Source organism: Hibiscus syriacus, unplaced genomic scaffold (assembly GCF_006381635.1).
Source record: "Hibiscus syriacus cultivar Baekdansim isolate YM2019G1 unplaced genomic scaffold, ASM638163v2 tig00110745_pilon, whole genome shotgun sequence".
NCBI lineage: Eukaryota > Viridiplantae > Streptophyta > Magnoliopsida > Malvales > Malvaceae > Hibiscus > Hibiscus syriacus.
This window is the reverse complement of record NW_024062847.1, coordinates 177,287-249,375: the sequence shown is the minus strand read 5'-3', so window position 1 is coordinate 249,375 and position 72,089 is coordinate 177,287. Positions and strand designations below refer to the sequence as shown.

Genomic DNA, 72,089 nt, shown 5'->3' with positions numbered 1-72,089 from the left:
CTTTAAGAAAATATCATAAAAATTTAGTTATTACCTTTAAAGATTCAGAGAAAGATTGAAACACCCTCAAGAGGGTAAAACGATCAAAATGCCCTTGGTCTTAATAAGAATAGCTTGAGAGTTGCAGAAAAGGTGATAAGACACTAATAATTTAATTACCTACTTTTTCATAAGATTTAACAAGTCTGGTATACTTGTGAGTGTGGGAAATTACTAAAATGCTCTTAGAAAGTTAAAATTATGAAATTATCCTTACGGGTATAAGTAAAAGAAATAATATGTATTAGTAAAAGGGTAAGTTTTAGTGAGTGTAAAAGACGCATGACCATTGTAATTAAGAAAATGACTCGTGTAACTCCCTGAAAAAGAAATTGATATGAATGCCCTTTGGGTTCAATGATCAATTTACCCTCGAATGATAAATTGGTTAATTATTAGTATTGTGATAAGAGAAAGAAAGGTTGTAAATAAGAAAATGCCTAAAATACATTTGTGACTAGAAAATGACTAAAAGATACTCTTGATGTGAAAATGACCAAAATACTAAAATGATCAAAAAAAAAGTGTGGCTTAATGAATTAAATAATGTGAAATGACTAATAGTGCTCATTTGCGAATAAGAATGACTAGTAAATCATTTAGAATGAAAAAAAAAACTAAAATACTTATGAGTATGAATAAATATGAAAATACTCTAAGAGTAGTAAATAAATTCATAAGAGTTTAGGATGAATAAACTGAATATTATATATTAATATTAAGTGTTAGAATTCACCACATGACATGATGATAGGGAGGCTTGTGGTAAGCCATCCCATGTGCGTGATTCCCCATTATGGTAATATAACACCCTAATATCAGGCTAGTAGTTTCGTATAATTTGTTTGGGCTTAAAGTAAATATAGTAGGCCTTCGTAAGGGGTTGGGCTAAAGTTAGGCTTGTTTGAGCTAGGATTGAGCTCAAATGGTCATTAAAAAGGGATTTTTACATATAAGGGAAAATAGGAGGAACCAAAAGTTTAACTAGACCATTGAAGAAAAAAGGTCAATTTCTTGGGATTTTTTTAGCTTTGGGCGTGGGTTTTGGGGAGAGAAGATGAGCCCTTTTCTTATTTTCTTCTCTTCTTTCATTATTGTCCTTTTCTTCTCCATCTTCTTCTTCTTCAAAGTTCAAGAGGATATAAAAGCTTCTTCTATATTTTATTCAGTTCTTAATTCGTTCTTATGCCTTCCTTAACTTGTTTGGTAATTCAAGAGCTTTAGTTTCATGTTATGACAAGATGAAGTAGTGAAGAGCATCATCACATTTCAAGAGGAGAGGGATGAAGTAAGTGTAGTTGAAGATTTGAGCTTCATTTCGGGATTTCCTAACTTAGGTAGTGTATTTCTAATCCTTTGTGGTGTAATGGCTTTCCTAAAGGTAATGCTTGATGGGGATTTAGGTATTTGAGCATGTTAGAGGTTCTTGCTTGATTCTTTCTTGAGGATGTTTTTGTTATAAAACTTGTGTTTTTATGGTGCTAGATGACTCTAAAAACTCCCATAAACTTTAAAACATGATTTGGGACCAAACTAGGGTGTTTGGGAGGATTTTTTGGTGTTCGTCGAGATTAAAGAAGATTTTTATAGGTTTGAGTATCAATACTAGATGAATAATACCGATATTGAAAGAACAATACTAATATTGATACTGTAATACTAGCTAGTACTGATACTGGTGTGATTTTTGGCAACTTCGAAGCTATTTTTTGTACTGATACTCAAGGGAGTTTCGATATTTTACTATAGAGTATCGATACTACGCGTAGGGTATCAATACTACCTATTTTGGATGGTTAAATTTGAGTTCATTAAGGAGCATAAGAGAATGGGAAGACCCATAATTGTGGGTTTTAACATAAGGGAGGCTTAACTTGTTAAAAGCAACTAGAAACACTCTTAGAAGTGAGTTATGATTAAATTAACCTAAATGAGTAAGATCCTTCTGAGTTGTCCTCAATTAAGTACATGTTGAGTAATCTTAAATTAAAGATCATTACAAAGGATGTGCTTGCAACCATGTGAATAGCATCATGACGAGTCACATACCACATGAACATATATAAATGGAAGATGTGTAATTTTCTATTTGGATCAAGGGTGAACCAATGGGAAGTGTGATAAGAGCGACTAGACAATCCTTATCGATGAATAACTCTGTATCGAGCGCCAGGCTAGTAATAATATACCAAGTGAGTAGTGAAGAATATTAATGGCCTTAAGGGTATAAATCACTAAATACTAATAAACCCTTTTATAATGTTCTAGATGAGAGAGCGAGTAAGATAGTGGCGAGTAAAGGGATGTCCTCACCTAATTGTGATAAGTTACGATAGTGAGTAACTAAGCTACCTTGACCGCCCTTACGTAGCATTGGTTTATGTGTGTTGATACGTCTAGCTCTATATAAAAACTGGGTAATAAAGATAAGATAATAATGTTATATGTTTGTTAACCATAAGAATCTTGTAAGGTAAGATTTCATAATACTTATGCCATTGTGTGATGCTCGGGAAACAACAAGGATACCCAAGTTACTTATGTATGCCAGTCGTCTAATTTATATAAGAAATATTCGAATATATTCCAAATCAGTGCTAAGGCACTTTAGTTCAATGATAAAAAACTTTAGTTATCAGTGTTAAGACACTTTAGTATATCAGTTCTAAAGCACTTTAGATATTAGTCGATATTGCCATAATATTATGTACCCTAAACTATACTATGATATAATTATTGTGATTGTATGCTTGATACATTTTTTGTTGTATGATATTGTGGTTGGAGACACAATATACGTATACTCATGGTGAGACCCTTAATAGAGGGCTAAGGGAAGCGTGAGGCTCATACTTTAGTAATAGAATTATTGAACTTTAAGTATGTAGCACTTGATTATGATCATACATGTACCTACTACTTATAACCATGTCTTCTAGCATGCTTATGCTTTTGAGATTCATATGCTGCTCTAGATTAGCGATTATAAATGTTTGGATGTTTCTATTCCCAGGTTAGTATATTGAGCCGTTCGAGGAGCACCGTCGTAGCAGGATTTCCATCATTCCTCACAGAGATCTAATTTATAAAAGATTTTATTACTATTTTGAACTATTGGTTTTAAATGATGGTTATGAGTATTGATTTCAAAAAAAATAGTTAGTCACATCAATGGTTTCGTATGACACTTAGATCCTTCGAGTTTGGGTCGGATTCTGATTTGGGTGTTATAGGTAAAGTAAGAATGTTCAAACTATTATGACATCATCCTTATGTATGATTGTGTAGTATGCATGGAACCTTAGCATTCATAGTCGTGAAAGCATGACATTACATACCATGTGCATATATATGTTATTATCTAAAAATAATTTTGTATGGGCATTAGAGTATAGTTGGTGTGCCATAATGTCTAGCAATTGCATTGTGGTATAGTTGTGTACATTGTGATATTTTGGTGTATTGTGGCACTTTTTGGTATTGTGACACTTCGATGCATTGTAGATATTATTACATCTTGACTCTTGTATCCTAAGTTAGCTCCTCTATGTTACTGCAGACACTCTTGTAATTGTGATTTCATATTGTGTAAGCATGATATGATTTTAATTATATCATATATATATATATATATATATATATAATAATACGGAGCATCATGTTGATTCATATATGATAGTAAAAACATAATTTAATTATCATTCTCTAGGATAGTGTTCTCAACTATGAACAAATATAACCCTAAAGATCGAGAGAATTATAACACTTGAGCATAATGAATCTATCAATATTTCTAGTATAAATTGTGAATAAGTTAATATGATAGTGTGATAGCTTGAGGTAGTGTGATGAGCAAATTAGTGGGACAAATTTAGATAGATTATGTCTTAGACATGGATGAAGTGTGGTAAGCTTAGATAAGCGATTAAAGATAAACATAGTAAATGATTAATGATTATAAGTTAATAACTGACTAGCATGTTTATTTTATGAAGAGAAAATAACCTCAGTGACCGAAAATTCCTTATAATATACGATTTTGACCAACTTTTTTTCGATTTGCCAAAATGACCAACAAAATCGCGATGCGGTCTCTAAATTGCAAAGCGATCTCCAATATCGCAAATCAGTTTCCAGATTCGCAACGTGATTTTGACTATCGCATTGCGATTTTCCAAATTCGCGTTGCGATTTTAGAAAATAGCAATGCGAATATGTAAATTGCAACGCAATTCTGACTATCGCAACGCGATAATACATAATCGCAACGCAATTCTGACTATCGCAACGCGATAATACATAATCGCAACGCAATAATACATAATCGCAACGCGATAATACATAATCGCAACGCGATTTTGACTATCGCAACGCGATAATACATAATCACAACGCTATTCTGACTATCGCAACGCGATAATACATAATCGCAACGCGATTCTAACTATCGCAACGCGATAAACATAATCGCAACGCGATTCTGACTATCGCAACGCGATAATACAAAATCGTAATGCGATTTTCAAAGTGCCATTAGTATCGCAACGCGTATTTTATTTTCAAATTCCAAACACGAATATTAATACATCCCGTAATCGCAACTCTTAACCTAAAACCCTAAATCACAACTCAATCACATCTCCATTCTCACTCTCTACGGCGACATCCGTCCTCATCTCCGACGAAATCCGTCCCCATCTCCGGCGAAATCCGTCTATCTCCATCTCTCAGAGCCACCCTCACAATCATTCACGATCAGAAATGGAAAATCAACCAAATCAACCACCGAGGGTTAGTTTTTTTAATTATTTTTATTTTGAAATTTTTGCATTATTATTAGGTTTTTCATATTGAAATTGATGATAAGTTTACTGGTAATTTCAATAATAGATTAACCATTTCACTTAGATTGCTTATTAAATTCATTCGATTGCTGCCAATACTGTTAAACTGTTTAGTCTTTAACCCTATAAAGTTAGTATTTTTCTTTGTTTTGTCTTTTGGTTGAAGTAATGTAATTCATTCAAGTTTCAATTCTAGGAAATGACTATTTGAAACCGAGGATCGCAACACGAAATGAAAATTGAAACAATAGTTTAATTCGCGTTGCGATAGTCATTTTCGTGTTGCGATTTTCATTTCGCGTTGTGATTATCTCGTTGCGATAGTCAAATTCGCGTTGCGATAGTCATTTTCGTGTTCATTTTCGTGTTGCGATTTTAAGTTTCAGAAACTATTATTCTTCTGTAAATTGAAACTTGAATGAATTGCATTACTTCAACCAAAAAACAAAGAAAAATACAAAATTCACAGTGTAGCAAATTTAAGTTTGAAGAATAAACTACTACTACTCTTTATGTTTATTATCGTTTTTGGTATATCTTTACAGTGTAGTTTTTAATTTAACTTGGTATGTTTATGGTTTTTGTAGAACTTTTTTTCGGCTCAATTGACCTTAAGGAATAAAATAAGCCTAGTCACTACAATTGCGTCGAAACTTTCACCTATACAAAGAAAATTGTTTGAGGATACTTGCTTCGGGCCATGGCTGAAAGTACAACATCCGGGTGGAGATGCTATGTTGACCCATTTGTGGCTTCAGACCATGAATAGCGATCTACCCGAGAGTATAAAACGTGGTAATGAAGAGATATGGTTTCATTTTCTACCGGCATATACGTGTTTTGGGCGGGAGGAGTTTTTCTTAATCACTGGTCTACGCTTCGGACACGATGATGTAGGTCGATACACTAGTCATATTACCCGCCCATCATGGTTATCTCGGGTTTTTCCTGAGCTGTCAATGGAGAAGCCGAATTTACACGTCGACGACTTGACGAGATTATTGAATAAGAAAGATGGTTTTACTCAGATGGATGACGTCGATGTTGTCCAAGTATGCCTTTTAGTACTTTTGCATGCCAGCTTTTTAGGCAGAGAGGCCAGACAACCTATTCCTAAGGACCTAATATTATTGGTAGAGGACCTAAATGCATGGAACCTATTTCCGTGGGGTTCGTATCTGTGAAAAGCTACCTGGAATAAGTTGTCGTCTGCCTTTGATGACCGCAAAAGTTTGCGTGGCGATGGTTCCAAATACAATTTGTCAGGCTTTATTTGGGCCTTTAAGGTAAAAATTTCTATATAATGTTTCCAAAATTATAATTAATTATTTAACAATTACTAATGTTTATGTATTATATTATTTTTGTAGATTTGGATATTTTAGGCTTTTCCCGACATGCATACATATGCATTAAAAACTTCAAATGATATTCCTAGAGCTATTTTCTGAAAGATGAAACGGCGGCTGTTGATTTGGGAAGAGTTACTACGGTATACGACAATAAATGATGTAAATTAACACAAATACTACCATATATAAACAAGTTATTACTAGTATACATTTAACTTTGTTTGAGCTTTTATATTGTTAGGAGGCCAACACTCCATTACAGAGGCTGACACCCACGGAGACTGAGCTTGCCACTGATCGGTGGCAAGCTAGTAAGTGTTTTTTTGATGGCACGGATGATGAGCAACCTCCACTTCGAGAGCCATCACCTCACCCAGAGCCATCACCTGATCGACCACACTATATGTCTCTACAACGAGAGCCATCACCTATTTCGTCACATCATCGAGCCTCTTCTCCACATCACCTCATGATAGGTGATCGACAAAGATGCCACGGCATTTATCTCCCTGTTCTCCACCTCCACGGGATGAGTTAGGGGAGTTACGTGATGAGGTCAATGCCTTACGTAAGGAGGTCGGTACTTTACGCGATGGCAATGGTGCATGGCGTGACGAGGTATCTACTTTACGTGGTGAGGTAGCGACTCTACGTGAGATGGTAGCATCATTGCAGAATGAGGTTCATACTCTACGCAACGAGGTAAGTTTAAGATTTTTTATATTTAACTTGATTTACTCGTATTTTCACTTAGATTAACCATTTCACTTAGATTGCTTAGTAAATTCATTTGGCTGCTGCCAATACTACTAAACAGTTCTAAAATAACCCTGTGAAGTTAGTATTTATCTTTGTTTTGTCTTTTGGTTGAAGTAATGCAATCCATTCAAGTTTCAATTTGCAGAAGAAGAATAGTCGCAACACAAAACTTAAAAATCGCAACGCGAAAATGACTATCGCAACGCGAATTTAGTTTCGCGTTGCGATTTTCTCGTTGCGATTTTTATTTCGCATTGCGATTATCCCGTTGCGATAGTCAAATTCGCGTTGCGATAGTCATTTTCGCGTTGCGATTTAAGTTTCGTGTTGCGATTTTAAGTTTCAGAAACTATTCTTCTTCTACAAATTGAAACTTGAATGGATTGCATTACTTCAACCAAAAGATAAAGACAAATACTAACTTCACAGTGTTGCAAATTTAAGTTTCAAGAATAAACTACTACTCTTTATGTTGTCCTTGAACATGCACTAAACCTATATGATGTCCTTTTAAATGTTTATAAGTGCTTACTTCCGGAATGTTATCTGATGCATTTTGTGAACTATGATAGAATAATGACTTGGGTGAATACCGTGAAAGTTTGAAACATATTTGTCTTTGTTTTCACTGTTTAATATCATGTCTATTTATTTACTGATTTATGTATTAATTTATTTTTAGCGGCCCGATAAGGTGGATGCTTTATGTCGGGTTTTTCTTGTACGACGGGGTTCACGCATCAGACGACGTGCACGTGCCATTACATCTCCGTTCACCCCAATAGTGCGAAGACTCCGTAAGAAGAAGCCCAACTCACCTGTCATTGTTCAAGAGGCCTCTCCTATCGTTCAAGAGGCCCCTATCATCCCTCAAGAGTCCCCTCCCACCGTTCAAGAGGCCCCTATCATCGTTGAAGAGGTCCCTCCCACCATTCAAGAGCCCGATTCATACGGCGTAATATGTCAAATTATTGAGAAACCCCCTCACGTGCCGGACATGATGGATGACTGTTGGCTTTCGTATGAGTTACCAGCCAGTACCATTTCGGCAGATGAAGTGGAGTGGAGACAACTACCGGAAACAATTCTGGATAATAACCTTTGGGCTAAGACCGCAGTTGATTTTTATCTACATGAGCGGAGCCAAGGGTGTTACGCTGACATATACAAACTCAACGATGATATGCATTTGTTGATTGATCGGTCTTGGTGGGGTATGTTATTAGGGGTTGAAGACAAAGGCTATTTCGATGGGGGGTAAGTCTTATATTTCATTTTGATTAATTTTTTTTAAATTTATGTAATTCACTAATATATGTCTTTTTTGTAAAACAACATATTGATGCATGGGTGTCACGTCTTCTAATAGTAAGAAATTGAAGAAAAATAAAAAAATACGCGATATACAATTATGCCGACGTCTTTTGACGTAGTTTACTTGAAGAATCAATGATAGGAATCATATGTGTTGGCTAATGGACAAGCTAAACTTTATCCTGCATGGTGGGAGGTCGATAAGGTTAGTATTTATTTTTTAAATATTTTAAAGGTGTTCATAAATAAGTGCGCAATTTGAATTATTACTTATGATTGCAGGTGTTTATCCCTGTTTTGGAACATACTCATTGGCTTCTCGTCGAGGTTCAGCTCCCATCCCTGAAGATAATAGTATATGACAGCATGATAAATTACATATCATTGTTTGATTTGAAAGATATTATTAAGGGATGGAGCTCTTATTTGGCTAAATTCTTGGATGCGATTAATTATTGAACTTATTCTGAAAACAAGAAGCCAAAGAAGTTCAATGTTATAGTTATCAGAGATGAGACCGCGTCACAACAAACGCAGGAAGCCAGAGGGGATTGTGGTCATCTCGTATGCATGTGCTTGGAGCGTTTGAAGACAGGAAGTACACAGTTTCTACCTCCCACCGATAGAGATAGAGGTGCAGTAGGCTTGTGGTTTCGGCATTTTATGGCTAGAGCGATATATGCGAGACGCTGCCTACCTGCATCCGCGTTATGAAAGTGTCCATAAACAATTTGTAAGTCAAATGCAAGTGTTGTTAAGTACCTAGAATTCAATAATAATTTGTTGTTTGTTGGTTTTAGATGTATAGAAAGTGTTGTTTGAGCAAATGTTTGGTTTCTACAGATTAATCCTGAAGTGAGCTACGTGAAATTGATGTATGGGTGCATAAACAACTATCTGGGGTACACTTTTTTTGATTGTTTAATTGATTCTTAAAAGTCTGATTTGTTTAATTGATGAGGAAAATAAGAATTATTAGCATTTTTTTTGCTTGTTTAATTGATTTGTAAAAGTTGATTTGTTTAATTGATGTGTAAATAATTCTTATTTGTGCTTGTTTAATTGATTTGTAAAAGTTGATTTGTAAAAGTTGATTTATTTAATTGATGTGTAAATAATTCTTATTTGTGTTTATTTAATTGATTGAAATGTAAAAGTTGATTTGTTGATTTAAATCTGCATCATATTAAAGGAAAAAGACCTGTTGAAGGTACACTTTCACAACGCTAAACTCAAAATCGCAATGCGAAAGTCAAAATCATAATGCGAAAGCCAAAATCGCAACGCGAAAGTCAATTCGCATTGCGATAGTCTAATACGCTTTGCGATTTTCTCATTGCGATAGTCAAATTCCCGTTGCGATAATCAAATTCACGTTGCGATAGTCAAATTCGCGTTGCGATAGTCAAATTCGCGTTGCGATATTCAAATGAATGTATAATAAGTGATAACAACTGAACATATCATAGCAATGTTCAAACTAAAGTTACTAATACATGCCTAACTGAAAATGTTAAAAGTTTACACATAAAATACACATAATAGTCAAATTCGCGTTGCAATATTCAAATGAATGTGTAATAAGTGATAACAACTGAACAATCATAGCAATGTTCAAACTCAAGTTACTAATACATGCGTAACTGAAAATGTTAAAAGTTTACACATAAAATAAACGTAATACAACGTTTGCATTTAAAAATCACCTAAGTTAATAGTCCCAAAAGGTGAAGCCGGTTGTGATTGGGATTTTGATTTTGATGAGGATCCATATTTTGGTAGAGGAAAAGATGATTGAGATGGCACTGGTGATCCACATGTCAACCTTGTATGACCACTTTCCTTGCACCGACTATATGTCGATCTCTTCTTCTCTTCACCCTTAGACGGTATACGATCTGACTTTTTGGTCGGCTAGGTAGCCTTCTGTCCATGGCTGGTGGCAAAACTTTTTTTAAGTCATCTGGTATGTCCCACTCAGAAAGATGTGGAATAGGGTAGATAATCTCGGCATAAGTCTGTCGATATACTTCCGTAGTGTAGCAATCCATAGCGTATGCGCTTGAATCATCTTGGTTTAGATGAAGAGCAACTTTTATAACATGGTCACACGGATAACCAGATGTTTGCCATTTCATACAACTACACGTCTTTGCATTTAGATCGACAAGCCCATTTAAGTTATTATCCAGTACTTCAAACAAAGTGTTTGAACATGGTTCAACTCTCCATGACGTTGACTTCACAACACGTTTCGTTATCTTTTTTTCAGTCCATGGTGTAACACGATTGACAACTGTCGTTTTGATGTCAAAATAAATTCCTTCTTCTCGGATAATAATTAAAGGAAAATTCGTAGCGTAGAGAAGTAGGGTCGAATCCACAGGGACTTAGAAAATCATAATTTAATGTTTGAATGGTTCTAACCAGGCGAAAATAGTAAAAAGGGGGTTTGTAATATGAGATTAAAATGGTAAAAATAAATAAAAACAATTTAAATAAAAATAAGAGTATGAAGATTGTGAATAAATACGATAAAAGCAGCCTCAAGCTTCGCTTTGATTCAATTTCCTTTAGATCATCGAATAAGATTTTTTCTTCGGGGTTCACGTCGGTTACTTTGTCTACAAGGGCTATCATTGTGACTCTATCTTGTATACCGAATACCCAAGGCAATCTTTGATTCCGGCTTCGGTAGTTGATTATAACAACATCTATTGTCGTAGATCAAATACCATTTAAGTTCGTGGCGACCGACTCGATTGTTGTTTCTATAACCGTCAATTCCGATCTCAATTCCCTCTTGGCGAAGCTATCTCGCCAAGTGTGTTCCCAGGAAGTCGAATTGCTTTCTATAAGCCGAATCTTCCTCCCACACGTTTAATCGCAACAACCTCTTGACCAAAGTCAATCTTTGATTTTGAAAACTATTTTGATTTTGAAAAATAAGTGCAGAGATTGAGAGAGATATTCCGAAGATATTAAGGGATCGTTTCAATTCTCCCGTTGGAATTGAATCATCGCGACAGCTCTCGGCTTATGAAAAATTTAGCTAAGCATGACAAAAGTCATACTTAGCATAAAAATAAAACTTGAAAATAAAGAAAAATAAAAAGAACTTGAAAAGGAAAAGAGAAAACTTTTTATAAAAACTAGAGAGAAAAGAAGAATGTATTCTGAATGATGATTTTAGGCTTACCCCAAGTGGGTATTTATATCCTCTCAAAGCCTAAAGGATAAGCAAAGAAAATAATAAAATAATACAAAAGATAATTGTTTTTAAATTTAAATTCAAACTTAAACTAGTCTCTTAATGCAACTCTACTCGTCAATCTTCCAGAAGGCGTGTGGAAGAAGTCTTCTAGAAACCACCGCTGACTGGACCTTCTAGAAACTGCCACATCATACCGCGTCGTGCCCAGAGTCGTGCCCATGTCTCCAGCCGTGACCAAATAATAAAAAATGCAGAATTCGCCCGTTTTGTCACAAATTCTGGAAAACAATGACCTGTACGAAGACAAGCACAACACGACCAAATCAACAGCAATAAATCCACAAAACCGAAGAAATAACGAGCAAATATTAACTATTCTGAACACTCATCAAATTCCCCCTCACTTATCTCATGCTTGTCCTTAATTATGATTAACCAAATCAGTCAAAAACTTCATTAAACGTTCTTTGTCAAGTTTCATATTCAAGGAAGCAAGGTAGAGACCACAATAACTATTGAAGTCAAGAAATCAATCAACTGAACATCACCAATTGAAACAAGTCAAGTGCAATTGTAATATCCATTCATTCATAAATCTCAATGCTCATAACTCAATACCTTACCGGGATTCACTCAAATCACTCAATGTGTTTGGGGTAAAGAAACGCTCAATGTCAGAATCGACACGATATTACCATAAGCCTGCAAGTAAATCAAATCTCCACTACTAATAAGAACAAGATGCATAAATCAAAGGGTCTTTTATTGGTTGTAACGTGGCTTAGGTAAAGGTGGGGAAAAAGCTAAATATATGGCTAAAATTCAAGGCAAGGAACTAACAAATAATAATCTCAACTCCATCAAAACATTAAGAACAACAAGATAAAAAGATGACATATCAAACAACAATTTTCTCGTCGAAATGCATTTTTTCTTTTTCACACTTTTGTTGTTTTGTTTTCCATTTTTTCTTTCATGTCTTTTTTTTTCGAACAGTTTGTTTTTTCGAACTGCTAGTTTTTTTTTCAACATTTTTTTGTGATGGAGAATACAATGGTAAAATTATTCACTTGCCCTGAAAAAGGTAGAAAAGAGGGATAAAATAAAAAGGCTGGGTTTATGAATATGGTGGAAACAAAGAAATGGAAATAGGCTCAAAAGTGGTTAACTAAGGGAAAATATGCATGGGTAGGCTATTTAGTGGGGAAACGGAATGGTTAATCCTAAGGTGCCCAAATCATTTTTAAGCATCATGTTCATGTGCAATCTCGACAGTATTTAACATGCAGGTTCTAGAATGTCAATGTCAAATTCGACAAACTCAATCAAACAAAATGAGAGCGAAAATGATATGCTCGTAAAGGCTCAAATCGCACCAAATTGTTTCATGCATTGAGCTAATCACATTTCAACCAACAAAGTCATGGAATATCACAAAAATACCAACTTATCACAATTCATGCTATTCGCTATCAAGAATATCCTAACCTAAACAATTATGTGTTCCCAAGCAAGCATAGCATTCCAAAAAACTTCAACAAGACAAAGATAATTAATGAAATTTTCGACCAATTCAACCAACACATACTAGATTCAAAGCATAAAGATAAGCGAAATGAAATTCAATCCTACACTCTACTCCCCCTCACTTAAAGCGTTTTGCCTCAAAACGAAAAAAAAAATTAAAGTGCAAGAGAAGGAACAGAGTACTCCTCGGATTTACTGTCGACCGGTCTCCTTAGAAGTGTGCTAACGTGCACCGTTACATGCTCCTAGGGGTAGAATTTGGCATTGTTCGGACGATAATCTCTCAATTCTTCGTTGTTTAAGTTTGAAATTCCTGCAAAATTAAATAAAATATGCTTAATCAAAAAAAATAAAAGAAAATAAAAATAAAAATATAACGGAATTGAAAACAATGGGTTGCCTCCCATGAAGCGCTTTATTTAACGTCATTGCTTGACGACCTGGTTCAGACTACAGGTTTCGTGACAAACATTTCCACTTCATTCGTTTTCTCCAACTAAGAAATTCCTTATGAGAAATTTGAAAATTCTCACAAAGATTTCTTCGGATATTTCCCAATTTTAAAAACTTGTCCAGAAGAATGGCCGTCAAAACATCTTTTTTACCAAAAAATGATTTCTTCAAACGGCTCCTTGATGATTTCGAGTTAATTTTTGGTGCCTGCAAAAAGGAAGGTAAATCTTTAGTTTTTAAAGGAGTTGAGATCAAATTTGAATCAACAACTGATATATTTTTCAACTCCCTTATGTCGTCTTTTTTATCATCTGATTCCTTGCATAAATCGTAAACAAAGTTAGATTCATCATCAACAAGTTCAAAAATGCCAACAAAATTAATACTATGAACGTTATCCGGATATCTCATTGCTTTATAGACATCAAATTTTAAGATCTCACCGTCGAACTCCATAGTAAGAATATCGCTTCGAACATCAATCTTTGCATTTTCCGTGCTTAGAAAAGGACGACCGAGGAGGATTTCAGAACCAATGTTGCTACGATCATTTTCCATATCAATCACATAAAAATCAGCAGGGAAAATTAAGTTTTCTACCTCCACTAGAACATTTTCTATGAGTCCTTCAGGATAAATTATTGATTTGTCGGCTAGCTGAAGTGTAACTCTCGTCTTCTTCAAAGGCTTGGTGGAAATTAAATTATAGACGGAGAGAGGCATTACATTGATAGAGGCACCTAGATCGCACATAGCTCGCTTGATTTTAACCTCACCAATTTTACAAGGTATTGAAAACATACCTTGGTCTTTATACTTCGGTGGAAGCGGTCGTTGGAAAACTGCTGAGACGTTCGCGCCTAAATCCACTTTCTCGACCCCGGTAAGCTTCCTTTTAGTGTACAGAGATCCTTCAGAAACCGACAATACCTTGGAACTTTCTGGATAACTTCGAGGAGAGGTATGTTAACTTCTACCTTCCGAAGTACGTCTAATATTTCCTTTTCCTTAACTTTTTTATCCTTTTTAACTAACCTTGATGGAAAAGGCGGTGGCACATCGTAGGGAGATGGCTTCGGATCGTTCGTTTGTTCTTCATCGTTCTCTTTTTGGGATTCTGCGTCAACTGCTTCTTCTTCACTTTGGGAGTTCGAATCTTCTTCTTTCTTCCAGGATCTTGCGCTTACCTCCTTAGGGTCTGGTTGTTCAACAATTGTACCGCTTCGGAGGGTGATGGCGCTAACATTCTCTATTGGATTCGGTTCAGTTTGTGATGGTAGCCTCCTTTGTGACTCTAATCTCCCCACGGTTTGAGCCAGTTGGCTCAATTGCTTGTCCATCTCTTGGAAGTGGGTTTCAGTTCGAGTCTGGAATTTCTCCTGGGATAGTGCTAACCTCTCGACAATCAATTATAATGATGACTTCTGCGGTTGTTGCGGTGGTGAGGTCTCGCTTGATAGCCTTGATTCGGTCTCGGGTTCTGCGCATAACTGAAGTTCGGATGGTTCGTCCATCCTGGGTTGTATGTATTACCATAAGGATTATAATCTCTTTGGGGAGGTCCCGGGAAGTTTCCGACTACGTTTACTTGAGCTGTTGCATCGTCTTGAATCAGTGGACAACCGTCTGTTGGATGATCAGGCAATGCACATATTCCACATACTCGGTTTTGTCCTATCTTTCCTGCAACAAGAGAGTTTACGACTTCAGTTAACTTATCTATTTTACTTTCCAAGGAAGATGAACTTATCTCATGAACCCTTCGAGAAGGTTCATTATTTGCGCGGAACTGTTGGGAATTTGCAGCCATCGTCGATATTAAGTCTCTAGCCTCGGTAGGAGTCATATTCACTAAGGCTCCACCGCTAGCAGCATCGATCATCTTCATTTCCAGGGGAGATAATCCTTCATAGAAGTATTGAATGAGTGTTTGTTCGGTTAGCCCATGTTGTCGGCAACTAGAATACAACTTCTTAAACCGCTCCCAGTAGTCGTAGAGCGACTCTCCATCAAGTTGCTTGATTCCAAGTATTCTCCTTCGTAGTTCACTTACTTTTGCCGCAGGGAAAAACCTGTCAAGAAAAAGACGAGTCATATTAGCCCATGTAGTAACAGAATTAGGAGGAAGATAAAATAACCACTCCTTAGCCGAGTCGGCTAAGGAAAAATGGAAAGCTCTAAGTTTTATTTGGTCCTCGGTTACTCCCTGTGGTGTCATGCTAGAGCAGACCATGTGAAATTCTTTGAGATGTTTGTGTGGATCCTCGTTTGGCAATCCACAGAATGTAGGGAGAAGATGAATAAGGCCAGTTTTCAACTGGTATAGAGTTTCACCTTGGGGAAAATTAATGCACATAGGTCCTTGTTCAGTGGGTGCCGCGGCTAACTCCCGAATAGTAGGTTTGGCCATCAGATTTGTATTACCTGAATTTAATTCTTCTTCTGGATTTGATTGTTGTCTCCTTCTTTCCCGAAGTGTCTGTGCGTGGAGTCTCCTAGCTTCAGCTTCGATCTCCGGGTTGTACTCCACTAATGTGCCCGGATTAGTCCTGGTCATAAATCAAAAACAAACTAAAATTAGTAACTTTGGCGAAGTCCCCGTCAACGGCGCCAATTTGACAACTGTCGTTTTGATGTCAAAATAAATTCCTTCTTCTCGGATAATAATTAAAGGAAAATTCGTAGCGTAGAGAAGTAGGGTCGAATCCACAAGGACTTAGAAAATCACAATTTAATGTTTGAATGGTTCTAACCAGGCGAAAATAGTAAAAAGGGGGGTTTGTAATATGAGATTAAAATGGTAAAAATAAATAAAAAACAATTTAAATAAAAATAAGAGTATGAAGATTTTGAATAAATACGGTAAAAGTAGCCTCAAGCTTCGCTTTGATTCAATTTCCTTTAGATCATTGAATAAGATTTTCTCTTCGGGGTTCACGTCGGTTACTTTGTCTACAAGGGCTATCCTTGTGACTCTATCTTGTATACCGAATACCCAAGGCAATCTTTGATTCCGGCTTCGGTAGTTGATTCTAACAACATCTATTATCGTAGATCAAATACCGTTTAAGTTCGTGGCGACCGACTCGGATTGTTGTTTCTATAACCGTCAATTCCGATCTCAATTCCCTCTTGGCGAAGCTATCTCTCCAAGTGTGTTCCCAGGAAGTCGAATTGCTTTCTATAAGCCGAATCTTCCTCCCGCACGTTTAATCGCAACAACCTCTTGACCAAAGTCAATCTTTGATTTTGAAAACTGTTTTGATTTTGAAAAATAAGCGCAGAGATTGAGAGAGATATTCTGAAGATATTAAGGGATCGTTTCAATTCTCCCGTTGGAATTGAATCATCGCGACAGCTCTCGGCTTATGAAAAATTTAGTTAAAATGACAAAAGTCATACTTAGCATAAAAATAAAACTTGAAAATAAAGAAAAATAAAAAGAACTTGAAAAGGAAAAGAGAAAACTTTTATAAAAACTAGAGAGAAAAGAAGAATGTATTCTGAATGATGATTTTAGGCTTACCCTAAGTGGGTATTTATAGCCTCTCAAAGCCTAAAGGATAAGCAAAGAAAATAATAAAATAATACAAAAGATAATTGTTTTTAAATTTAAATTCAAACTTAAACTAGTCTCCTAATGCAACTATACTCGTCAATCTTCCAGAAGGCGTGCGGAAGAAGTCTTCTAGAAACCGCCGCTGACTGAACCTTCTAGAAACTACCACGTCATACCGCGTCGTGCCCAGAGTCGTGCTTATGTCTCCAGCCGTGACCAAATAATAAAAAAATGCAGAATTCGCCCGTTTTGTCACAAATTCTGGAAAACAATGACCTGTACGAAGACAAGCACAACACGACCAAATCAACAGCAATAAATCCACAAAACCGAAGAAATAACGAGCAAATATTAACTATTCTGAACACTCATCAACGATTTTCCAATGTTCCTGTAAATTTAAATAAATAATACTTAGTAAAATATATGATAAGTTACGAATTTAAAGAAATAATACCTGCATAGTTTCTTTTCTTGTAGTACCACTATTGAATAGAGGCTCGAAAAAACTCCATTAACATAGTAATGGGTAATTTTCGGGAATGACGACTTAGAGCGTTGATTGATTCTGCACTATTAGACGTCATGAAACCATATCTTGCTCCAAGTTGATGTACTCTTGACCATATTTCAAACCCGACATCTTCTAGTGTTTGAGCACACTGAGGCAAAACACGTCTTAAACAATTTATATGCTTATTAAAATCCACTTCCCGATAAGCTTTTACAGCCTTCCAGTATGTCCATTTGTGATTTTTTATACCAGCAGACCTTGATTTTAGATTTCTATACAAATGAACACCACAAAGTCCATGAAAAACATATGGGAAACACCTTGTAACAGCGTTATCAATTGAGTTTTCCCTATCGGATATGATTGTCAGATTGCTAATAGGACCTATGCAATCCCTAAGATGCCCCATAAACCATGTCCATGAATCAGAGGTTTCATATTTGCCAACCCCGTAAGCTATTGGCAGTATCCCATTGTTAGCATCTATGGCTACTGCTAATAAGCTTACTCCAAGGTATCGACCTTTTAAATGTGCTCCGTCAACTATAATAACTGGGCGCATGCAAGTAATAAATGAACGAATCTACAAAATCATATACACAAGAAATATAATCATTTAAATGTGAAATGCATGTAACTAACAAAAATGAGTCAACAAAATTATATTGATTTACTAACCGCAGCACCAATGGCGATAAACAACAACTCAAAGCGTCCATCTCTATTTGTTTTGATATGAGTTACCGACCCAGGATTTTTCAGCTTTAAATTGTGACAATAAGCCGGCAGTTGGGCAAACGATGCTTCTGGCGACCCCCTCAACAATTCCAAGGCATAACATTTGGCTCTCCAAGCTTGAGAATATGAGATATTAATCTTGAACCGAGCATTCATGTCAGTCATAATTTCATGTCCCCGATATACCCTGCCATTCAAAAACATTAACTCAGCCAGAAAACCACCCAACACCTTTTTGTTTGTCTGTCTATGGTGAGGAAAAACTTGGGTTCTTGAACATGTATATTTATCAATAAAAGTCCTACTTGAAACATTTCGCAATCTTTTATCCTCTTTGCAATCATACGCCACGTACAGTTTTTTTCAATCATACACCTTGTTTCGAAACGATCTTTGCTTGATTTGTTAACTTTTAGTTGATAGCCATCTTCCACACATTTCGTATACAAAGCTATCTTCAAGTCTTTATTTGTATCAAAACAATCATCTTTCTTGATACGAATAATTTTTGTGTAACAATCAACTGCTATTTTTACCAACTCTTCTTCCGGTATCTGAAGTAATTCTGGCATATTCCAGTTATACTCCCGTGGTATTTTCTTCGGGGACTTTTCTTCGGGGATTTCTTCTTCTTCTTTTTCTTCTTCAAGGTTATATGAATTACAGAATGGATGTTCAACATGTTCATTCACAGTCGTAACTTCCTCCTCATTATTATCAACAACATCTTCCTCGGCAGCGGCTGTTTCATCATCAAAATTCGGGTATTGACCAATATCAAAATCATTACACGTAGGGTCTGTTTCTTCTTTTGAAACATTATCAAAATCCGAGTATTGACAAGATCAAAGTCCGGGTATTGACCAAGATCAAATTTCGAATACCGACTAGTACTCACAATTTTTTTTGTTGGCTCATCATCGTCTAACTGGTCAATACGAAAACCGGAATTTGGTGCTGAAAGTTGATTGGGATTTAGATTAGGGAAAGGTTGTGGGTTTTGAGATTGTGTTTGGTATTGGAAATGTGGTAAAACAAAATTTGTTTGGTGATGAAATTATGGTGGAACCATTAAATTTTGAGCACCATAAAATGGGGTTGAAAAACTTAGTTGATTACTACCCGCTACTGACCCAACTTCACTACTTCTAGGTTCAACAACATACAATGTAATATCATCTTGTGAAACACTAATGTAAGCAATGAATCGTTCAACATCTTCATTGTCGGTTAACAAATAAACTTTACCTTTTCTCTGATAAGATAGCCTAAATCCACTTAAGGGCTCTAAATTCAATTTATTTGAAACACGTAACATTAAAGTTTCATAAGTTAACTTTTTTAATGACAGTTTTAGTTGAAGATTCATGGGTAAAGGCATATATTGTAAAACACCATGAACATTCTCCCATGACCCTCCAAAACACAAATCTATCCAAACATGATCAACATTAGATGATTTCATTATTGTAAATTAATTTACTAAAAAATGAGTTGCGAAACTAAAACCTGTTGCCGATGGAGAAGGATGTCGTTGGATATAGGAATGGATGTCGCCCGAGAGAGTGATAGATGGAGATGGAATGAGTTGCGATTTAGGGATTTAGGTATGAGTTGCTGCTGCGTAGTTATATACCCAAAACATTTGTGTTGCGAAACTAAAACCTGTTGCGAATTTGAAATTCAGCGTTGCGACAGTCAGAATCGCGTTGCGATTATGTATTATCGCGTTGCGATGTACATATTCGCATTGCGATTTTCTAAAATCGCAATGCGATAGTCAAAGCGAATCTGGAAACTGATTTGCGATATTGGAGATCGCGTTGCGATTTAGAGATCGCATTGAGATTTTGTTGGTCATTTTGGCAAATCGAAAAAAAGTTGGTCAAAATCGTATATTATAAGGAATTTTCGGTCACTGAGGTTATTTTCTCTTTTATGAAACTCGTGAAATATAGTAGAATAGATGTATACCACTAAGATTTGTTAGCTCATCGTTCAGATTTCTCGTAGGTTACATATTTCGAGGATTGTGATAGAACAATGATATCATCTAAGGAGTCTAACAGGGAGTAGCATAGTACATTGATGAAGACTTGAGTGTGCAGGTAGAGGTTGTAATTTTTACTCAAATTCGTTGTAAATAATTTATTTTGCTTATGTATTTGATTTTCAAATAAGGAGCTCAAATTTTGTAATTTTCACGTTTTACATATATTGTATGACTTGTTTTAATTTTTTTAGTAAGTTTTATATTTTAATTTTGTTAATTGTGGAATTATTTCGATGATCTATTGTGACATTTTTAATTTGAGTTTTGTGTCTAAGCCGTGTTGGGGTGTTATTTAATCATTATTGTGAATTTTTTCCTTTTTATTTTTTATTGAACACGAAGATAAACATGAGATTGGTTGGAATGGTACACTTATAAAAGATGTGAATAGTAGGTAATAATAATTTGATAATAACATCTCCTTAATTACCTAACTTTGATGCTTGGAGATGGAGATATATTAAATAAGGTATTTGTCAATAATTATATTTCTTTAAAATAATTATAAATGAGTGAGATAATGAGATCCAGCTAGTCATAGATGTTAGGTAGGTGGTCATTGGAGGTCAAAAAACTTTGGAATATGCAGCTGTAAATTAGAACACTTGTTGACAAGGATTTTATTGTACATCTCAATGAAATTGGGAGACAAGCTTCATTGCATGTGCACTAAGGTGGTATACCATTATTGGCCAACCTAAGCCTTTGTTCTTTTTAGGGTAAACTACAAGTTTAATACTTAAACTATTACTTTTATTTTGTTTTGGTATTCAGACTTTATTTTTTTTAAATCATATATGACGTTTAGTTTATGTTTTATTTTGGTACCAACTGTTAAAAACTTAACATAATTGCTAATGTCATATTTTTAAATTTTTATAATAATGATATGATATTACCTTATGGTGACACATAGTGGACAATGTAAAGTATACACAGGGTGGGCACCTACCCACATTAGAATCCGAATTTCTTTATAATAGTTGTCAATTTTATTTTAGTGTCCATCTTGAAATTTTATTTATGCATGTCCCATACAAAAAATTTTAATAATTAATGTGTGTGGTCACCTTAAAAAATATTGCTAGATCTATCACTGATGACACGTCAACGTTACAGTTAAGTTTTTAGCGGCGGGGTACCAAAATGAAACATAAACTAAACGTTAACTATGATTTAAAAAATAAAGTTTAATTATAAAAACTAAACAAAAGTGATAGTTAAGTACGAAGCGTACAATTTACCTTTTTTTATGTCAAACTCCCAACAAGAAACGAGGTAAATGTAGGAAGATTGGATGGAATCGACACTGCATGTTGTTTTTCCACTATGAAAATTTTCTTTTCATCTCACTGTTTTCTTTTTGTTTCCGTGGATATATATGAATATGATGAATGTTACTCCAAGCTGGAAAGAAAATTTGTATTGCAAATTGGCCAGTGATGATGGCGTCGAACAGCCTGAATGGGATGGGGTATTGACTTGATTTAATTAACATCTTAAATGAGTTTTAATGCATGGTTTAGTTGGAAAATGATTGATGTACTTGCTATGACTCATGGTTTACAATTTGCGTTTGTCTTGTCATGAACCCTACAAATAGAGGCGTACAAAAATTCGAATATCCGATTTTGCGCAAAAAATATTCGAAATCGGATTTGAGAAAAACCAATTTTTTAAAACTGGATCGGATATTTTAAAACCGGATAATATAACCGGTTTGGGAAAAAATTGGACGACCGGTTTTTTTACCAGATTAAAAATCGGTTTTTTTAACCGAAAAAAACCGGTCTGGGTTTAAAAATCTAGCCGTTAATATTTGAATTTATCGAACTTGGAAATATTTAAGTATTTCAATTATCGTAAACTTTGTTGCAATTGATGACGATGTAATTTTAATAATATTAAAATCAGTTTTTTTATATCTGGTTTTTTTTTAAAAAACCGGTTTTTATTCAAACAAAAACCGGTTTTTTTCAAACCAAAACCGGTTACACCATCCGACCCTTCAAACCGATTAGGATCCGAACCGATTTTTTGGCTAGGTTAAAAAATCGGATCGATTTTTATCCGATCCGGATCCGATTTAAATCCGACTTTGTGCATGTCTACCTACATATACCGGCCAAAAAAAAACAAGTTGACGTAAGTAAATAAATAAAAGTGACTTGATTAAAAAAATAGTAGTAATAGATAAAATAAAAGGTTCTTTTTAGTAAAAATATACAAGTTGGGTTGCGGTAGGTGAATATTTTGACTTAAAAAATAAGGGTTTCAGAAATGGCTCTTTTATCCTGCATGAAGTGCATACATACCTTCAACAGCGATGAGCCATAATTTTAGTTTAAGGGGTAAAGTATAATTAACAATAAAAAATAAGAAGGTAAAATTAAAATAAATCAAAATTTTAAAGACCCAAATAGATAATTATCTATATATTTTTTGATGTTAAAAAAATTGAGGGGCAGTAACCCCAAAAGGCCTACATGGTTCCCTTCCTGTCAATAAGGTATTGGTAAAAATGGTAACAACTAACGTATAAAAATCCAATTTTAAGTTAACATTATGTGTAGATTTTATAGTTCTAGTTTTAGTTTAATTGAAAATTTTATTTAAAGAGGAATTATATTTGATTGGGTGGTCATGCTTCTCATCTTTGTTACCCCATATCATTTTAGATAATGAGTTTTAGACTCAGTAGAATCATTCCCTTCCTTTCTCCAAGAGTCCCCTTCCCCTCCCCTCTAGTTTAGACTAGAATTAAATTTAGAATTTGTAAAAAAGAGAAAATTGTATTTGAAATATATGTTTACATTAGATAAAAAGGGTAAACCATATGTTTAGTACCCCAACTATCACTTTTGTTCCATTTTGGTCACTTATTTTTCTTTTCAAAATTTGACTTATAATTATATTTTTTTGTTTCAGTTTGATCGTCCACTATTAAAAAAATAATATAACTATTGATGTGGTATTTTTTTTTATTTTTCAGTGATGACATAAAATTATCTTATGGTGTCACTTCAATACCACCTTTAATTTCGTTAACGACGGGTGACCAAAATGAAACCAAAACTAAGAATTAGGCATGCTTTTGAAAAAATAATAATTAAGTGATGAAAACGAAATAAAAATGATAATTGAGATACTAAACGTGTAGTTTACCCTATAAAATATCATTCCATATCTATTTGTCATAAACATGCATGTATATCACAGTTCCTAATAGTTGGGTTGCATAGTAAGGTACAAATAGTAAATAGGAGTGACCGCTCGATTGAGTTAAGTTGAGTAAAAAACATTTCGAGTTATTCTAGTTGACGAGTCTTATTTTACAACTCGGAGTTAACTTGAAATTTTTACAAGTCGATTTGAGTTTGTAAAATTCGAGTCGAGTCGAGTCAATTTTTTGAGTTTTGTTTAAATTTAATTGTAAATATTTATAATATTATAATATTTTTTATTCCAATTTAAATGATTTTCATAACCATATATACAATACAAATATATTTCTTCATATTTTTTCATATATATATATATATATACACACACAATTGAAGGACTTGACTCAAACTTGAAAATCAATCTATTAATTATTAAAAATTTTGAGTTATTCGAGTTGTAAAATACAACTCGATTTGAACTTAAATTTTTTTCGAGTCGAGTTAAGTTTATAAAATTACAATTTGAAGTTAATTTGAGTATAATTAAATAAAAAAATCAATTTTTTGAGTCGAGTTATGATCGTTAGTAAATTAGGGTTTGGAGTCGGACAAACTCGAATATTCAACCATTGTGAACAAAAGACCTGAGAGTCGAGACGGTGGGTGATGGTCCCCTCACCCCAACAAAAAGGAAATGAAGGGCAGCCTTACAGCCTGTACCAAAGCGAAGATGCCTAGCTGTACACGGCATTTCCCTTTCCACTTACAAATGAAATGACACCTATAAATACCCTTGCACTATCTCACAAAAATCCCTCCGAGGGCAACCCACATTTGATATTAACAAATCAAAAGAGAAGAGAATGAGGTTTACAATGGCTACCTGGTTGTTTGTTTCCCTGGTTTTGATTTCATCATTTATCCAACACTCCTTTGCTGCAGCTCCTGCTTCTCCTCCTTCACCTGTTCCTCCAAGTAACGCTCTTATATCTACCAAATATACTTCATTTTTATTGGGATCATTATATAGGTAATAAATGTTGGTTTTTGTGTGTGACAAAAATGAATAGGTTTCTGTGACAGCAAGTGCGGGGAGAGGTGTGGGAAGGCTGGAATGAAAGACAGGTGCTTAAAGTATTGCGGGATATGCTGCCAAGAATGCAAGTGTGTTCCATCGGGTACCTATGGGAACAAGTCGGAATGCCCTTGCTATCGAGACAAGAAGAACTCCAAGGGCAATCCCAAGTGCCCTTGAACTTCAACTTCACATATATGCACATATATGATATTTTGCCACCTTTTATCCGGCCTTCTCATAGTTCATAGGGAAGGCATATTTATATCATAATAATAAAATAATAATATATTAATAGTATCCACGTCCTATAATTATATGGATTTTATAATTTACTCAAAATAAATGTGAGTTCCATCGCTTTGTTAATTTTATTTCAGCAATATATATATATAATGTGTTTGTTTACTTTAATAGATATTTTATTGTTTCTATTTTTTATAATAAACATATTTTGTATGATCACCAATATCATATTCATCTGACTTATCTACAACAAGTATTGCAAAATAAAGACAAGCTACTATCAAACATACATCGAGAGTGATTAAATTACTTTACATCAAAAGAACTAATATCTATTTAGCGTTCGAACCTTAAACTTAAGAGGGATAAAGACCTTATTTAATTAATATTTAAATTAAAAAGGACCCAATATACAAAGAAAAAAAAATTAAGAGGGTAAAGACTTCATCTTTACTACAAAGTCCATTCCAATCATTTAATGTCTTTGTCTCTACTGTAACTCTACTGTAAATGCTGATTACGAGGGTAAACTTTCTAACATAATTTGTTCCCTCTAGAATTGAGGATTTAACCTCTAATCTTACTTGAAGAAAATAGTGTTTCATCTTACTAGACTAATTGATAATTAGTAAAAGTAATATACTAAATTACTAATAGTGATAGTGATTGAGGTCTGTAAAATCAATGCACATCCTCCAACTGCCATTTGCCTTCTTTACCATAATGACATTAGAGATTCATTTCTTATCTAATAAACCCTACTGCCAAGAGTTTAGTAGTCTCTTGTTTCACTCCTTGGATCTTGTGAATAGCCAGCTTTCTGTTTTTCTGTTTGAAAGGCTTTTCTGAAGGTTTGGTATTGAGCGAATGCATTGTGATTGGCTGGCTAATCTGTAGCATATCCACAGCAGAACACGTAAAAACATCAGTGTCTTTTTATTAATCTATAGGTCTGAGTCTTTTTGCAGCAATTTCCATGGACATTACACTTCGGGGGGTTTGACCTCCTAGAGGAGATGCTAAAGGTTGAGATCCTCATGTGATGACGTTAGCGACCCCTCCAAGTGGCTTGAGAATGCGCTCGGCGGGTTTCAAGACGAGGATTGCAAGTTGAACTAACTGATTTGTTCTAAAGAGCTCGTCTTAACCGATTCTTCTTGGTTGAGAAGTATCTTCATATTCATCGCATCAAATTGTTGATGGTAGCAATGTGTGTTATGTAGACTGAAGAAGGTTCACTCTTTTTGATTTGGGCGGAAAGCCGAAACCGGTCATTTATGAGACATATTGAGGACGATAAATGCGTACGAAGGAAGAAAAGAGTTAATTGAGAAGAAGAAAAAGAAAATATCATTTTCTCTCTAGTAACTTACAGTGACAGATTCAAAAATTTAAGAATGTGGTCCAAAATTTTAATTTTTTTTCTTAAAAATAATAGATATGCAAAAATTGTAATTTTTTCTTATTTTCTTATTTTCTTAATACATTAAGCTAAATTTAACTACATTTCCAAAATAATAGAGATGCATTTGACCCTTATGAAGGCTTAGTGCATCCGCCATTGGTAACTTATTTACTAAGTAGTGTGGGTGTCAAGTTCACCAGATTTTTTTTCTTTTTAAATTTTCCCATAATCCCAACTTGTTTCAACTCATAAACTCAGGTTTTCCATTTTCTTGCCAAAACATTTAACATAGTTCAATTGTATTAAATTTGTTTGAGACAATACTGGTGCAAAAGTTCTCAAAGTTGCAGCCTTTTTTCAAGAATTTTAGTGACAGTAAACAAGTACAATAAATACAAATTGAAAGTCAATGTTTGAGAAGAGGCCCGGTGATTAGGAGGTGTGTAAAATTATCCGACCCAATTAATTTGATCCGTCAACTCAGACATAAAAAAAGGGGTAATTTTTTTAAAAAATTATCTGGTCGGGTCGGGTACTCGGCCCGATATTTTTCGGGTCGGGCTTGGTCACAAAATCTAATTTTTCGGTACCCGGTTACCCGGTTAGTTTTTATTATTTTTATTATATATATACATATATATATATAATATAATGAATTATTTATATTATGGATTATTATATTTAGTTTTTCGAACTTTTAAAATTTATGTTCGGATATTAGAGTATGTAATTCGAAATTTCGAACATTTAAATTTGTGTATATTTTTTTAAATTAATAATTTAAAAATGAAAAATAAAAAACCAGGTACCGACAAAATCTGGGTACCCAATTACCGGGTACCCTTAACATCCGGGTCGAGACACGGGCCGAAAAATCACAGACCCGAAGTTCCGGGTACCCTGATTTGCACACCCCTACCGGTGATACAACGTATAAAGGCAAAAGATGATCATTTGCATCCGTCACTTTTGACCCTCATAAACAAAGGATGATGCGTTTATTTAATTTTATTCTCTTTTGAAAAACAAAACAGGCAGGATTCCTGTATTGGGTGCAGAATCCATACCCCAAATGTGTACGAAATTCTGATTATTTTTCTTCCAGAGCTTTGATCAAGACTGCAGTGGTTGTAGTTCGTTCTCTTGAGCTGTTCCATCGACGGATTGATATGGAACAAACCTCTGTTTTCTGCCACCATGTTCTGTACCAACAAATCCATTTACAGCTTATATCATACTTCTCAACAAAATCTACAGCAAGGAAACATACTGTGTCAAAGAAGGCTTCACTTCCCATTGCACCAACTGATAATTTCCGAAGGCTTCAGGAATCGTCACACGATGTTCGGCAACCCAAGATATCATGTTCTGGAAGCAGAGATTCATCAAGAAAAACAACTGTAATTTACAAGTTAAATGAATTGCAATAATCTGAAAAGAAAACTTACTAGGGCGGTCACATTAGAAATGTAGGTTGCTGATCTTGAAGGGACTATGCCCCATTTCACAAGAGAACTATTTCCTTCGGATGAAAAATCCAATAAATGGACCTTAAATCATCCGAAAGTTATCATACCATAGACAGAAAAAACAACCGTTCAATAAGATGGTTGAAAAATTCCTTCAGTGCTAATGCCCTGCATTTGAAGATAGTAGTTGTTTAACCTGTGAACGTTAACATCTAGCACCTTGGCCGTGAACTCGAGAAGTTCGACCAGACGCGGCCTTAGATATGTGTAGCTGACACTCAATGCCATATCCAATGAAATTGCACCAATTTCAATTTCCCCTATTTATCAACAAGCAAATGTCTTTATATTATGACAATATCACTCAAGGCATAATTAACAAAAGTACTGAACTATTGATCATTTTCCAGTTATAACCATGGTTTAGCGTACCTGGAAGAGCATAATAAGGTGCTCCATCAGGAGATGACGTAGGTGGCATTTTGAAGGTTGAATAATCCTTCCCACTTGAAGACGAAGGAGATGGTGATGAATTCTTTTCCATATCTCAGAACTATTACTCTTCCAGAAACCAATCTTTGAATGCTCGCAGTCATATGTAACAAAAGTATTCCGCACAATGATTCCTATTACAAAAAGAAATAACAAAAATAGCACTCCCACAATCACAATTGTCATGGCATCAAACTAAAGCTTTGCAATCAAAATTAAGATATTTCGTCAAACTTTGCCCGATGAAGATCACAAAATACTCGAGTTATCTGAAAATCAACATACCTCCCAGTAAGGTGTTGGATCCACACCATTATGGAAGATCCCAACGCAGTATGCACCTTCAACCTTAGAATGCTTCATGAGGACGATGAAAGGTAAGTGAAAAATAAAAACCCTAGTCACGTATTGAACAAGGACAGGGCAGAATACTTGACTGAATCAAGTAAACTATTACTAAACCAACTCAAAGTATAACCTTAAGAAGGTTCCCTTGAGAAATGAAGATGTTCAATCAATAGAAAGCAATTACAATGTGATAAGCTTAAGCGAAACAATTAATTCTCGGGTGAAAGCGATAACTTCTGCTGATTGCCAAATACCAGCCACTGTTGGAATTTTTTTTTAGAGTTGAGAGACATCACTGAAGCGGAAAACAAATTTTAAGAGTTGAAAGTACATAACTAATCAGTTTCTATAACAAACACTTACAAAATTTTCAATTTTTCTGTTATGGTAGGTAATATAAGTATACCTGCTAGCACCGGAGAAGCATGTATCATTGTAACTTGCAGCAGGGCCTCTGATCTGCTTTAAGCTATTAAGTTCTTCATAATCTTCAATATAAAGATGCATATATGAGATAGGGGGAAAAGAGCAAACACAATAAAATTTATTAGTTTTAAGTTTTGACTTCTAAAAGGTTAATCTATTGAGCATGTAGTCATCACATGCCCTTAAGCACATAAATTCCAGTTCAATATGCAAAAATGTTGAGAATTAAACTTCAATGATCCACATATCAATGCCATGGAGGATGAAGAGTGAAAAATTTTAAGTCACTTAGCCAGAAGCAAAGAAAGACTAGTCAGAGCATATTAATAGGCCTAACTAAAATTTTAAGAAACTAGGATTAATTTATGGTAACAAAACCTTACAGCATGCTTAAAGGCCGCAAACACTTTTTGTGGTAGATATGCATATGTTGTACCACTATCCAGAACAGTTCCAAACTTTCCATCAAAGATGCTTGGGTTCAAAGCTAGCTTCTTCCCAGCAACATGAATCTCTTTCAACTGAATGTTGTAATATGGACTGTTGCCATCCCGAAACTAGAGTGAATGTGCCGGTGTATCGATTGTTTTTTTAGGAAGTTGACGAGGTACTCCATCTCTGAGATAAAATTGTTCACAAAACGTACCTGCGTGTAGGATCGGAATAACTAAACACCATGTCTGATGGGGCAGATATACCACCAAGAACCATAGCGACCCCACCGACATCCATCCCACCATAATATAATAAGAAAGAATAACTAATCACACCTTTATACACAAGCTGGTCAACAATGTTGAGATCACCACGGCCCAATCCGATAATGCAGTCAGCATGCTGTCTATGCTGTCTGTAAAGGTCACCGGTTTCCTCAGTTTCACAACCAAAAACAATTCGCTGGGGTGAAAGTTCACTTGGATTCCCAAATGAAATAACATCCTCAGGAAGGACACCACTAGTGACACTCATTTCAGCATACTGTCTCTCATATATACATTGATCCTTGTTTAGGTCACAATTGCAATCCAAATTGCACTTTTCAGGTTGGTCAGTACCGGACATTTCGGGCTGAAACTTTGGATCCTGATATAAACAAATCAGAAACCACCTAAGAATATTTTGTTGAGCCATCATTATGAAAACTTTGACCGAATATCACTAGGTCTGTCCTAAAATAATTTCTATAAACAAAAAGTTTGATTTTACATCTTAAGAAATGTAAAACCTTATTATAAATGTAAAAAAGAAACCATGCATTTTGCTCTATGTAAAAAGATGTAATTTTTTAAATTCATTTTTGTACAAAAATTAAATTTTTCCTTATCTTTTCCCTTCTAAAAACAGATGCAATCAACGACCAAATAAAGCTTAAAATAGAACGTCTCAATAAGTGGAGTAATGCTAAAGAATCAGAAAGTAGTTTTTCTGATCCATCTCTAATGCGCTTGGAATACACACTTATCACATGAGATTGGGAACATGATCTTAAGATTTGGGTTTTAATTTATTTCCATATAAATTGCGTTAACGAATGCATATATTATGTATAAATTAGTTAAAGTATGAAAACATAAATTTAAAAATAATCATTAATGCTACATTTACAGCTATACTGTTACACAATTATACGATCACGTTTATAGTATTTTACAACTACTATTTGAAGCACCAATGCAATCTAAAAAAATATTAAAAAAGAATAAACCGTAAAAATGAAAAGAAAAAGAAAATGATTAACGAAGATTCGAAAGGGAAGATGATGAATGAAAATTTAAAATCACCTGATGTGCACCACAATTTTCACAAGTATAGCAAGGCACGTAAGTGACAGTGCTTCCTGTATCGCCTATAAGGGCAAATTTCTGCGGAGGTGTCCCGATCCATAGCCGCGTAGTGTAATACCTATGGAATTTCAAATCCTCATAAAATGTGAGTATTATATAGAGAGAGTAATAGTGATGACACATGCGTACCCACGGCTGAGGAGGTCGTCGTAGAGTCACATGCGAGCTCTGAGATGAGATGAGTTAGAGTCGGATTTCAGGAGCCGACGAGAAGTGCTGGAAAATGTTGTGGAGGAATTCTTGGGAGGAGAAGAGAGAGGGAGGGCCACGGCGGGACGAGCGAGGGGGTGACGTCGAGGGAGGAAGATTGGCTGTAACGGTGACGCTGATTGGGATTGAAGAGAGAGGAAGAAAGCGAGTGGCCATGCCATTGCCATTGTCAAGAAGCGTTGTTGTCTCGGGTTGAGGCAAAAGTAATCTGGGTGATGAGAAAGATAACCAGAAAAGGAGCTTTCGCGCCAAATTGATGATGATGAAATAGAACTGGAATTATGGCGTTGGCTTTGGTTTGGATACAAATGAATGCTTGGATTTGTCTGTTTCTACTCTAACCAACTTTCGTATTGTCGTTTTTATATTAAACTATTACGTTACAAGAACATCCGAACGAAGTCGTTTCATTTTTGTCTTTCTTAAAATATTGGACATCATCTTCACCCTCGTAAATCCATACGATAATTTTTTATGCAAATAAAATAAGTTAATTTTATTAAAAATAGAAATTATCTTAACTTATAATGAAAATTTATAATTATAAATATAAATTAACATATAATTAAGATACTTCTTATACGTCTCCAAATCCAATATGAAATTCCAAAGCAAGTAAGATCAATAAGATAATAAACAAATATCATATTGATTAGTCGACGAGACATATAATCCAATCTTAAGAAAATTAAACAAAGATACCGATTAAAATGATCGATAACAAAGAACAAAATGTACCAAAAGACAGAGAAAAACGTACCATAAATGCAAATAAATTGTATCACAAAAGCATAGTTATTAAAAATTAAAAAAAATAACAAATAAACAAAGATGTGATATAATAAAAGTAAAAAAACAAAGAATATCAGTGATCGACTGTAACACCCTAATTTGATCCGACATGAAATTCGGAGGATTAGAATATTACAAAGAACCACCAAAGTGGCTAACTATTATTTATTTTTTTAAAACAATAACATTGTAAATCATTCATCAAGTCAATATCATGGCATAACCATAAGTTTAAAACGTGGTTTAGTACAAATTACAAAATGGAGGGCTATCAATAGTATATCTCAAAATACAAGACTTCATCAAAATAGAGTTTACGACTAGAATACATATAAGGTCTATAAAGATACATATCCACTAAAATACTTGAGACGTACTCTAATACTCGGTAAAGTCCATACCATGATCTAACAATGAGCTCCTCGAACCAGCACCTAAGAACCTATACACAAAAAAAAATCGAATGTTGAGTTCACAAGCTCAGTGCCACACAAATAACATTACTATACTACATGCATTCACCATATGAGCATGATACAAGTATAGTCATGGAAAATAATGCATCAAACACACAACACGAGTAAGCATCATGGTGTTACTCAATGTCGCACAACATCACGGAACTCACACCACTTTTTGCTTACCAAAGGTACTTTCGGTAAGACCTAGGTCACGTAGCATTAGTGTCTTATGGCCAAATGACACTCGTTACCAAGTACCTTGGGCAAGATCTAGGTCACATAGCATCAACATCTTGCTCGACTAGTCTACTCTCCTTGAGTAAACGGGACGTGTCCGGGTCACGAAGCATCAGAGAAATGTCCAACTAGGCTTTTAAGTGTTCTAGCATTGGTTGGTTATATTCGGATATTCCTTACCCAACTAGTCAATCATCTCTCACAAATAACTAGAGTATCCACATTGTTTCAGAAGCATCAAATAAGACATAAATCTTATATAATCTTGTACATAAATCTTATAGAATCTTGTCTTATATTGATCTTATGTTATCATAGAATTATTAATATTCTCACTTTTAAGTTTTTAATTAGGAGATTCTATCAATCCTACCTCATTCTGGTCTTTTGATGTCTTTTGAGGAGAGTAAGGCTTCTAGCCTTTACATTCATGATGGGATTGATACTCAGCATTGTTGTATTAGCACTAGTCTTCCTTAGGGTATCAATAATGCCCTGAGTATCCGTACCAAATTCACATACTGAAATTTGAGAAAACCCTTATTATCGATATCCGTACCTGGAGTATCTATACTATCTTCTTCGAGTATCGCTACCATATTTGTATTCGATGTTGGAAAAATAACACATTATTGCTACCCCTTGCTAGAGTATATGTACTTCCCTTAAGTAATATCGATATTCCTTTAGTATCGATATTAAATTTGGCTATTGGAAATTGTAATCGTCCTCTAGTATCAATACCATATGAACATTATTGATACCACAATAACAGGTACCAATACTACCTATCCAAAACCATTGTTTTGACCTAGTTTAAGGACATTAACGATACTACCTTGTTTTTGCTTGAGAATCCACTCATACTCTAATGTGATCCTATCTAACTGACTATTCTTGATGACATTAATTTTGTCATTATTTTTAATAAGGATGAAAGTAGAGGTTGTTATTTATTTCCTTATATATGTTTATTTTATTTATGCATTATCTTTAATCATTAGCATGCATTTTCATATCATTATGTACTTAAACTATCATGTTATGCATTTCATATATGTTTATGCTATGATCATACTTAGCATTATACATTATGTCCTCGGTTATCATAACATCTTTTTATTTATTATTTACTATAAATTGCATATTATATGATTCTTATGCATAAACTATAGTTCACATCTTAAGCATATTTTATGTTTAGTGCGAGAGTAGTTTGCATTATTCATTTTAGGTTATACAGCTTATATGTTGCTTCATTTTCATATTTACTTAGGCATGCACATTATACATGTTATAGTATAAGCTTTGGTTGTATTATATAATTATAATATTAGATATGCTTTATTTTGGAGGGAATAAACGACTAGGAGTTCAAAGGCTAAATGACATGCTTGTTTGTGCATAAGAAAACTAGGAGGAGGGTGAAATGATGTAATGCTTCCAAAGGACATACCTTTTTATGAAGTCAGGTTTATTCACCAAGAGGTGCCTGACCAAAAGATAAGTCTCTTCACTAAGAAGTGCCTCCGAAAAAGTCATGTCTATCCACCAAAGGGTGAATCACCAAAAGATGTGTCTTCACAAAAAGGTGTCGTTTCAAGTTGTGCCTCTTCGCCAAAAGGTGTCATTCCAAGTCATGCATGTTCACCAAAAGTTGTAACTTTTCATCAAGAGCTGCCATTTCAAGTCATACCCTTTCACCAAATGTTGTGACTCTTCACCAAAAGTTGTGTCTTTTCATCAAAGGTCACATTCCAAGCATCATGACTTTTCATCAAGAAGGTTCCATTCAAGTGAGAAGACTTTTTCTTGAAGAGTTGTTTCCAAAGAGTGCCATTTCTTCATCTTACCTCTTCATGAAAGGTCGTTATCATCAAACATTATGGCTCTCTATGTTGTGACCTTTCATAAAAGTTTCATGTCATGAAGGGTTGCGACCAAATCAAGGCCTTTTTACCAAAGGGAGGGACAATTACACTTGGTGCCAAATTGAAAGGACATAAGCATTCAAATTCAAACACCAAGAGGCTTCTTTGTATTCACATTGCCCAACCACCTTTCTAAAGTATTATTATGATAATTTCTCTCTATTTAATTTTTTTAAGAATTTTATCCACTTATCAAGTCTTTTACTTGTGGACTCAACCCCCATTCTTGATACTTATGGTTCCTAGTTTCATAACTAGAGGTTCCAAGTCCTTGTTCAACGTTTAAAGGTCTTATAAGGTTCAGATCTATGTTTTTTTAACATATATTCTCTCTTGATCTATGATCAACATATCCTTACTTCTATCCTTATCAAACACCCATCTATCATCACTACCATCCCTATTACAACACCACATCTTCACTATCCTTATTCTTAAAACCAGTCCCTAAACTTATCCTTACACCATTATCATCTTTAACAAACATCAACCATCATCACACCTACTTTCATTTCTACCTTTAACATTTATTTTTGCAACCTACTTGTATTGTGAGGATTACTCAATTGCTTCCAGACAATCAAGCAACATCCTTCAACAACAAAGGTAAAGGACGTGCATACATCATATGGTAATCAGAGCTTATGTGGAACCAAGTAAGTGCCTACCTCTATAAGTCCTAGTTCATACAAAAGGAAGAGAAAAAAAATGAAAAAGCAAAAGGATTTCATCTTCAATAAAAGGAATTCAAGTACAAAAAGAAAAGAAAAACACAACAAAAGGGTGAAAGCACAAGATCATCAACAATTCAAAGACAACAACCAAGCCTGAAACAAGATCAACAATTTTTTATTGTTTCCCAAGGAAGGTTGTAAATGATCCTTGTTTTATAATTCATCCATTTCCTTTTTTTTTCTTCTTCCTTATTCTAAGCCTTCCTATTTCATTTTGTTCATACCTTAACATTATTTGTAGACAACGTCCATAGAGAAACTTGAAGAAAGTTTTGAGTTAGTTTTTCAAAGAACTTACAAGAAAGACGGAGTGGTAGAAGGCAAGAGTGTGTGAGTTCAGAAGAGGAATTCCCAAGAGTAAACACGAATGGAGTGACATCTAATATACTTTTCTTTAGAGTGACCAACGGAGCTTTGTGAGTGTGTAGTGAGGTTATTATTTATTCACTAACCTTGTCTCAAAGTTCAAGTAAATATTCCATTGAATAAGGATAGCCAAATCTTCAAATGCAGACTATGTTAAGAGAGATGACAAGATTGCTTAGGCAGAACTTGAGCCCTTGTATGAAAGAATTGATTGGATTGAAAACTCTCAAGGCAACCGAGGCAATCAAGGCCCTAGGAGATAAATCACTCTAGGCAAGAAGAAGACTATCTCGAGGAGTATGAAGATGAAAACAATTATAAAACCAAGGTTGAACAAGCATCTCAAAAAGTTTCAAGAAGGAATGCTCGTAGATAACAAGGAGGAAATTCACAAATCGATGACAATCTAAGCAACATCAGAGTCACCCTATCACCTTTTTAAGGAAAGACTGATTTGGAGGCATATCTTGATTAGGAAAGTAAGGTTGATCATATTTTTTTACTGTCAACTACTCAAAAGAAAAGAAAGTGAGAATGACAGCCATTGAGTTTATGGACTATGCGTTAGTGTGGTGGGATCAACTAACCGTAGTAGAAGAAATAGAAAAATGTGAGTTTCAACTCGGAATAAAATGAAATGAATTATAAGGAGGAGATTCATACTAACGCATTATCAGCGATATCTTTTTCAACGACTCTAAAATTTGAGGCAAGGCAATCGAAGTCTGGAGGACTACTATAAGAAAATGAAGCTTACCATGGCAAGGTTCTTGGTAGGACTTAGCCAAGAGATGACCAACACTGTGGAGTTGTGACACTATGTTGAGATTAATGAAATGGTTCACATGGCTATGAAAGTGGAGCCACCAATTCCAAAGAAAACCATGCCTAGAGTGGTAATTCTACCACCTCTAAATGGAACCAAAATAACTATATAAAGTATACACCGTTCCAAATCAAGGAGATTGTAGAATCATCTAAGCTAAAGCCACCTATTATAGAAATAAACAAAGGAAAGCAAGTGACCACTAATGATCATACTAGGGAAATCAAGTGTTTCAAATTCCTTGGAAGAGGTCATATGACAAACCAATGCCCAAACAGAAACACAATGCTTATCTTAGACAATGACAAAATTGAATCTGGCCATGAAAAAGAGAATGAAGAACTTAATGAATAAGAGGAAGAATATGTAAAAACAACAATTGATGGAAAAATGTTAGCTGTCAGGAGACTCCTAAATACACAAAAGGTCACAAAAGAACAACAAGGATAGAACATTTTCCATACTCGATGCCATATCAATGATAAAGTCTGTTATATGATCACTGGTGGAGGGAGTTGCACAAACGTTGCTAACACTGTCATGATTGAGAAACTAGGATTGAGGACCATGAATCATCTTAATCTTTACAAGTTAGAATGACTTAATGATAGAGGAGAACTAAAAGTAACAAAGAAGGCGTTAATTCCATTATCTATCAGAAAAGTATAAGGATGAGGTTCTATATGATACGATGCCTATGCATACTAGTCATCTATATACTGTTCATAATTGCTTCACCAATAGGCATTGATTCAAACATGATAGAAAGAAGATAACCTTTGTGTCATTGACTCCAAAACAAGTGGCCAATGATCAAATTCAAATGAATAACAACATTGAGGCCATGAAAAAAGGAGAGTGATGTTACAAAACCAAAAGAGGAAAACACAAATAATACAAGTGCTTTTGCAAGAAATGAGTTGATTAGGAAGTGTCTTTCGACATGACCTATGATCAATGATGATTATATTAACGAAGACCAAAAAAAAATCTTCTTATTTCTTACAGTTTAACAATATACAATTTATAAGGATGATATTCCATTAAAGGTAAGAACTAAAGATTTACCACCCCAATTATGAAGAAGTTTCCTTAGATGAAAGGCTTCAGTTTGAGGGCAAATAGATTGAAAGAAGAAGAGATGATGTGATCTTATCTAACCGACTACTCTTGATAACATTACTTCCATATTTATTCTTAATAAAGATGAATGTAGATGAAGATATTTCTTTCCTTACACATCTTTATTTTATTTATGCATTGTCTTTACTCATAAGCATGCATGTTCATATCATTATGTACTTAAAATATCTTATTATGTATTTCATATGTGCTTATTCTATGAACATACTTATCATTATATATAATGTCCTAGGCTATCATAACATGCTTCCATTTATTATTTACTATAAATTGCATATTATATGATGCTTATGCATAACCTATGGTTCACATCTTTATCTTAAGTATATTCTATGTTTAGTGCATGATTAGTCTGCATTATTCATCTTAGGTTATACATCTTATATGTTGTTGCATTTTCATATTTACTTAGGCATACACATTATACATGTTATATTTTAGGCTTTGGTCATATTATATAGTTCTAATTGAAAGTTTTGTAGTCAAAGTGTAAACTTGGGAAACGTTTAGGGTCAAGTTGTAATTTTCAAAAGTTATGTATTTTAACCCCATAAATAAATAGTTTACCCGCAAGAATGGAATTTTTGTGTTAAGTGGATTTTTGATCTGGTGTTTATATTAATGGCTATAAAGCTATAAAGTTAAAAAAATTCGGATAATCAGATCGAGTTAAATATTCAAGACATTTTGAAGCATGATAAAGTAAGGTTAATAATGTCATTTCCATGTCTTAAATTAGTATAATTTAACATAGACCATTGGATTTAAGTTGATTTTCCATGTTAAATCCGAACCATCGGATGAAAAATAGTGAAATTGTAATTTCAAGAAATTTCAAGGGCAAAGTTGGAAGCTATTAATTTGCTGGTTTATCTTTTACCTTACGATGAATAAAATGAACACGTGGCATGGTAATAAACAAGTGATCATAACAACAAATAGGTCATTTGATATTAAAATGAATTTTTAATTTATTTTAATTAATTATAAGACAAATGTCATTAGATATTATATTAAAAAATTCAAGATTTCATGTTCTCCAAACTACCATTGTCGTGAGCTTCCTTTAGGTAAGGAAAACATTTTCTTTTCAAATTTCAAGACAATTTAGTTGGATTTTGGATGAAAGCCTGAAATAGAATTTTTTTTACATGCAATTCTCTATCATTTGGTACCATTTGATCTTGCTTTCTATGCTTGAAACCTTGAATTAGGTGGATGAATGGGAAGTTAGATTTTGATGTTCTAAGGATGAATTTTGATTTAGTCGATGTTATTAAATCATTTCTATGTTCGAAATTTGTTTGAAAACAATTAAAAATGGTATAATCAAGATTCGACCAAACTAGGGTTATGTTGAATTCAGATGTTTGAATTGAAACTAATATGATATTGATTGTAAATGCTTGGAAATGATGTTTGGAAGTTTAATTCATCCTTGAATCAAGTTGGATACCATATATAAAATGACCTTTCATATTTGGCCTGTTAGAAATGATGAATGAATGAATGATTTTACAAGCTCTAGAATGTTGTTTGGACCAATTTGGAAGTTTGTAAAGGTTAAGGGACCAAATTGAATAATGTTAAAAATATGTGTTTAAAATGGAAATTGATTAGAAGCTGATGTGCAATTATCAAGTACATTGTTAGAATGCTTGAATGCGTTATTTCCAAGGGTAAGCAACTGAATATCGCTTCAGCAAGGTCTCAGGTTGAGTCCTTGTGTATACAGAAAATTCACGCTAGGAGACTTACCCACCAAAGCCAAGTGTGCGACCCGAGTTGATCCAGATTAGTCAAGGTGAATCTTTGGAACTGGTGGACAACCAAAAAAAAAAGAAAAAGAAAAAGAGATTGAAGTTAGAATGGAAAGGGCATTTTGAATATTTTGGAAATGATGAGATAAATTCTAAAAGAATGTATTCTAGTGGTTAAATTGAGTAATTGGAAGTGGTTATGTGATATTGTTTGAGTTGGATATTGGAAGAATTGAAGTTGTATTTTGAAGTGTTAAAGTTGGCATTGATGTTATGAAATGCAATTAGTATTGAATAAGTATAAAAACGTTTATAAATTTAATTGCTATTGTGCGCCTATGTTAGTAAGATATTAACATGTGCTTTGAAATAAATGTGCTTTGTAAATGATGTTCATATAAACCGTGATCGAAACCAAGATCGAAGTGAGTTAAATGCTAAGGAAAAAAATCCAAGAAGGAAACTTGAACTGCTAAGAAAAGTTTTCAAGCTAAGTATACAAGGTGAGTGCATATTTAATTTGTATTTATGTGGAAATATTGGCTTACGATGAGCTAGTGACTCCTGAATGTTCCGTGACTTTGTGACTCATGCATATTTGTTCATTTTGTATTTAGAAGATAATAAAATTAGTGAATAAGCTAAAGATGCAAAATAATGAAATTTGCCTAGATTTTATGATATTGACAGTAGATTTGGAAAATCACCATAAATTCTATAAAAATTATTAGAAGGTGATTCTTATACCATTAGATTTGTATGTCGATCTAGTTTTGTGAAAAAGAAACAGGTATGGATTTCGAATTGGGTACTAGAAGATATGAATTTTGATTGATAATAGGTTAGAAAATTGAATATCAGATTCTACTCAAAATAGATTTTGTAAGTTGGATTAGAAAATTCACCATAAATTATACAAGTAGAATTAGAAAGAGTGTTTTGTATGGTTAGATTCGTATTCGAGTCTAGTTTAATGGTATAAACGAAATAAATTTTAGGTTTGTATTTTAATATAGAATATTAATTCGTTAGGGTAGCACAAACTTCCAAAATAGAAAATAGTGATAAATCATGCATTTTATGTTATTTTTATGTTATATACTAATTTAAATGCTCAAACTGAGACCACTCTATTATATTGTTATGATGATTATGATGTTAATCATATGATGGATATGATGCTTATATTTCAAAAAGAAAAGCGATTAATGTTGTTTTCATAATATATTCATGTTATGTGAAAAAGAAATATTTCGGGTATGAACTACCCAACGCACTTTTATATGATATTTGATATATGAGTATCTATGGATACTTCTATTAATTGAATGATATATGAATTTGATAAAAAACCTATTATATGTATTGAGAGTTATTGGTACAATTGGCATGTCATGTAGTGGAGTGATCATGATTATCTATTGGTACATTCATGTACATTCTACGTGGCACTATATGTGCATTATGATGGGTTCATGATGTTTTGATGTTGTGAGCTATCATCCTTATTACTGAATTTCCTAGATGTTGTGTTCTAGAGTACCTATGCATCTCTCTGGCACTATAAATGCAAATTATCCACATGGTAGCAAAATCACATATTTTGCACACTCGTCTAACTCACGTACCTTGCATACTCATTGTTATACATTGGGCTATGATTTAAATAAAAGTGAAAGGTACAAGTTTGATGGATTCAATTGAAATTAAATCTTTCAAAACATACTTTGATTTGATTACATGTAGTTTATATGTGAACTGTTATTTTGTAGGTTATTTTATATGAAAGTGACTTGACAAGTTTATTTTATATGTTAATATATTATTATATGATATTTTCCTTACTACGATTTATATTTTATTAGCATAAGATAAAATTTTAATTAGACAGTTTTTAGGCAATTTCACTCCTTATATGAAATAATATTGAACTGCCATGTTGCTGACTGAAATCGAGTTTGATTAGAATATAAAAAATATTATTTTTCGATTTACATGATTAAATTATTTATTGTCAATTGATTTTAAATGCTTGATTATATGAAACAAAATTGTATCGATCTTCGAATAAGGACTGTAATAAAGTATCATAAGACATCTTTGACTTGTATTCGATGACGTATACGAGAAAAAGGTGTTACACTAGTAGCTGTAAAAAGTTTGCGGATGAAGTTATCGCTATAAAAAATAAAGTGCAAGTTGCTTATAGAGTGTATCTTTTCTTCCTGTTGCTTTATAAGAAGTTTGGGGCTTAATTGTAATTAGCAAAATCATAGGTTATTGTAATATGTAAAAATATCATTATTGTAATTTATAAAAAGTTTTGTACATCATTGTAATTTACAAAAATTTTGTACTTTATTGTATATTCCAAAAAGTTTTATTCTTTATTGCAAATTTCAAAAAAAATTGTCTTGTATTGTAAATTTCATCATTAATACATAAAATTTCTAAAAGTTTTATCCTTAATTATAAATTCAAAAAAGTTTTGTCTTTTATTGTAAATCCCAAACAAATTTATCCTACATTGTAATTTTATGTTTTTTTTATTTTAATAGAGAAATTGTGACATATTTTTCATCATTAATACATAAAATTATTATATTATTAATGACGATACAAATAATTAGCGGTGAACTTTTAGATTATTTGATGAAATAATTAATTGTTATTGAATGTAAAATATGTGGTGACATTAATATAAGGTGACATTATGAATTAACGTCGCCATATATTTAACAATACGTGACGAAAATATAGACATCACCACATTTGACATTTAATGACACACTTAGTGTGACGTTCACTATGACTCAATTTTTACGTCATAAAATATAAATAATGACGTAAATATTAGATTATTTGATAAAGTAACTAATTGTTATTGAATGTAAAATATATGGTGGCATTAATATAAGGTGACATTATGCATTAACGTCACCATATATTTAACAATATGTGACGAAAACATAAACATTGTCACATTTGACATTTAGTGACACACTTAGCGTGACGTTCACTGTGACATCAATTTTTACGTCATAAAATACAAATAATGACGTAAATATATGTTTCAGTGATAATATTTTAGATGTCACAAATAGGCAAATTTGTTGTAGTAAGTTTGAAGTCGGATTTGTTTTACTGTGGAGTTTGGATGCTGCGGGCATAGGACGCTCAAAGAAAGCTTCAGTTTGCCCATTGCCAGGTGCTGATGTTGCGGCTGTGTTCGTGTCCAATTTTATGGTGTTTCATCTGTAAATGGTTTTATGTTTCAAGTAAGACAATATCTCTATTGCGTTCTGGCATGATGTCCTTGGTAGTCTTGTTTCTGGCGAGCAATCCATTTTTCTTCTTTGTAACGTCTGCAACTTGCAGTCATGATCTAGGTTTGTGTTGACTGTTCTTTCTGGGTTTCGGGGCCTTATCCTATGTCAATCATCTACCATGGAGCTGCAAAGTTCCTCGGTGTATGAGTGTGACGGTGTTGTTGCTTAGTAATCATGCTGGACTTTTGGAACTATGGTGTATACTTCCCTTGGACTTGACTTTGTAGCACTTTTTTCTCTCCCTATAAGATTAGGGAGGTTTTTTTAACAAGGTTAGAATTAATGTCTTTCCTTTGTATGATTCTCCTTGCTAATCATACTTTTTTTTAAAATAGTTCGTTTCTGCTTATAGGATGAAATATGTGGAAATATATTTTACGAGAAATTGTTAGATTAAAACCTATAACAGTGGGCACATATGTGTAATGTATAATGTTATCATAAAGTATTACACAAAATTAAGTGATTAATTATGTTACTAATATCATAGGTATTAAAGTATCGTGGAATTAAAGTGTAGATACCATAAATTGTATTTATAATTTGATGAGGGCATGATTATAAATAATTAAAAGATTGACCTAATATTGAATCTATATAAAAAGATAGTGGTCTAAAAAATAGGTTAAATTTTATTGCTCTTATTCCGCCATAAATGATACAAATAAACCTATCTTATTGGAATATCACAACCATCTTATAGATAATCTCTATAAGTAGATTCAGGTAATAAAATTTAGATGACCGAAATGAAAATGCAAAACTAAGAGGTGTATAAACAGAAACTAAAATACAAGTTTAAGGAACTTTTCCATGTAGACGAGAGTTGTCTGGAGACCGCCACACAATTCGACACCGCCAATCACCTTCTCCAAATCAACTACCTGAAATTCACAATGGTCGAAATAAAATTTGTTGACAGTTCAAATCACTAGGTAGCTTATTAACATAAACAAGATTACACGCCAATTTAGGAACATTAAATAAAATAAAATAAAAAGTATTAAAGGAGGTCCTTTGTTAATGGAATTGATCCAAAGGCTTTCACTTTAGGGAGGGATCCATTTGTCAGTTGAACAGACCAAGATTAGGTTGTGGACTAAATTTGTGAAAGACACTAAGATCTCATGTAATGTCATCTCAAGTTCTATAATATATTATTCAAGATCTCAAGCATGCTTAGATTTTGTCATCGATGTGTAATGTCATCTCAAGTTCTATAATAAAATACTTTTGCCTTTCCTATATGTTTATTATTCCATTGGATGATTTTGGAAGCATATCTTTTCTACAATGCCCTTTGGAATCAGCACATCCATGGCATCCCTTAATTATTGCTTTGCTTCTATCCTTATCTTCAAATGCTTTTAAAACCTGATAAACAAGATAAGACTCAGACTTCAACATTCATCAGCTTCAGAATCCCCAGCAGAATAATTCCATTCCCACCCAAAAATGCCCTTAGGATGATAAGGAAATAACCACTTTGCCCTTAGGCTGATATCTCAAATTTATGGGATTTCAGTACTTGTCTTTTGACTATGTTCCCCGGTAGGAATACTTCAAAGAAAAGTTTATGTTGGAGTGTAGGTCAGATATGAGATAAAAATCTTGAAACTGGGGCATGTTTAGTGATTTATTAGTATATCTGTTTGGAAAATGGCTTATCTGTTTAACATATATACTTTTTATTTTTGTATTTAGAATTATTTTTTGTTTATTTCAATTAATTTCGAATGCTTATATGAAAACACTAATTGATAAGACAAGTCCAATGCTCAGAACGTCAGCATTCCACCACAATTATTTTATCTCCAAAGCAAGGAAGCTTCAGCCTCAAAGCTGCTTTCATTTCATTATTTGTTCTAATTTGACGTTTTTTTGGAACAGAAAGATTCTAAGAATATGCGCAAGGTGTTCCAAATGCTTTTCTCCTACTGTCCACTACATCAAGCACACCACATTGGTCCTTTTTTTTTATTTTATTAAAAGAGACACTTATGCTGATTTGATTCTTTATTTCTTTTATGTGTATTGTTTTTTTTTCAAGAATGGTTGTAATAGGTTAGTTTAATATATTTGTGGATTGGTTTTTTGATTCTATTATGTTATATTTGTGATTTGATATTTATTACTTTGATCGTAATATGTTAGTTTAGTGTATTTGTGAATTGTTAAAAGGAGTTTAGACTTTGAATAGCTTCACATATTATTTTGATCATTTTTATTAAATTTATTAATTTATGTTTATATTAAGATATATAGTATCACTAGATTAAAAAAAGCATAAATTATGGTAAGCTTAATGAGAAAGTAGTTGAGTCGAATCGAACAATGGGTCTTTTTAACAAGCACAAGTCAAGAAAAATTGTATCGAGCTTAACAAGCAATGAATCAAGTCGAGCATGAATCGAACAATTTTCAAGTCGAGTTGAGAATTGCTCAACTCGCTCGATATACACCCATAGAATGAAAACATTTATACACATTAAACATATCCATTACTCTTCAAACATTGGTTGAACTGGTGCTGTCTTTGTGTTACACAATGAGTCTACATTTCGATCAATGATTCATCAAGACAGCTACATGGATTACTATTTCCTCCAACATGGAGAATAATGCATTTTATTGATCCAATAGGCGTTAAGATATAAAATGTGGAAAAGATTAGCATGGAATCCTAAGATTGAAATGGCCAACATAGTTGACATAAGCATTTTCAGATGGGAAATGCCCACATTAAAAAGGATCTCACTTTCCATTAAAGTTCCTCCTATTTAACCACACTGCTCTCCAATTTCTTAAAGACCCCTTCTATTATCACAATTTCTTCCTAAACAGAAACAAGTATCTGAGTTGGGAATCTTAATTTCTTCCATGGCTTTCCATGGTGACGAGACGACAATCGACGATCAAGATACTGAATCGAGAACGGGGAGCAGCGGTGTAACTTGGGGGGCTTGTTGATTTTAGGGTTCAATAGAAATGAGGCTGGAAATCAATCAAAGCCAGAGAGCAACAACAAGGTATTCTCCTGCAACTTCTGCATGAGAAAGTTTTACAGCTCTCAGGCCTTAGGCGGTCACCAAAATGGACACAAGAGGGAGAGAGGGGCAGCTAAGGGGTTCCAGTCTCATAAAACGATGATGGCGACAATGGGGTTTGCCCTCAATCCTATTGTGGTTCGATCACTAGGGGTTCAACTCCATTCTCTTGTTCACAAGCCTATGAGAGAAGGGTCTGAAATAGTTGCAAGATTTGGAAGTGATTCAAGTTCTGCGTTTGAGATGGCTTTGACACCTTATTTGGTTCAAGAATCAATGGATTTGATGTGGCCTGGAAGCTTCTGCCTTGATAAATTGCCGAATCATGAACCAAATTTACCAAAGCTCGACTTAAACCTTCGGTTGTAGTCGTATAAGTGTTATCTTTGTATAATACTCCGTATATGTTTCATACTCTCATCTTTTGTCTAATAATCAGGACATATTATATTTCTGCAAAATGGCAATGGACTCTGCTTCTACAATTCTCCACTAATATATCAACGAAACTTGAAACTTTCATTATCAGATAATCTTTTTGAAAAACATATACATAACATGTTATTTATGATTAACCTTCAATTTTTATAAGTTTAACCCTAACTAAAAGGTCTAAATTGAATTGATGTGATTCGTACTTCGTAGTGTATCCTATAGTTGCTAGTTCTGTGCTAGAAATTGCGTTCACTTATTCAAGATTGATGTTCGCCATCGTTACAACTATGCTCCCAACAACAAAACTAATCGGCTTTAAATTTTATATGCGATGGATATAATTATATTGTAGGGAAAAGTACACAAATGGTCACCCGACTATAGAATGTTATCTTTTTGAGTCCCACTACTATCAAAAGTTACGAAATGGTTCCTTGATTAAGAAATTGTTTTGTTGAGTCCCTGACTATTAAAAGTTACGAAATGTTCCATTGACTATAAGGCATTGTTTTGTTGAATCCCCGACTATTAAAAGTTACAAAATTGTTACTCGACTATTCACATGTTCCAAAATCATATTTTTTTGTTAAAAAATGATGGCATATTGAACTGGATGTTAACATATTGACTATAATATGATAAAAATATGATACCAAAATCTCAAACTAATATCATCTCTCAGTCCATAGGTTAATATCCAACTCATACTGCCATTTTTTTTAACGAAAAAGGATGAGTTTGGAACATATGAATAGCCGGGTGACCATTTTGTAACTTTTAATAGTCAATGAACTCAACAAAGCAACGCCCTATAGTAAAGGGAACATTTCGTAACTTTTAATAATCGATGACTCAACAAAACAACACTATATAATCGGGGACCATTTGTGTATTTTACCCTAAATTGTAACTTTCAAATAAATGTTTACAAAATGATTTGAAAATAAAAATTAATCACAAAAATAATGATATGGAGAAAAAAGAATAATGTACATTGTTTTTATTAGTTTGGAACATGATTAATGTGATAAGTAGGACTCGGAATATAATTTTTAAAATATAACATATATATCTGAAGTAGTGTTTTGCTTCCCGAAATATGAATTATGAAAACATTTTTAGTGTTTGATTCACTAGAAATAATGATGATTTAACTAAAACTTGATATGTATATAAAAAAACCCTGTTCTAAAAAATAAAAATATTTTTGAAAATTGAAAGCATCAAACAATGATGTTCTAATTCGAAATCTACTGAAACCAACCAATTAACATTGATCTAAGTGATTGGGCATAATAAAGATCATGATTTAATCGATGATAACGTAAATATTTGTTCGATCTAGTAATGCCATTGTTCTTGCCCAAGAATGAAAAAGTAAATGTTACTCAATATTTGATGTATATATGAAATTCAAGATATATTTCGATAAGGCAAACTAATTTTGAATAAAAACACCAGAAGTTGGAATGTCATGACCGTCGATTTTTTCATAAAAAATAAGTCCAAATGAAAATGCTTAAGTGACGAGAATATGCTTGCAAGTACGTGGGCATGTATGCTTAATATTTGGGAATTATTGTAAGTTTTTAGGGTATTGAATGTTTGAGTGCGCAACGAAAACATAGTAATTCTACAAGCAATTTCGGAGAAAATCAAAAGGAATAAGACAATTTGAATGCATATATCAGTAGTAATTGCCCCAATGAGAACCATATTCCTGTTTTAAAAAAAAACATAAGTGAAAGTTATTGAGAACCATGTAATCGTTTTATTGAAATCATACAAATTTTAGGGACGAAATTTTCCTAAAGAGTGAAAAGTATCACACCTGATTTTAGGGTTAGAAGTTTGAGACACTAGCGTGACCTAACTCAAGTTCAAAACCCTTCAAAAACCTTTTCTATACACTTCATATGTGTTCTATTCAAAAACAAAATCTAACGAGTTTCTTTACTTTTATTTTGTCCCTTCTTTATGAGTATTTATACAATTCACACGCAAGGTATTTTTTTAAATTATCGTATGTATTTAATATTTTTTAATTTAATTGTATTCTCCCATTTTTTTACATCATTTGTATTTTATTTTATTCATTTTTATGGTTGATGATAACATCAATATTGGTGTTGATCGTCAATGTAACACCTCAATTTATGTGCTAGTAGTTTTAGGTTTGATCCATGCGGATTGTATGTAAGCCTAAGTATCCATAAAGAAGCTTTGGGTCATTGTTGAGGTTGTTTGGGTTTGGTTTGAGCCAAAATGAGTGTAAAAAGAGTATTTTTAAAGTGGGTTTAAAGGATGAAGGACCGAGGAAATAATTAGCCCCCTAAAGTTTTTTAAAAGTTGAAAACCAATTAATATAAATGATGTATGTGGGCATGAGACCAACTTTTTCTTCACCGTTCTTTATCTTCTTTTTACCTTCTTCCTTCTTCAACTCCTTCAAGTGTGAAAGAAAAGGAGAGAATTTGGTAGGCTAAAACCTCTAGTTCGAATTCGTTAAGGTAAGAAGAGTAATCCCCACACTTAGAGCTCTCTTTTAGGCTCTCAAACTCAAGGTTTGACAATAGTTGCCATAGTGGGGGTTTAAGGGGATTTTTTTCATTTAGGATCTAAGTATGATTCTCGTCCATTTTTAATGTTTAGAATCACGTTTCTTCTTCTCCTAAGTTCTTAAATGAGTTAGCAACTCATTCCTTGTCTTGTGATTAGTGAAAGGGTTGGGTGAAAGCTCTAAAAGCAAAGACAATGAAAATCTAGTGCTTGGGGTGAGGTTGTGGTTGTTTATCCAGTGATTAGTAGTAAGGTAACACACCTATAACCCTTTTATGATGCTTGTAGATTAGTATATGTAGATTTCTTTCTTGTATGGGTGCATGTGACATTTGGGGTGCATTTGTGTTCTTGGAAGGGAAAATGTATTCTTATGTTGTTCATGCCTGAAAAAATGACCTTCCATGATCCCTTAAACCTATATAAGCTTGTAATAATGTTTGGGGGCCTTGGGTATTAGTAGGAGTGAATTCTCGGGTCGACCAAAACAGTACATTTCTAGGATGCAGTACTAATATTGGATAAACAATATCGATATTATCCTTAAACCAGGTCAAAATAAGGGGTTTTGGCTAGGTAGTATCGGTACCCTATTCTTGGGGTATTGATACTGTTCACAGGGTATTAGTGATGATGGATTTAGAGGTTATTGATATTGTAAAATCATTTCCAAACTTGTGTGATGATCAAAACCACCTAAAAAAATGCTATTAATGATTTTTGGCCTAAACCCTAATTTAGGGGAGTTTATGATTTGATGAAATTGAGTTAGGGGTTCGATTGTAGAGGTCTTAAAATGTTGAATAGAGGTTGATTTCATGCATGAATCAATTGAAATTAAGTGAAAAATCAAGGAACCCTAGCCTTGAATCATTCGGCCTAAGCTTTGTAAGGTGAGAAAAATAATGGAAAATTATGTAGGGGTTGGAAATGATGTAGGAAGTATTTTGCAAGCCTTAAAAAATTTGGGACAACTATGTAATTTTGAGAAAGTTAAGGGACCTATTCAATAAATTTGAAAACTTATGGGGTTTATGTAAAATTATTTAATAGTTGTTGTACTATGTCAAAATATAATGTTAGAGTGATGAATTTGATGTTAGAATTTGAAATTGGCCTATTTTGGGAAGTTGGCAAAGTTTGAGTACTAAATGAAAAATATTGACAAAGTTAGTGACTTAAGTGGTAATGGTGGAATTATTGAGGTATTAGGCTGGAAATTAGGTGTTGGAAATTTAATTAAGTTGTTTAAGACTTTAATTGAAGTAAAAGAGCAAAAGACTATTTACAATAAAATTGAAAAGCTGAGAGGAATTCCAAAAGAATTCATAAATTATGGATAAAATGTAAAGTTGATAATGTTATGTAAAGTTTGGATAAATTTGGATAAAAAGTAAATTGAATGGTCAATTTGAAGTTTTAAGGTCAACATAGATTTTGTGATATGGAACTAGTATCGAATGAGCATCGAAAGATTTTTATGAATTTATTTTCTAGTATGTGCTCATGTTAGTAATATTCTAACATTTGACTTAAATTATTTATGTTGTGTAAATGATGCTCATTTAGATAGTCTACATGAATTCAAGGTCAAACAATATTAAAGCTAAGGAGAAGCTTAAGGATGAAACATGGATTACTAAGAAAGTTTTCAAGCTAAGGACACCGGGTGAGTGCATATTTAATTTGTATTTATGTTATCGTGTAAACATTGGCTTGCAATGAGTCAGTGACAAAGTTACTATGGTAAGAAGTGACTCCTAATATTATGTGACTTTTTGATTCATGCATATATGTTCATGCGGTAAGCTAATAAAATTAGTGAATAAATTAATGATGTAAACTAGTGAAATCTACATGTACTTGTGACTTGAATAGTAAGTTTGAAAATCAGCATAAATTCTATGGAAATTATTAGAATATATTTTTACACTGTTGGATTTGTATATCAGTCTAGTTTTGTCTAAAACAAATGGCTACTGATTATGAGAAGTATACAAAAATATATGAATTTTTAAACAATGATAGGTTAGAAAACAGGGCAGTAGATTATGCTCAACACAGCTTATGTAAGTCAATTTTGAAATTTTACTATAAATTGTACAAGATGAACTATAAGGATTTCCTTATATGGTTAGATTCTTATTTGAGTATAGTTTCCATTTGTTTAAACAGAATAAATTTCAAGTGTGCATATTAATACAAAACAATATTTCTTTGAAGGTAATGAAATCTGCCAATATATGAAATTTGTCATAAATTGTTTTTTCATGTTACTCTTATGCTATATGCTATTATAAATGTTCGAAATGGGTCAACTTTATCTTAGTTGACATAATAATTATGATATTTATTTCATGATGAATATGATATGTATGTTAAAGAAAGGTAAGTGACGATGATCATGATATATATATGTTATGTGGGAATGAAATGTTTAGGGTATGAATTGCCCATTATGTTATGATATGAAAATTTTGATATGTTGAGATATTGATATCTTTGGTATTCAATAAAATATAATAATTGATGGAAAAAGCCCATTGTAAGTTGCATTGAGAGTCGTAGGTACACTTGGCATGCCAGGAAGTTGAGTAAAGTTTAAGTTAAGTTATGGTACATTCGTGTGCATTATGTATGGCACCGTTGGTGCATATAATATGATTTGCACTTGGAGTACAACCTATGATAATGATTGGCACCATGTAGTGCCTAGTGATCACATTATGCATTGAACTATTAATCTGAAATTAAGTAATGAATCTGTAAGTATGTTCTGAATCAAAAAATGAATTCTGAAATGTGAAAGTACTTGTTATGTAATGAATATGAAAGTGAAAAATGAAAATGAAAAATTAAATTTCTGAAAAGTATCTAAATGAAAAAAAGAATATAACATGATTGTTTTGTCTAACATTGATTATCATGTTCTGACAAAATCATTAGCTGGTGATTTTCAGGTTATGATGAGGAAAAATGGCTCGAATAAGTCGGTTTGGATATTTAATGATTTTATTTGAATTTAGTTTAATGTTTTAAGTTGTTATGATATTTCAAGTTTGATATAAGTGAATATATGGTTTAGATGTTGTTAAGTTGTTTAATATTTTACATAATTTAGATTATTTATAATGTCTCACTAAGTATATACTTAGTGTGTGATGATTTTTACGCATAGGTAAAGAATAGCAACTGAAGTAAGAAGTTGAGTCAACATAAATCAACAAAGAAAAGTTAAATGTATCAGTAATGACATCTTACTACTTTAAATTCTCTATATGACATGTATATGAATAAGAAATATTTAAGACATGTTATTAGGGATATATAAATGAATCTAAGTTTTATGTTTTAGATAAAAGTTATATTTTTATAGAAGAAAGAAATATTTTTAAATTAGACAGTTTAACTTGCGATATGAAATAGTACAAAACTGTCTTGCTGCTGCTTGAGATTATCATTAATTCAAATGTTTATATATTATATTATTATTTTATGTGACATATTATTTTATTAAATAGATTTAATTAGATAAATTTTAAAAGTTTAAATTTTATATTGGTTTTCAACCATAGAATTTATGTAAAAGTTGTGTGACATCTTTAACTCCTATTTAAGTAAGTATTTAGGTTAAGGGTGTTACAAATAATTCAATGAAATATTAACACCAAATGAAAGAGATTTTAATGGGGAATGTTTTTCTATTTCACAACTTAGTAAAAAATCTAATTAAAATGGCTCAAAAAATGAAAAAAGAATTTTTTTTATCGCCTTGGAGGAAGCTCACGGTAGTAAGTAGAGGAGGAAGAAGAGTTTTTGATGTTTCTTTAAAAAAATCTAGCTAGACATGACTTTTATCTAATTTAAAATGAATTTAAAATTCATTTTAATCCAAATGTCCTTTTTACCCTAAATGAATCTTGATATCTATCTCCATGTCATCTCTATTTTTATAACATTAAATAATTATAAAATTCATTTATGAATTTCCATCGTTGCCCTTCTAATATTCCAAAATTTCAATTTAGTCACTAAAATTCACTATTTCATTTTAGCATGGAAAATCCACTTTAATTCCACTGATCCACATCAAATTATACTGATTAAAAATGTCAAAATAATATTTCTAACTTCAAACTACCATCATTCAATATTTTGTAAACTTTTGATTTGATTCAGTTATTCGAATACTTTACCGAACTTTATCGCTTAATAGCTCTTTACACAAATGCCAAATCAAAATCTAAACTCCATAGAGATTTCATTCTTAAAGATGGACTATTTATTTATGGATTTTTTTGGTAAAATTACCACTTTGGTCCTTGAACACTTCCCAAGTTTCTACTTTGGTTACCAAACTTTTAAAATTTACATTTTGGTCCTTGTTAAATTTTGGGGTTTTATAAAAGTGCTACCCAAAATTGTTGTTACAATTCCTTGTGATGGGCTTAGGAGGTCGTGGCTTAAGATAGATTTTCGTGGAGAAGAATTTTGGAGATGTGTGAATACCTCTCTTATTTATAGGCTAAAATGTTAAGCCTTTAACTAACTAAAATGCTCCACGTTTCAGGTGTTAATTCGACCAAATGACAGCTTCTATCTAGGTGTTCCATTCCAGAATTTTCTAAAATTACCTACTGAGTCATCAGTTACTGTAGATTCGGCTCAACAATCTAGTACAACATTATCTCACAACATCACCTACAACATAAAGTAATGTTGCAACATCAGCATACCAGTTTCAACAATAATTATCAAAATTAGCCCAAAGTTTATCAACTGACTCCCATGATGCAAAATGATGTAAAACATGTAGAAATGTACAAATGGTCCTAATATGCTCTTAGTAGTGCTGAAGTTCAAGCTAAACCTAGCTAAAAGGAACCTAAATGATAATTGTTTTGGAGAGTTATTATATACTCGAATTTGAGAAAACCTTCACTATTGATACTCCTACCTGGAGTATCGATACTACTTTCCTTATGGTATCAGTACTACCAAGATCTCCTAATCCCGTCACAAGGAATTACAACAAAAATTTTGGGTAGCACTTTTGTAATACCCCATAATTTTAACAAGGATCAAAATGTAAATTTTGAAAGTTTAGTGACTAAAGTAAAAACTTGGGAAGTGTTTAAGGACCAAACTGGTAATTTTACTAAAAAATATTCCATAAATAAATAGTTCATCTTTAAAAATGAAATCTCTATGGAGTTCAGATTTTGATTTGGCATTTGTGTAAAGAGCTATTAAGCGATAAAGTTCGGTAAAGTATTCGGATAACTAATCAAATCAAAAGTTTACAAAATATTGAAGGATGGTAGTTTGAAGTTAGAAATATTATTTTGACATTTTTAATCAGTATAATTTAATGTGGATCAGTGGAACTAAAGTGGATTTTCCATGCTCAAATGAAATAGTGAATTTTAGTGACGAAATTGAAATTTTGGAATATTAGAAGGGCAACGATGGAAATTCATAAATGGAATTTTATATTTATTTAATGTTATAAAAATAGAGATGACATGGAGATAGATATCAAGATTCATTTAGGGTAAAAAGGACATTTAGATTAAAATGAATTTTAAATCCATTTAAAATTAGATAAAAGTCATGTCTAGCTAGATTTTTTTAGAGAAACATCAAAAACTCTTCTTCTTCCTCTACTTACTGCCGTGAGCTTCCTCCAAGGTGACAAAAAAAAATTCATTTTCATTTTTTGAGCTATTTTAATTAGATTTTTGACTAAGTTGTGAAATAGAAAAACATTCCCCATTAAAATCTTTTTCATTTGGTATTAATATTTCATTGAATTATTTGTGACACCCTTAACCCATACACTTACTTAAACAGGAGTTGAAGATGTCACACAACTTTTACATAAATTCTATGGTTGAAAACTAGTACAAAATTTGAACTTTTAAAATTTATCTAATTAAATCCATTCAATAAAATAATATGTCACGTAAAATAATAATATAATATATAAACATTCGAATTAATAATAATCTCAAGCAGCAGCAAGACAGTTCTGTACTATTTCATATCGCAAGTTAAACTGTCTAATTTAAAAATATTTCTTTCTTATATAAAAATATAACTCTTTATCTAAAACATAAAACTTAGATTCATTTATATATCCCTAATAACATGTCTTAAACATTTCTTATTCGTATACATGTCATCTAGAGAATTTAAAGTAGTAAGATGTCATTACTGATACATTTAACTTTTCTTTGTTGATTTATGTCAACTCAACTCTTACTTCACTTGCTATTCTTTACATACGCGTAAAAATCATCACACACTAAGTATATACTTAGTGAGACATTATAAATAATCTAAATGATGTAAAATATTAAACAACTTAACAACATCTAAACCATATATTTGCTTATATCAAACTTGAAATATCATAACAACTTAAAACATTAAACTTAAGTTCAAATAAAATCATTAAATAGCCAAACTGACTTATTCGAGCCATTTTTCCTCATCATAACCAGAAAATCACCAGCTAAGGATTTTGTCAGAACATGATAATCAATGTTAGAGAAAACAATCATGTTATATTCTTTTTTTCATTAAGATATTTTTTAGAAAGTTAATGTTTCATTTTCGTTTTTCACTTTCATATTCATTACATAACAAGTACTTTCACATATCAGAATTCATTTTTTATTTAGAACATACTTTCATATTCATTACTTAATTTCATATTCATAGTTCAATGCATAATGTGATTACTAGGCACTACACGGTGCCAATCATCATCATAGGATGCACTCCAAGTGCAAATCATATCATATGCACCAACGGTGCCATACATAATGTACACGAATGTGCCATAACTTTACTCAAACTTTACTCAACTTCCTGGCATGCCAAGTGTACCTACGACTCTCAATGCAACTTACAATGGGATTTTCCATCAATTATTATATTTTATTGAATATAAAAGATATCAATATCTCAACATATCAAAAATTTTCATATCATAACATAATAGGCAGTTCATACCCTAAACATTTCATTCCCACATAACATATATATATATATCATGATCATCGTCACTTACCTTTCTTTAACATACATATCATATCCATCATGAAATAAATATCATAATTATTATGTCAACTAAGATAAAGTTGACTCATTTTGAACATTTATAATAGCATATAACATAAGAGTAACATGAAAAAACATTTTATGACAAATTTCATATACTGGTAGATTTCATTACCTTCAAAGAAATATTGTTCTGTATTAGTATACATACTTAAAAATTATTATGTTTAAACAAATTGAAACTAGACTCAAATAAGAATCTAACCATATAAGGAAATCCTTCTAGTTCATCTTGTACAATTTATAGTAAAATTTCAAAATTGACTTACATAAGCTGTGTTGAGCAGAATCTACTGCCCTGTTTTCTAACCTATCATTGTTTAAAAATTCATATATTTTTGTATACTTCTCAGAATCAGTAGCCATTTGTTTTAGACAAAAATAGACTGATATACAAATCCAACGGTTAAAAAATATATTCTAATAATTTCCATAGAATTTATGTTGATTTTTAAACTTACTATTCAAGTCACAAGTACATGTATATTTCACTAGTTTGCATCATTAATTTATTCACTAATTTTATTAGCTTACCACATGAACATGTATTCATGAACCATAAAGTCACATAATATTAGGAGTCACTTCTTACCATAGTAACTTTTTCACTACATCATTGCAAGCCAATGTTTACACGATAACATAAATACAAATTAAATATGGACTCACCTGGTGTCTTTAGCTTGAAAACTTTCTTAGTAATCCACGTTTCATCCTTAAGCTTCTCCTTAGCTTTAATATTGTTTGACCATGAATTCATATAGACCATCTAAATGAGCATCATTTACACAACATAAATAATTTTAGTCAAATATTAGAATATTACTAACATGAGCACATACTAGAAAATAAATTCATAAAAATCTTTCAATGCTCATTCGATACTAGTTCCATTTCACAAAATATATATTGACCTTAAAACGTCAAATTGACCATTCAATTTACTTTTTATCCAACTTTATCCAAACTTCACATAACAATATCAACTTTACATTTTAACCATAATTTATGAATTCTTTTGGAATTCATCTCAACTTTTCCATTTTATTGTAAATAGTCTTTTTCTCTTTTACTTCAATTAAAGTCTTAAAGAACTTAAGTAAATTTCCAACACCTAATTTCCAGCCCAATACCTCAATAATTCCACCATTACCACTTAAGTCACCAACTTTGTCAATATTTTTCATTTAGTACTCAAACTTTGCCAACTTCCCAAAATAAGCCAATTTCACATTCTAACATCAAATTCACCACTCTAACATTATATTCTGGCATAGTACAACGACTATTAAATAATTTTACATCAACCCCATAAGTTTTCAAAATTATCGATTAGGTCCCTTAACTTTCACTAAATTACATAGTAGTTCCAAATTTTTTTAAGGCTTGCAAAATCCTTCATACATAATTTCCAACCCCTACATAATTTTTCCATAATTTTTCTCATCTTACAAAGCTTAGGCCAAATTCTTCAAGGCTAGGGTTCCTTGATTTTCACTTATTTTCAATTGATTCATGCATGAAATCAACCTCTATTTAACATTTTAAGACCTCTACAATCGAACCCCTAACTCAATTTCATCAAATCATAAACTCTCCTAAATTAGGGTTTAGGCCAAAAATCACTAATAGCATTTTTAGGTGTTTTGATCACCACACAAGCTTGGAAATGATTCTACAACACCAATAACTTCTAAATCCATCATCAATTCGTAAAACTCTAGCATGAACATAAACCCTAAAATTTGGGAACTTCATATTCAAGGAAGATTAGTATGCAATAATGGTACCAAATGACATCATTTTTCGAATACAACAATATTTATTTCACGGTTCGATCCAAAATCAAAAGGAAATTGCTCAAAAATGAAAAATAAAATTTCTCTTACCTTTCCATGGAGTAGACGACCTTAGGTTTAAGAATAACCAAATTCATGAAATTTCTATGCTTAATTTCACGTTAATTTGTCATTTATTAAGCTTAAATGAATTTAAAAAAACCGTTTAATGGGAAATGACAATTTTACCTTTAATAAAACTTGATACATACGTCAATACCAAGCCACATAACATTTATCATCTGCCCAATTATACCCTTGACAATTTTATCCATGCACTTTTCCAAAAATTTAAATCTTACCATTTCCATCTGACTGTTGGAAATAAATTCTCAAATCCAATGATCCATATTATTTTCCATCATTTTAAAATATGGAAATAATTATTTTTAATCTTAATTTATCATTCTTCAAAATTTTCAAAATTTCTATTCGATCTGATTTAGCGATTTTTTACTGAACTTTAACACTTTATAGCTTTTAACATAAATTATGGGAAAAATCTGATTCCTAACAAAACATCATTTGAAAATTACAATTTTGGTCCCTGAACTTTTGAAAATTACCCTATTGGTCCTTGAAATTCTCAACCTTTATGCTTTAACTATTAAACTTTCAAAATTTATATTTTATCACTAACCAAAAATTTGGGGTATTACAATTCTTCACCCTTTAAAAAAAGATCATCCTGAAATTTTCAATACAAACTATATGTAAATAAATGAGAACATTGTTTTTATGCCTTGAACTCATTTCAATTAGCGTCCTTAACCTTTGATTTCTCTAACATACTTTAATAAGCATTGTCCTCTTTCATAAGTCAAATTCTAACTGAATCTTAATATCCTTCAGTGTAATAACATGAGAAGAATTTGTTCGATACATTAGGACATTGTCGCAACCGTCTTTCGGGTTGGGCCCGGAATTGGGCTTAAAGTTGAATAAATGGGTTAGAGCCGCCACCGATCATTTAAAAAAAATAATATTTAGGTTGATCGGACACCATTTTACCTGATCCGCATTTTACCAAAAATATGTCAGATTCGAGACTTAGTTATAGTCAAGGAAGGATTAGGACATTTGTACTGCCCTTTCGGTACTAATTTAATTTTGAGTTGTCTTAATTAAGAAAATTGTAAGTTAAATTAAAAGGTAAAAATTCGATCCAAGTTACTTACCTTTAATTGATTTAAGAGTACCCCTAAAAGGGTAAAAAGATGTTAAAAAATAAAATAATGAATGAATCAAAAGAAAAAAAAAGAGTGACAAAAGTTAAATTATATTACTTTAAACAAAGAAGAAGAAAAAAATATATATATATATATATATATATGCCAAGAAATAAAATTAACATAGTGGAAAATTAAAATAAATAGAACAAAAACAAATCACACATATTGAAAACACAAAATAATAAAAAAATAATGTAAAGAAAGAGTCAATTAAATTAAAAATAAAAAATTGTCAATTGCAAAATTAAACAAAGATAAAAATTACTAAAATAAAAATAAAATAGTTAATAAAAAAGAAAATAATTGAACAATTATTATCGAATTAATGACTCATTAAGCGTGATAGTCTTTTAAATATAATTAAATAAAATATGAAATAAAGAAAGGACCAAATTAAAAATAAAATATGGTGAGGGTGAATTTAAAAGAAAAATCGGAATTAAAATCGAATGTAAGGAATAGGTTTTAAAAGAAATCATGGACCAGTTCTATAATTAGCCCCTACCTGATCAAAAACACTCAGATCCTGGGGTGAATACGATCGGGTAGGCTATAAAGCCCAAAAATCACAAACTAAATTCATTTTTCACTGCTCAAAATGGATCAAAACCCCCTTTTTTGTTTTCTCTGAACATGATCTTCATGTTCTTCATTTTATGAAGAACACTCTGCCGGGGTTCATACGAACCTAGATTTCAGCTGTTCGCCACCTCGCCAACCGTCGTTCATCGGCGACGAAACCAAATTGCCTGAATCCCCATCCAAATTGCCCTTTTGGGTTTTCAATTTGGATCCATCCTTGGTTTCAAGATGCCCTTTACGGGTTTTCATCTGGACACACCTTTTTTTCAACTTAGGGCACCCTTTCGGTTTTCACCCTAAGTAAAATATTTGTTGACTGTATCCGAGTTAATGGGATTTGGTAATTCCGGCCCGCCCATTTCAACCATAATCAATGCTTCTTCAGAGAAAGCCTTTTTTACGACATAAGGTCCTTCCCAATTTGGCATCCATTTTCCTCTGAAATCTTTTTAGATTGGCCAAATCCTCTTTAGTATAAGATCCCCTTCATGGAATTCTCTTGGGCGCACCTTTTTATTATGTGCTCGAATAATTCGTTTTTGGTAAAGTTAACCATGAGGAATGACCTTCAACCTCTTTTCCTCTATTAGGTTCAACTGATAATATCGAGTTTGGTCCCATTATGCATCATCTAGTTTAACTTCTGACAGGACCCGGAGTGATGGAATCTCTACCTCAATGGGCAGTGTTGCTTCCATCCCATATGCTAATGAGAACGGGTTACCCCAGTCGAAGTTTGTACAGAGGTTCGGTAAGCAAACATAACAAAAGGTAATTTCTCGTGCCAATCTTTGTATGTTTCAGTTGTTTTCTCCACTATCTTCTTGATGTTTTTTTGTCGCTTCTACTACCCCATTCATCTTTGGTCTATAAATAGTAGAGTTGTAATGCTTTATGTTAAATTGTTCACAAGTAGCGTCCATCATCTTATTGGTTAGGTTTGTGGCATTATCGATAATGATTCTTTTAGGTAAACCATACCGACATATGTTTTTTTTTCAAGAATTTACAAATAGTGGATTGAGTGACATTGGCATATGGTGTAGCCTCTACCCATTTTGTGAAGTAGTCAATTACAACAAGAATGAAACGATGACCATTTGAAGCTGTCAGATGAATTTGTCTGATAACATCCATGCCCCACACAGAGAATGTCCACGGTGCGATTATTACATTAAGAGGTTGAGGTGGAACATTGATTTTATCCTCATAAATTTGACATTTGTGACATTTTCTAGCATAATTGATGCAGTCGCCTTCCAATGTGGACCAAAAATATCCGTATCTCATAATTTGTATTGACATCATATGTCCATTCACATGTGTTCCGTAAACTCTATTATGTATCTCTTCTAATATCATCTTTTTATCTTCTGCATTTACACATCTCAAACAAATCTGAACATGACTTTTCTTGTACAAGACCTCTCCATCAAGAACATATCTAGCTGCCATCCTTCTAATAGTTCTTTTATCAGTTTCGGTGGCTTACTTTGGATAACTTCATTTTTTGATGTATTGTAGAACGTCATGATACCAGGGCTTAATGTCTTTTACTTCCTCGATTTGGTAACAATGAGCTGGGTACTTATACGACTGCATGTCGATTGACATCATATCAGACTCCCCACAACCTTGAATGTGGTTGCCAAGGTAGCTAAAGCATCAACCATTTGGTTTTCTTCTCTAGACAAATAATGAAAAGAGACTTTAACAAATTCTTCGAGTAGATCAAATATTAGCTTTCGGTATTCTACCATCTTTACATCATTTGTTTCTCATTCTCTGCCTAGCTGATAGACCACTAAAGCCGAATCGTCATATATCCATAAGGTCTTTATATTTTGTCCAATAGCAGCTCGAATCCCCAAAACACAAGCCTTATACTCTGCCATGTTGTTAGTGCAATCAAAATTCAATATGCTAGTGAATGAGTAATGATTTCCGTTAGGGGATATCAATATTCAGTATAAGAAAATATACCTTTAATAACACACGAACGATGACACACACTAATTTATAACTTGCAAAAAAATGTGTCATAAAATAATTCATGTTTTTAAAATCTGAACGATTTATGGCTTACAACAATGTGTGTCATATTTAATAGTCATAATCAAAAAAATTTGCAAAAACACGAAGTATAGTTTTAATTGTGTGTCATCTGTAAAAGTCGTATTTTAATTCCCCCCATTATTTTCATCATTTCTCGCTTCTTCCCCCTTGATAACAAATTTCACGCTGCTTGTTTCCCCCATTTTTTTTCTCTTTTTCCCCTTTTCTCTTTGCGTCAGTCATTTTTCTCTTTAAGTGGGAGGAAATATATCTTCAGCCCAAGCAGTTCTACTCGGAGCTTTAGCTCCTGGTGTCAACGTCAATTCAATTCCCTTCTCGATGATCTATTATACATGATATTTGTAGCCATTTGTATCTAGTTTGAATATTTTTGTTGTTTGGGTTTCAGGCTCCAACATGGAATACACTAAAATTGACGTTTCTGACGTTGGGTATTTGCCTTGCTATTATGTTGGGTTTACCTTTCTCCTCTAGTGAATCTTCTTTGATTCTTCATGTTTCTTTCCTCGTTCTAATTATCGTTGCCCTCTTCTTGCTTCTTAACTGGTACTGTTTCTTAATTCTTTGCTAGCTTTTTACCCAGTCAAGTCAATATTAAATTTTCTAGCTTTTCATTAATTTTGGAGTTGCATCATGTGTTATTCATGCTTTGATCATTACATGAATGTTATTTTACTCAGATTCAGATTCGTGTGTGAGTGTTAGTAGATTCATGACTATGGTTAACTTTTTTTTAAGAGTTTTTAGATTCTAGTGCTGATTATAATGGGAGTGTCAGATTCATGTGTATGGTTAAATTTTTTTTAAAGATTTTTCATGTATTTGAACTATCCTTAGTAATGGTGTCTCATATTCATGTGTCAGACAGGGATAATGAACAACATAGCTCGAAACAAAACCAGGGAACTATGTATGGGTCATTAGACAAACTTTCTATGTTAGATCTTAGAGCATACTTGGAGAAACAAGGTATATTTTGTTATATTAACTATGTCAACTTAGAGGAATTTTGAGTGTTCATATTAAACATGATGAATATTGTAGGTTACAACTTTTACAATGTTCTCTGCCTCTATGTCATGTAATCTGTTATATTCGATTTCAGTTAGGGTTGGACCTAACATGACATGGTTTAGATAACAAGTTTAAGCAAGGGGCTCAGAATTTAGTTTTGAAGATGTCGATTCTTGCATGCTTGCTTAATTCTTTTCTCAGTTTTAGAACAATGAAGTGGAGGGATGCAGCCTGAAATGAGTGTTTTTTTCTTATGATGATCTTTATTCAAGTGTGTAATTACATATGCATGGGGATGATGATTCGGAGCAGCGAAATTGAATCTCTAATATATTTTTCTAGTTGGAATATGTTACTCTGCATACACCCTGAATTTTTCTGATTGGATTATTTATGTAGGTTCCTTGAACAGACCGGTTTGGTTTTTATCGAACATCAAATGCAAGAGATGGACTTGATAGCAAAAGATCGTGCGAGATAATCAGAAAGAATTAGTTTAACTAGATGAATTGGTTGCCTTTTTTTCTCTAACATTTGAATAGTATTACAAGTGAAGATGTCATCGAACACAAGGCAAATCACATCGAAGACACTCCGATCATTAGCTCTTCTTCTCTTCCTTCTCCTTATGTTTGCTCTTCACGCACTCAATTAGGGGTATGTATCTTCATTTCATTTTTTCCTCATGCAATTCCTAGATCTTGGTAGCATTGGGAAATTTTTACATCTGTTTCGGCAACAACGAACTAACAAGACACAAAAAGTATAAACAATAAAATTTGCAGTTCTATTTCATTGTTCTTTGTTGGAAAGTTTTACTTGCCTACCTTTTCTTTCGTCTATATTTTTGTGATAATATGTAGGTCGGATCAGATGACTTATCTGTTACATTGGGGATTGTTGCTGCTATTGGATTAGGCTTATTGGTTTTTTTTCAGAGGTATGGTTTTTGAGCAATGTTACTTGGTTGTGAGTTTCAGATAGGGATATGTGTCGGAGACCGGTATGCTCAACTTTTTCCAAGTTATGCATTTGGATGGTCCTTGGAGGAAAATGTCCTTACATGTTCGAAAAATGTGTAGGCCATGAGTACTTTAAGATAAATGAAGAGTCCAAGCAGCATAGTTTTTAAGTACCTTCTATATTACTTGGGTATTTTTCATCAAAACACCTAAAATAGTGGTTTTCTCCCATCATCTTCAGGTAGAAACTGTTCTTCAACTTGTGGGCTCAGCTGCTATTATTCAGCTTCTGAGCAAGAAGCTCTTATTTGCAGAGGTAAGTCTCCTTTTCTATTTGAGTATTTTTTCAATAAATTTAATTGAAATCAAGTATTTTGTGCCTTTTTTTTCATCCTCCTATTTGTAACATGATCTTTGGTTAGGCAAAGCCCTGACCTGGTGGTTTTCTTATCGTTTGTTGAGAAATGTTGGCAAGATCTTTGTGATCAAATGTTGATGATTCGTGGTATAACCTTGTACCTCGACAGAACATATGTTAAAAAAAACCCAAATGTACGTTCTTTGTGGGACATGGGCCTGCAACTCTTCCGTAAATATCTTTCTCTGGCTCTGAAAGTTGAGTACAAAACTGTCACCGTTCTTTTAAGAATGATTGAGAGTGGGAGGTAACTCTACCAAAATTCAAGTTGAAATGTGCACAAAAATTTCCTATTCTACTTTTTGTGGGTTTCAAAGTAACAACCTATACAAAAAATGCAATGTTGTTTCAATATTACTATTTATTTGCTTGTTTTACTTCTTTTTCTATTATTTTAGTGGTAGAAGGTGATTACATATCTTCATTTGCGGAAAGAAGTTCCTAAAAAGGTCAATTAGGATGCCTAATCAATTTAACTATAACCTACTTCATTCTAGCTCATTTTAATTATCCGTGCTTCCATCATTCTCAAGGAAAAACCTAAAAATTGTTGTGGAACTTACTATTTTGTTGTTTTCTTTCTTGTAATTCTCATGCATTTAGTTTCCTTCCACATAAATATTGCCCGTTAGTTTCTTGGATGATGTTAGTAATTAATTCTTATCTTTCAGGTGTTAATAAAATTTGTATCTTGTAATCCACTGTGTTATTTTGATCATGTAGGTTAGGTGAAGCAGTTGACAGGACACTACTTAACCATATTTTGAAGATGTTTACTGTTTTGGGCATTTACTCGGAAAGTTTTGAGAAGCTTTTCCTGGAGTACACATCCGAGTTTTATGCAGCTGAAGGAATGAAATACATGCAGCAATCGGATGTTCCAGATTACTTGAAGCATGTAGAGGTGCCTCTTCATATTTCACTTTCTCAGTTAGCATTAATTGTTACTCTGTATTTTGAATTGTGCATGTTTTATCCTTCTAAAAGGAATGTTAAATTTGTCACATTATTCCATATATATGGAATTTTAATGTTTATAACTTAATATGAATATATTGTATGCAAATGGATTGGTTATATATAATATGATATATATTTAGTATTACGAGGCATTATATGTGATTTAGTTTGATTATTTGTCAATCTACGATATATATATAAATATATATAATTTACGAAATACAATCACGACACACGAATGTGATTCATCTTCATTTATGACGGGGGCTTCAATGACACGCAATGTAAGTCATAAATGCGTGTCATAATTTTATGACACACAAATGTGTGTCATCTTCATTTATGACGGGGGCTTTAATGATGCGCAATGAGCGTCATAAACGTGCGTCATAAATGAGTGTCATAAACGCACATCATAAATGAGTGTCATCTGATATTTATGTCGGTGGCTTCAATGACACAAATTTGTGTGTCATCTGCACCTATAGATGACGTGCATTGTATGCCATTAAAGGGGTTTTTTCTAGTAGTGATTGCCCTAATGCCATGTCCTAATGCATTTGATGCACCATCAAAATGCATTTTCCAGGAATCACATGTGGAAGTACTTGCTTCTTCTAGGGATATGGCCATCAAATCTTCGTCTAGGAAATCAAAGTCCAGCGGTTCGTAATTTTTAGCAGTTCTACTTACCCATAAATCTGATATGTCACTTCCCTTTATAGCTTTTTGGCTCACGTACTCGATGTCAAATTCAGACAATAGCATCTACCATCGGGCTAACCTTCCAGAGAGAGAAGGCACATAAATCCTATACTTTACCGGGTCTAACTTGGTAATCAACCAAGTGGTGTGGTACATCATGTATTGTCTAAGTCTACGTGTAGCCCAGACTAAAGTACAAAAGACCTTTTCGATGGGAGGATATATGACTTCGCAATCAGTGAAATTCTTGCTTAGGTAGTAAATGACCTTTTCTTTCCTCCCGAATTCATCATGCTAACCCAGAACACACCCTATTGAGTTCTCAAATATGGATAAATACAAGAACAAAGTTTTACCTTGGATGGGGGACATTAAGATAGGAGTGTGAGATAAGTATTCCTTTATTTTCTCGAATGCACTATGGCAATCCTCATCCCATGTTCAAGAATTATTTTCCCAAAGAAAGCGGAAAAATGGGTCACACTTGTCGGTCACACTTAAACCTCTTTCTGTGTTTATGGGGGAGGTAAATTCTGGATGGCTTTGACTTTATATGGATCGACTTCGATACCTCTCCTGCTGACCACGAAGCCTAACATCTTTCAGAATATTACCTCAAAGGTACATTTGTTGGGATTTAATTTCAACTGAAACTTTCTTATCTTTGAAGGAGTTTTTTTAGATTTTCGACATGTTCATTTTTGGTTTGTGCTTTGATAATCATGTAATGGACATGAACCTCGATTTCTTTATGTATCATGTTATGAAACAAGGTCACCATGGCTCTTTGATATATTCCCCCAACATTCTTTAATCCGAAGGGCATCACATTGTAACTGAAAGTTCCCCATTATTATGAATGTAGTCTTTTCCATGTCCCCAAACTGCATCTTAATCTAGTTATATCTTGAGAATCCATCCATGAACAAGAAGAAGGCATTATCGATAGTATTATCCACCAGAGTGTCTATGTGCGACAGAGGAAAGTTATCTTTAGAACTCGCCTTGTTAAGGTCTCTGTAATCAACATACATGCATACCTTTCCATCTTTCTTTGGAATTGAAACTATATTAGCCACCCATTCCGATACTTGACCAATTGAAGGAAGCCGACATCAAACTGTTTCTTGACCTCTTCCTTGATCTTAAGTAGCCTTTCAGGTCTCATCCTCCTTAACTTTTGTTGCACGGGTTTGAATTTTGGTTTGATAGGCAGTTTATGGACTACCATATCTGTATCTAGCCCCGACATGTCTTGATATGACTATGCAAACACATCTCTGTATTCTTGAAGTAAGAATAATAAGTTTTGTCTTGCTTCAGTCGAGAGAGTTGTACCAATTTTGACTTAATTTCTTTCTTCTTCTGTACCCAGATTCAGGACTTCGATTTTCTCTTCATGTGGCAATAATTTCTCGTTTTCTCTTTCTATCATCCTTAATAATTCGGAAGGTAAACTGCAATCGTCTTTATTGTCACAATCATCAACTTCCCCAAGGCAAACGAACTGTTCAAAATTCACCTCCGTGTCAGTATGATCGGTGCCTGCATTATCATTATCTTGGGACCTGAAGGAGAAATGAAATGTTCATGTGTGGGAGGAAAATATCCCTCACTGAATGACCAAAAATTAAAGTCCAAAGAGAATGAAATGAAGTACCGAACGAAAGAAAATTGAATTCAAAAGAAAAGTACTGAATGAAAGAAAATTGAGTTCAAAAGAAATGAAATAAGAAAAATGTTTGCCATGAAAGAAACTGCATCTTTTATTGAATTTTAAAAAATCATTTATTCACCCTTACAAAAGATCATCTATTTCCCTAATTGTAAGCAAATAGGGATAGTTTGAGTATTAATCTTAAAGAAATTTGAAAATCACAGGTAATTCTTCAGTCGTCTAGCTGCTAAGCATCGATCCAGGTGGCAAAGGGCGGATTCCTAACCCATCCGTATTTTTGGTATTCTCTGTGGTTATAGCGTTAATACTCCAATCTTTCAAAGCAGCCTCTAAATATGGTGAAGTTTTCCAAAACTCATAATCATCATATTTAAATGTTTCATAAAGAGGTGGAAAAACCATGGGTTCCCATTGAAAATCTTTCTCGTTTAATTTGGCCAACCATCTGTCTCGGCCTTTTTGGATTTCCTTCCTTTTCTGTTGTTGACTAGGCTGAAAACCCTGCCCAAACTGGTCTAGCTTTATTATAGGAAAAACGAGGCTGGTCCTTCCTTGCAATAGATTCCCAAATCCTCTTTCTACCTTGGCATATCTTCCCAAGGTCTGTTTGAGTTCAATCTTAGTGCATTCAGAAAACCGTGGTTTGGAAATCCTTCATCCTTCAACCATAAATGCGGAATTCACAAATTCTAATGAGCGAAACGAACATTCTATCACTCACCACAATATCTTCTTCAATATTAACAATTATAAGAGCCTCGTCAATGATAAACTTGATTTTCTGGTGCAACGTAGATGATACTACTGCACCTTGATGGATCCAGGGTCTTCCCAAAAGGTAGTTATAGGAACGCAAGATATCCATTATCAAGAATTCAATATTGTAAGTAGCAGGTCTGATGTGGGAAGCATCTATTGGCAGTCTTTTCAATGTAACCAAAGGCATTACATTAAGGGCGTAACCATTATCAATCAACACACTCGGTAAGGCGTGCCCTTTACAATGAGTGGTGATGTTTAATGCCTTATCTTGATCTCTTCCTCCAGACGGAATCTCATCATCATAAAATGAAATTAGATTATCAGCTTGTATATTGCTAACTAGACATTGCTAACTAGTCATCCATCTTGCTGACCGGTATGTCTTGTGGCATAAACGTCTGATTTCAGACATTGAAAGTGCTCCCCTGTGTGCCTCTAAACTCAGCATCAGTGCCAACATTGAAACACGTGTCAATGGGCTATGTAATTGGTCTATGACACTGTACTCGCTGTGCTTTAAAATTTTCAGGAACCGTATAGCTTCTTCCTCCTTTATTGGCTTATTTATTGTCAGCACATCCCCTTTGAAGGGTTCAAACGGTCTCTGGGGGGATTTAGCCTCTTGGAAGTAGCATTTCCCCATGAATGCCCCAATTTATTATCATATTCCTTCAGGGTGCTTGTTTGGCATTCATACTTCCAAGGCACTTGTCGGCAGTCCTTGTAGAAAAAAGGTTAGGGTGTTGTGATCACCACATTTGCTTGTGTTTTCTCTACTGTCACTTTAGGGGTAATTACCAAATGATGACCCTTGCCATATCCTCTTTTGAATTATTCTTCAGTTGCACAAACATCTACTTTTGGAGAGTCTTGGATTTAGTCATAGAATTCCAGCTCATTCTATCCATCATGAGCTGGATCAGATCCTTAAACTACGGATAGTCATGTATTTCCTGCCATTCTTCATTGTGGTAACAATAGTGATTACCCTCTCAACTCCTTGATGTATCAAAATGTGGTATAAAAAACCACGCTTTCATTATTTGTCTCCATACCCAAGCTAAAAGAGACTTTATTTCAGAAACATCAGTCTTAATTTTCCTGTCTTTATTTGTAGTAACTGCATCAATCCCAGTCTCTTGATGGTTAGGCAAAGGTTTTGTGCAATTTTTGTGCTTCTGAGTCGAAGTGGATCCAATTCTTGTTACACATTCTTTGCATGATCCTCTTGAATGTGAGCCAATTCTCAATAGTATGCCCTGGCACACCACCATGATATTCGTAGTGAGCGTTCTCATCATAGGTTCCACTAGGTATGGTGACACTATTGAGTATCAAAGAGTTGCTGATACAGTTCCTTGTACGTCATGGGAATAGGATAAAAATGCTCATTTTCTCTTTTTTTCCTAGGTTCCCTTGGATTTTGACTAGAAGTACCTGTTAGTACAACTGCAGTTATTTTTGAGTTGGAGATTGTAACACCTTTATTGGCGTTATAGGTGCGTTATTAATCTCTCAATCTTTCTTCTTCATAGAAGGTTTCTTGCTTGATTCCCCTCCCTCAATCTTGCCTTGTTTTATGGCCATTTCAATCATCTCCGTGGCCATAACTAAGTCAGAGAAATTTTCTGACGTGATTGCAACCAAGTGCCCGAAGTAAGAGTTTTCAAGGTTTTCACGAAAGCTTCATGGTTTCCTTATCATCCAAGGGTGGATGAACTTGTACAACTAAATCAATCCATCTTTGTGTATATTTTTGAAACTCTCATTATGCTTCTTTTTCATGCTTTTTGGCGTGACTCGATTTGGTCTCATGTCGTTCATATACTTGTATTGTTCCAAGAATGACTTGGCTATATCTTTCCAAGTCTTGATATGAGATTGATTCAGCTGATTGTACCACCGGATGGCTGAACCAGATATACTTTCTTGGAAGCAATGAATCAGGAGTTAATTATTTCCTACAAATTTTGTCATCTTCCAACATAACATGGTAATGTGGGATGATGGTAAACTATTCCCATCAAATTTCTCAAACTCGGGAACTTTGAATTTTAGTGGGAGCACCAAATTTGGGACTAAACTGAGCTCTATAGTATCAACTCCATAATAATCATGGTCCCCTTAACCACCTTCATTTCATCTTCCAACAGTTTGATATTTTTTTCCATTTTCTTTACCTTGTCTTCTTCATCAAAATCCGGTATATGGAAATCTTCCAGATTTTTCTCAAGGTTGGATACAAAAGTCTGTACCTTTACAGCAGACGAGATTTTCGCTTTTGCAGCGGACGAGTACGCTTCTAGTCCTGGTAGGATCCCAGGTGATATAACAACCTGCGGGGTATGTGGCATAGCTACCCCTTCAGATGACCTTGCCCCGGGCGTGCTTGCCTGATTCAGGCCAGATAGCCTGGCAACAATTTGGTCATCCAAATACTCTTGGCTTTTAGTGATTGTTTCCAGACTGCTTTGGTTATTCTGGCTTATCTTTTCTTCTAGCTCCCTCTGTAACCTCAACATGTTTTCTTCGAGTTGAGCAGTTTTGGTTTCCATTTTCATTTTCTTTGTGTGAGTGTTGTAAGGATGATGTGTGTCCAGGGCTTGTGGAGGGATACGCAGTGTTTTTTCCCTTTTTTATGATGAAACATTTTATGTTAGTTAATTTTAATGTAAAAACATGGAAAATAAAAAAAATGAAATGCAAGGTATAAAAATAATGTATGATTCATGAGAATTAGAGACATTGATCCATAAATGTGTCTGTTATTATAAATAATCTTTATTGAGACAAAAATGTTTTATTTTCTTAAGAGAAAATTATCTTAAAGGTACATTCTGATTAAATCCTCTAAACCCCAAATAGCTTCTAACAGGTTGGCAAGTCTTCTTCCTTCATCTATCACTGGTTGAATACCCTATTGGACCACTCTGGCTTCCCTTGCTAAACCGTGCAAGTGACGAGCTGTTTTTTGTACCTGTTCCAAGAAATATCGGATAACTGCGTATCTAGCTTTCACCCTTTGTTGGGTCTGTTCCCAATAAAAATGCCACTGAAATCCTCTATCAAAAGGAACTATCTAAAGCTCATTTTCTTGTTTCTTGAACCAGTCCACAATGGCTTCCAACTCAGTTATGGTTTTGTCATCCTGCTTTTGCTGTTTCTGAAGAGACTTCTCTAAATCAGTTACCTGGACCTTCAAGCATTTATTCTGGTGCTGGTTGTCTAACAAACGTCTCTGAGTGGTCTTTAATTGTTCTTTCAAGGTCTCTCTTTCATCATGCCCTTCAAACTTCCGTTTCAACATGCTAGCTTCACTTTTCCAGTTCTCAAAAGACATTTTCAGATTGGAATTATCCTGGACTTGTTCTTTATATCCTTTTCTCAAATCCTCAAGCTCAAAACAAATTTTCTCATGTTCCCTCTCTAACTGATCACTTTTCCAGCTGTCCCAAATACTCTGTAGTTCTTGAACATCATTCAGCTTTAGACTGACATAAGCATAGTCAACCAGATCTGACACACAGTTTCCTTCAAGACTATCTCCCTTTTCTTTCTGAGTCTTTTCGGACCATAGTCGTACCTCGACATTTTCACCTCTTGCATTACAACCCCTTTGTTTATTATGCAAATTATTTATGTGTAATAAACACTTTTTGTGGATCAATTACCTCTTTTTATGATGGAAATGATAATAAAATCAAACATGGAAGAAAAATCAGTTAGTAAGATAGAAATAATAATGATACAATAAAATAAATGATAAAATGCATGATAAAAGTAAAAACATCCTAAGTTTTGAAATGGAGTTTCAGGTGGGCTCTAATTCCCTGTAGTCTCCCGGTTTAGGTTCTAAAAAAAGGTACCCGAGTTCTCATTGCTGGTGCCCCCTTGGGCTTGTTAGACCCTCAGTCCTAAGCCCATTACAAGCTTATATGGACCAAGTTAAACTCGAGAGGATACATTCTGTTATGTATATACAGAGAATAAATTCACACAAAGACATAAGTTATATTAATGCCGAAGGTTACTTGCTAGGCCTATACGGAGAATAAATTCCCACGAACGC

General features: G+C 33.4%; 3 protein-coding genes and 1 pseudogene across 3 annotated transcripts; 3 read left to right on the top strand and 1 right to left on the bottom strand.

Moving 5' to 3' along the window:
• The first annotated feature begins 24,357 nt into the window (after positions 1 to 24,357).
• LOC120139386 (peamaclein-like) lies at positions 24,358 to 24,979 on the top strand. The gene is made up of 2 exons (XM_039154626.1): positions 24,358 to 24,505; positions 24,601 to 24,979. Exons 1-2 carry the CDS (start codon positions 24,394 to 24,396, stop codon positions 24,783 to 24,785), a joined length of 297 nt encoding a protein of 98 aa, XP_039010557.1. The 5' UTR covers positions 24,358 to 24,393; the 3' UTR covers positions 24,786 to 24,979.
• A 2,390-nt stretch (positions 24,980 to 27,369) lies between these two features.
• LOC120139400 lies at positions 27,370 to 31,212 on the bottom strand (annotated as a pseudogene).
• A 14,292-nt stretch (positions 31,213 to 45,504) lies between these two features.
• Positions 45,505 to 46,040, top strand: LOC120139399 (zinc finger protein 7-like). The gene is made up of 2 exons (XM_039154630.1): positions 45,505 to 45,517; positions 45,601 to 46,040. Exons 1-2 carry the CDS (start codon positions 45,505 to 45,507, stop codon positions 46,038 to 46,040), a joined length of 453 nt encoding a protein of 150 aa, XP_039010561.1.
• Positions 46,041 to 60,123: 14,083 nt separating this feature from the next.
• LOC120139398 lies at positions 60,124 to 63,016 on the top strand. The gene is made up of 4 exons (XM_039154629.1): positions 60,124 to 60,196; positions 61,757 to 61,818; positions 61,910 to 62,067; positions 62,935 to 63,016. The coding sequence occupies exons 1-4, from the start codon at positions 60,124 to 60,126 to the stop codon at positions 63,014 to 63,016; spliced, it is 375 nt and encodes a 124-aa protein (XP_039010560.1).
• Positions 63,017 to 72,089: the final 9,073 nt, after the last annotated feature.

Excerpts from the sequence above, each read along its gene's own strand:
- LOC120139386 (XM_039154626.1), top strand. The coding sequence starts at position 24,394 with ATGAGGTTTACAATGGCTACCTGGTTGTTTGTTTCCCTGGTTTTGATT. Across the intron at positions 24,506-24,600 it reads TCCTTCACCTGTTCCTCCAA|GTTTCTGTGACAGCAAGTGC; the intron begins GTAACGCTCTTA and ends AAAAATGAATAG.
- LOC120139398 (XM_039154629.1), top strand. The coding sequence starts at position 60,124 with ATGGGCAGTGTTGCTTCCATCCCATATGCTAATGAGAACGGGTTACCC. Across the intron at positions 60,197-61,756 it reads GAAGTTTGTACAGAGGTTCG|TGGGAGGAAATATATCTTCA; the intron begins GTAAGCAAACAT and ends TTTCTCTTTAAG. Across the intron at positions 61,819-61,909 it reads CTTTAGCTCCTGGTGTCAAC|GCTCCAACATGGAATACACT; the intron begins GTCAATTCAATT and ends TTTGGGTTTCAG.